General features: G+C 39.1%; 4 protein-coding genes across 12 annotated transcripts in view; all 4 read left to right on the top strand.

The window, feature by feature from the left end:
- Positions 1-19095: 19095 nt before the first annotated feature.
- si:dkey-35i13.1 (uncharacterized protein C11orf87 homolog) lies at positions 19096-21815 on the top strand. Its single transcript, XM_027005842.3, has 2 exons — positions 19096-19620; positions 20202-21815. Exon 2 carries the CDS (start codon positions 20333-20335, stop codon positions 20813-20815), a length of 483 nt encoding a protein of 160 aa, XP_026861643.1. The 5' UTR covers positions 19096-19620; positions 20202-20332; the 3' UTR covers positions 20816-21815.
- Positions 21816-32525: 10710 nt separating this feature from the next.
- Positions 32526-41004, top strand: eif4h (eukaryotic translation initiation factor 4h). Of its 4 annotated transcripts, XM_027005831.3 has the most exons (8): positions 32567-32674; positions 35787-35977; positions 36087-36151; positions 36269-36359; positions 37346-37417; positions 37925-38074; positions 38648-38763; positions 39903-41004. In XM_027005831.3, exons 1-8 carry the CDS (start codon positions 32610-32612, stop codon positions 39906-39908), a joined length of 756 nt encoding a protein of 251 aa, XP_026861632.1. In that variant the 5' UTR covers positions 32567-32609; the 3' UTR covers positions 39909-41004. The 4 variants fall into 4 exon arrangements, with proteins under 4 accessions (XP_026861635.1, XP_081556523.1, XP_026861632.1 ...); XM_027005834.3 differs by lacking the exon at positions 37346-37417 and having other exon boundaries at positions 32526-32674; positions 35790-35977; XM_081700397.1 differs by lacking the exon at positions 39903-41004 and having other exon boundaries at positions 32526-32674; positions 35790-35977; positions 38648-39286.
- A 543-nt stretch (positions 41005-41547) lies between these two features.
- rffl (ring finger and FYVE-like domain containing E3 ubiquitin protein ligase) lies at positions 41548-59742 on the top strand. Of its 4 annotated transcripts, none has more exons than XM_035534257.2 (9): positions 41548-41792; positions 43603-43697; positions 46397-46446; positions 47539-47732; positions 48117-48497; positions 49745-49813; positions 52452-52662; positions 52888-52911; positions 53429-59742. In XM_035534257.2, exons 4-9 carry the CDS (start codon positions 47547-47549, stop codon positions 53608-53610), a joined length of 1053 nt encoding a protein of 350 aa, XP_035390150.1. In that variant the 5' UTR covers positions 41548-41792; positions 43603-43697; positions 46397-46446; positions 47539-47546; the 3' UTR covers positions 53611-59742. The 4 variants fall into 4 exon arrangements, with proteins under 4 accessions (XP_035390150.1, XP_035390149.1, XP_026861642.2 ...); XM_035534256.2 differs by having other exon boundaries at positions 43619-43697; XM_027005841.3 differs by lacking the exon at positions 43603-43697.
- A 936-nt stretch (positions 59743-60678) lies between these two features.
- Positions 60679-72089, top strand: part of tfdp2 (transcription factor Dp-2) — a 23331-nt gene continuing 11920 nt past the window's right edge. The window contains exons 1-3 of one of the 3 annotated variants that reach the window (XM_027005866.3): positions 60679-60830; positions 69054-69135; positions 70208-70271. In XM_027005866.3, the coding sequence (XP_026861667.1) occupies positions 69124-69135; positions 70208-70271 (76 nt within the window). In that variant the 5' untranslated portion in view covers positions 60679-60830; positions 69054-69123. Of the gene's footprint in view, positions 60831-67312; positions 67365-69053; positions 69136-70207; positions 70272-72089 lie in introns of those variants that run through there. The other 2 variants (XM_081700194.1, XM_081700195.1) reach the window with 2 other exon arrangements.

The raw sequence follows: 72089 nt of genomic DNA on the forward strand, positions 1-72089 counted from the left end.
CACATGCACCCACACATGTCCAACAGCAGATTCTCTATGTAGGTTGGAGGAAACGTGGGGATGGGGTGAAGGAGGGCTTGAAAATGCTGCATGTCTCTGGGGAGCAGTAAAACAAAATGTTCTAATTTCCACTCTTAACAAGCATCCAATAATTAATAGCTTAATTTCATCTTTTGTAACATCACACATGCAAGGCAAGTATTGAGTCCTTCTCAGACCTTAAAAAAAGAAGAGACAAACACTTTTGATTGTTTTAACTTATGATTTGAAAGACCTTTTTTAGATATGTTCATAAATGATAATTGTTATCTACATTGCTGGGATCAAGAACGTGATAACTGACTTGCATTGTTGAGTTAGGTCATGGTATTCTTTGCACTTGTGAAAGGAGTGTATTTCCTTGTGCACTTGAATTGTAATATGATATACTTTTTATTCATGCCTTAAGTGGAAATTGTTTTACTAGATATATATGATCATACTAACACATCTAAACTGCTGAGAATTGAGGGAATAGCAATGTTATATGGGTGAATACAAAAAGAAATGTTGTCAAATTAATATGACATGTGTTTAAAGATATAGTTAGTGTATAAAATGAATGTATTATAAGCTATTTACGATGCAACATCCTTGATCCCTTGTCTTTCTGCTTAAGATGTTCTCAAAATACTGTGCGGATGAGCATTTGGTGTTTGAATGTGTCTGAATGGCATTTGGCATTTAAAAAAGCTCTAAGCATTGAGCAGCCAGATGTGGTGTTTGTGATGTGACCAAGGAACTGTAGCGGGGTTGGAAAATGCTTTCCACAATAGCTGTCATTCCTTGTTTTGAGGCTGTGATGGAGCTCAGCTCAGTTCACGGACATGTAAAGCCACCTCTCAACACTCTGACTCATCCTAGAGGCATGGTAAGAAATGCAGTAGATCCTAATGTGCTCCTGGTACTGTCATGTGGGCATGCAGCACGTAGCTGGCCACCTGCTTGGCTATTATGCTCTGTAGGTCCAGAACACTGGGCAGAGCCACAGCATTTTGGAATGAAATAATTATCCCACCGGTGACTAAATATGTACACCTAGTGAAAGGTTTTCTCTCTCTAGGTGGGCTCTTATGTAGGCTGAAGATTCTGTATGAGTGTTTCTAAGACTAAAGAAAAGATGTTTGACTTCTGAAAGGAAAGAAGGAACTTTTGCATCAATACTGTTAAAAATTTAAAAATGAGTGAATTATATTTAAACAAGATGCTTTATACAGGTAAATTGATTACTAACAGACAAAATCTAATTATGAAACAAATTCAAATATTAGTAATTAATATTGTCACAGAGCAGCCATTCATTAACTAATTTTTCTTCCTGCCATTTATCTGTAGCTCATTAGAAATAGTCACACAAAAATGACTATTCATGCAGTGCAGAATGCTGCTATAACTTTCATAATATTCATTGATCTGCCAAACCAGAAATAAAATGTTGCTGGAATTACACTGAGTAAAATAATATTAAGTGTGCCTTTCAATTGTGAAACTGGATCTGAGCAGAAACAGCGTGTTGGTTGTTTATCTCTGTTTTTTCTTTGCCATCATTCAGTATATTACTGTGTGTGTGTGTGTGTGTGTGTGTGTGTGTGTGTGTGTGTGTGTGTGTGTGTGTGTGTGTGTGTGTGTGTGAATATGTTTGTGTATGTGCATGAATGTATGCTTGTGTGTTTACTTTCATACATTGTCAGAACAAGAATGCCCCGATTATGTAGGAAAACTAGAGAACAAAACAAGGAAAACAAGATCAGCCTACTTTGTCATGATCAACAAAAGCTTCATTTTCAAATTCAAAGGGCAAAAATATTGCTGTTGTATGTGTGTCTCAAGTTACAGGACAACCAGTACAGGACAACCAATATTAGGGTCTACGGTCAAAATAGTCTATACCTCTCTCTAAGGGTCAGTGTGGACAAGAAGAAAAATGCATAGTGACAATAAGGCTTTTGAGATGTATGTGTGGCAAAATGTATGCTTCTGAGAACTTAGATGCAAACAGTGCTTTTGATTTAAATTGATCTGATGGGGTAAGGAGATAGCAAAGTTAATGATATTTGTTCTTACTATTATTGTTGTTTAACAAGTGAAGTAGCCTTTGTATGTGCTTTGACTCACTAAACATTTCAAACATACTGAAATCTACTAGTATTTAGGTATTTGAGAATCATTACCCTTCTGTGTCTATATAAGGAAAGTGAGGAAAGTGGGTAAGCAATGACATTTATTTATTCACTTTTATATATATTTACTTATTCATCTTTCTATGTATTCACTTCTAAAGGATATTAAAAACAATAGTGAAACTGCTTGTATAGATAAGCAATGTGTCAATGCAATCTTTTTTTCTGCAACATCAGACATTGCAAATGGCCATAAAGTGCTTGGTGAGCAAAAAAATTGTTTTCAAAGTCCACTGTATGTGTGTGTGTGTGTGTGTGTGTGTGTGTGTGTGTGTGTGTGTGTGTGTGTGTGTGTGTGTGTGTGTGTGTGTTTATCCTGACTTAATGTCTCTGCATCCCTGGTTAGGTTGCAATAAAAAATCCTTCAGTGGTTTAGTGCACTTTAATGCACACACACACACACACACACACACACACACACACACACACACACACACACACACACACACACAAATAATTCCAAATCCAGTCTTTAATATGCTTTACACCCTTTTGTGTGTAGAAGCACCACTGCTCAAATTACCCCATTCTGCATCTTCTCTATGAATGAGCACTAATAAAATGGCGATGGTAATTATGACTGATGTCTTGGTAAAGGGAAAAAGAGGGAATTCTGTTACATTTGTCATTTGTGTCTGTAATTAGGTGAGATGCCAATAGAGTGACAGACACACAGTTCACTGAACTGCACTGATGCACCACATATTCATTACTGAGATCTGCTTTGTGGATGCCTCTTTTTTGATGGGCCATCCTGTTGCTTTTCCTAGGCAGATGATAATAATAATAATAATAATAATAATAATAATAATAATAATAATTTCTGTTACATCAAAATTGGGACTAACAGACTAACTTCAGTGGTTCTCTATCCAGCACTCTGGACCCACACCCAGGCCACCACCCACCATCAAGAAAATTTAATTCACATTTGGAAACTCGAACAAAACAAATATGTGGATTGACTGAGGGACCACTAGGACTAAATTGAGAACCTCGGGTAGCTGTCATCTCTCCTTCCAAGAATACACATCAACACTGGCTTTTAGATCACAGACCCCAACCAGATCATTGCTGCTCACACCTGCTGACACCTTCTTTCAATTACCTTTTTAAAATAAACTTCTTTTTGCCATATTCTAGCAAGCTTTTCTGAGCTATTATCCAGTTTTTTGTTTGTCTGGATATTTGAATTGCTATAACTTTTCTGATGGTTGTTTTCTAAAATTCATCCGAGATTTGGTTGACAGCATTTTAACATTAAAATCAGCACATCTATGTTGTTGGACTCTTTGGGCAAACATTGCATGTGAACACTCCCCTCTTTATACATGCTCTGGCTTGGATTGCACATCAAAAGCTAAGGTGCTCTGCTTTGCCAAACAGCTCAGTCTTTGGGGCAGCACATGGATCCAAATCTATTTTTTATCTTCAAAGTATTGAAAAGAATTATGTGGTCCTTTAAAATTTTCCAATGTCATCAGTCACTCAGCCACCTTCACTGTAATTCATTATCATCAGAGGTGTTCCATTATGGTGCCTGTTTTGGTTACTGAGGAATTTAAGACATGTCTGCCAAGTATCTATTGGCCAAGCCAGCAGTGACATAAACTAGCTAACTCAGATGTCACACCTCAGCTATTGGGAACTGCACTCAACCACCTTCGATCTCTCCTGCCAGCTCTACTGAGCCTATGCACTCTCTCTTGGACTCCACCGCCTAGGAGCCAGTTGGGGGTCACATAATACCTACCTCGTCCCCATCAGCCAACTACTGTTCACTTTCACTTTCTTGTGCCACATCACCTGAGCACATATATATATATATATATATATATATATATATATATATATATATATATATATATATATTCTGTTGGCTGATTTTTTCACTGTGAAGTATTAGCATGTTTTCCTTAGTATACTGAGTGGGCTGGTTTTATTTGCTGATATTAATCATGTTTTGACCCTTTTTGTTCCTCAACTCTAGTTTTTGACTTGCCCCTTACTACTTTGGGTTTGTTGCCTAGCTGTTGACCTGTTTTTTTTATCACTCTTATGGCTTGCTTTCATGTATTGTATGATCACAGTCTTGATTTTGACCTCTATGAGTTTTTTTCACTTGGGCTTGGAACACCCCTCTCTCATTAAACCCTTTATATGTAGTTTTACTTGCAAGCATCTGAGCAGTTTCTATTGCATTACAGGATGTTAATGATGCTTGTTAAGTGATAAGTAACCAGGGTCAGGTTTTGGGAATGTTTTCTGAAAGAATTTTAAGAATTTGACCATCCACATGAGGGCAGAAATAATGGAGTTACTTGTAAGGATTCAACAAGGCAACCACTCAGTGTCGTACTATTCCCTGGAACTTCACACTACACCCTATCTGATGGAGGTTGCTGGAATGAGCCAGCACTTTTGGTCACATTTTGTAAAATGGCTTAAATGCTGAGGTACTTCCTGAATTGGCATGTAAGTGTGAAGTGAATGTTTGTTTAGTTTTTGAGGAAGTGACATCATTATCTAGTCCCATGGATCAATTAATGCACACTTGAAGGAATAAGAAAGCTGTTCCAACATTGTAGTCTCCTGCTTGTGCCAGCCCTCTCAAGAATCAGGTTTTCAGGATTAGTAGGACACATAGCCCTCTCAAGAATCCCTCTCCAGGATCTCCAGTGAACCTATGCAGTGTGCATCTTCTCACCTGACTCCTGTGGATGGCCATAGATTACATGTGGCCTGTGCCTATATTGTGGAATGGCTGGTCACATTTCACATGAATGTTGGGCTCATCCATACAGACCTCAGGTGCTAATGTGGTGAGCATTCCCACAAATGGATTGGTTATGAAGTCATTCCTTTTAACTGTAATGTTCCTGTTTTCCCAGTACTGATTGACTCTGGAGCTGAGGGTGACTTTTCCACACCCAGCTTGTTTACCAGCTAGAAATCAAGGTTGAACTTCTGAAAACTGTGACTACCAGCTTTAGATGGAGATCCTGTAGGGAATGACATTACCTTAAACATTGAAATGATCAGATTGATGACTACCTCAGTTCTTGGTTATATCATTAGTTCCAGTGGCAATGTAATTCATGACCCCAAAATCTAAGATGTTGTAAATTTGGTCTGTTCCTTTCACACTCAGTCTCAACAGATTATATGTTTTGCCAATTTTTACTATAGATTTATTTGAGGTTACAGCAAAATTGCTGTCCCCCCTCCATGAGTCTCCTGAAGTAAGCAGCTGAGATGCTAGACTGGAACATGCAAACTGACACTGCATTTCACACACTAGGGAAAGCTCCATTGGCTCCTGCTTTGACTGACCCTGATCGATCAGAACCATTTGTAGTTGACACTGTGGAGGTAGGGATTGGTGCAGTGCTCTCAGTGTTTGGGAGTAAGATGCTTCCCATAGCCTTTTATTCTCACTAGTTGACATGATTATTCCATTAGGGATTTGGACCTTCTGGACATATAGCTGGCATTAGAATAATGGCAATGTTGCCTGGAGTGTCAAATCACCCTTTCCTGATCCTCAGGATTCAGAGTTCAATTTGAGAGTTCTTCCTGCAAAAAAGATTTAACCACTGTCAGGCTCACTGGTCCTTTTTTTACTCACGGTTCCAATTCACTTTTTCCTATCAGGTACATAAAATCACAGCAGGTGCTTTTTTAGGTATCTATTCCAGTATTGTATGAGTACAGAAACATCAAGACCAGAAACTATTTTCACCCGGTTGTGTAGTAGCTGTAGAGAGATGGGAGACTGAGAAAATGGATGTAGAATTAGGAAAGTTTCCACAGGGAAAGAAGTCTGTACCACTTGCCATCTGAGAGACTCACTACTTGGGCACATTAATCACTCATGTCTGGTCATCTGGGTGAAATTACAACAAAACAGCTTTTTTTCTAACAAACAGGGGTGCAAGAATATGAATGGTGACATCCATAGATTTGTAGCATCATGTACAACATGCTGCCAATGCAAGGTCCCTCAAATACTGCCAGTATGCCCTTGCCCATACCAGCACATCTGTGATCACATTTGACAGTGGGTTTTCTTACAGTGGGTTTTCTTCCCCCTTCTCAGACATTTACCACTACTCTTACTGTAGCTGATAGATTCTCTGGAGAACTCTGATTCATCCTGTTCTCTACCCTTCCCACAGCCATTAAAGTGTCTGGCAAGTTTGTTGTATTACTTCAGGGGCAAGGACTGTGCACTAGGGGCCCTCCTGTGCCTTCACCACAGAGAATAACTGCTAATACTAGTAGGCTAAAGCCTACTGGCGAGACTCTTTCAGAGTCTTTCAGAGTCTGCTCTCTTTCAGAGAGAGAATGAGACCAATGTCTGATAAGCATGATATCAAATTGACAGCTGTTACAATTTGTCAGTTTGCTTCAGGCAAGTTTTTTGTGGCTGTATTTTAATTTTTTGCAATGAAAATACGATAGAAACAGTAGTCTTTTAACCCATGACAGACAACTTACTCATAAGGACCCAGTGCACTGTGCGTCTTTTGTATTTTCCCAAACAGTAAAACACTTGATTCAACTCATAGCAGATGTTTTTCACTTAAAAAAAAAAGACTGATGTAGTGTGACACTGGCTGGAATGCTTGTGTGGGTTATTTTCTCTTTTCTCTACCAAGGACTTGATTACCGTAGCTTCCCATAGCCCTCTTGTCCTTTGATCTAATCCTGTGTTTAAGCGATCCAATTTCTCTCTTTGTGGCAGAGGTTGCCACTACCCACCAGGCTTGGTAGAGAGAGAGAAAGAGAACAACACTGACTTCATTGCATGAGCTGCATTGCCAGAGTGCAGGTACAAGGCAAATGGAATGAATCAGTCAGAGCTGCAGAAAAAGAAATTGGAAATACCCTGAATAAAGTGGCTTCTACTTAGTAAAATAAAGGTCCCAAGAATACCAGCTTCTGCACTGTACATACTGTACTAGCCTTTCCTCTGCTTATCGAAATATACATAAATGGGATTTCCAAGACACTGCTATTTCCCTTGCCCATTAGCAATCATTACAACAAAAACATCTGCTGCAATGACATATTAAAAGCAATTCTATGTTTCTGAATACAGACCTTCATTGTCTCTTTAGACTTTAGTCTTTTTTAGATGTTTGAGGTCTTCTGATTTGTTTTTTGGGTTTTTTGGGGGTTTTTGCAAGCATGTGTAACTGACTTACTGGTTATTTGTCATAGCTGCTATTGGTGTTTGATGTTCAATGTCCAGACAGTGACTGTGCTGCTTCAGATAAATGCTATGTCAGCCGTTCCTGTTCCTTTCAATCAACATTTTGTGCTTAGTCAAAGCATGAAATGCATGGTTTGATGCTCGGTTTTGAAGCTTAATTTGTATTAAAAGGCCTTGTGAAAATGCCACTAGCTCAGATGTAAGTTCTCTAGTTCTTCTATTAGCTCTTTATATGTCCCTTTAATGTGTTTGGTGAAGAATGTTGGAATACCTGTGGAATTTGTGTGGAATGCATGACAAACCTTAACAAGAGAAAAAAAAATTGTTACAGTGCTATGAAAGGTTCCTTTGCTTCCCATTTCAATTGTAAATACAGCTTCTAAAAGTTGGCACTTGTTAAAGAGTCCATTTTGTATTTGGCACTGGGCAGACACAACAAAATAATCACACATTGCAACTGAGGCAGAATTATAGGAAGTGGATGAGAAATAGCCACATGCCAAGTTAAAGGACCATTTTATTATGCTCAGCTATTAGACTTGCAATATGTTCTGTGTTTGCAGTAACATGCAGTATACTGTGTAGTAAATTCCTTGAACTTTACTTTTGCTATGAAGTCTTTTCAAATGAGTGTTTTTATACACAAAGTTGTATAGAAAACATTATCAATGTCTAAAAATATGTCTGAACATGTCATTGTATTTCTTAAACATTCCGGCTGTCATGCCACATAGCCACTATAACCAACCTTGCAAACATAAGAACTGTAACACTGAGAACTTCCATCAGAATTGAGATTCAGCTTAAAGACTATTGGTTATCCCCCAACTCGCTTCCAGCTGCTTTTGGTGATGTTTGCACTGCACTAATCCTTTCCATATCTATCACAGCCAGAAACATCAACTGAGCATTTGTTCTCGAACCTAAATATATCTTGCTTGTAAAGCCTATAGCAGATATTCTTGAACAGCAAGGCTCCAAGAGGGCACTCTTGATCAATAATGCGTGAGTATGCTGCTTTGTCTACTGTATAATGGATCGTTACAGTAATAGATGAGTAGGTTGTTGGGTGCCAATATGCTGCCTAAGCAACAGAAGGTGTGCCTGCACACCAAACCTGTCAGTTAGAGGTGCCCCTGCATCCCTGCTGAACCAGCACACATCTGGCTGTGGAAATCCTCTTCAAACCCAGTGGATATAAACCTACCTAAAGAGGTAGAAACTCCACTTGTTTAAACATGTCTCTGGCAATTAGATCAGACTTAATCCACATAATGTTCATTTATGTAACTGCCGGCTCTGCTGCAAATTAAGACAGTGTTAAGACATATTATTAGGCTCATGCAGGAAACAGCTTGATGGGTCATCCTCCACTGCACCAAGTAAGAAGCGACAGACTGTGTCATCTTGCATTGAGTAGAATCTATTGATTCAAGTTTGGTTTATTTGTCACATACATAGTCATACACAGTACAACTCGCAGTGAAATGGTTGAACTCGCATTGCATTACAGTAATGATACATATTTGTTAAAAAATGGATTTGGCCCAGGAAATGGGTTTATATCAAGATAAAAGTTATTGAAATTATTATTTTATTCTTCACAAGCCCTCAGTACAAAGAACAGCACCTGTGTTTTTCCCCAAGAAAAAGAAAAACACTTCAGAATTGAAAAATAAAATTTTCTGGTAGGACAGACAGCCATTTAATTAATATTTATACTGCTAATGAGCTCCTTTGATATGCATTTCATATTTTGTTTTTCACATCATATTGTTAATACAAATAACAGCCTGGTTTTCTCAAAATTTAAAATAATGTGTGCAGAAATCATGAAGTTTGCATAAAGGTTTTATTTTTAATTATGGTTACAGAAAGGTTTTTATAAATTGTGTTTATAGTGGGGTTAGCAGAAATGACTATTAGCTGTTCTATAGCTTCTTAGCCAATGAATACCTTCAAGAAACCCATAGATCAGTGATTCCCAATTTAGGTGCTGAAGTACCCTTGCCCAGCACAATTTGACAGTTTCCTCCCTTTGAACACACCTTAATCAATTCATCAGCCAGTTAGTAAAGGTGTGTCAGAAGCAGGGAAAAAATGGGTGTGTCAGAAGAAGAAAACACTATTATAAGCAATGCTGGGGTACTCCAGAACTAGGATTAAGAAATACTTCCCTAGATGACTTGAGAATGTATGGCCACTGAATGAGCTTGCAAAAGCTTTAAAACATTAATATTGCTCATGGGTCTCTTGTTTTTGTGGCCTATATGAAATATGTGACTAAATTTCCGGTTTTAAATGGCTATATGAGAAATGTCAAATTCCCTAATGATAGCATACATATAGTTAGAATTGTAAATAGCCTTGAAGAAAAGGCTTTAGTTGTTGTAGCTTTAGTGGTGGCGGTAGCCTATTTTTATCATGAGTTCAGACTTGAAGGTAAAACAAAATAAACATATCCTCATCCACACTGAATACTCCTAACAACCTTATACTCCTCTATACATCTGTTCCTTCATGCAATTATAAGTGAAATTGCTGAATATTATTTGAACATTCTTGAATACAATCCATATATCAATCTGAAATAACCAATATGAACTTCTTATGCCTCTAGAGTGTCAAGGGATTCAGCAGGTTTTATTTCCCTGCAGTGTTGATGAGTCAGAAGGATTGACAAGGTTTTAACAAGCTGAACTGGACTGAGTCAGCCAATTGGCAGGAGTCCCCTAGAGTCAACTTGCTCACACACACACACACACACAGACACACACAGACACACACACACACACACACACACACACATCTGCAGCCTTCCTTGATGTTTTTATTCTCTCTCTCTCTCTCTGTGTGTGTGTGTGTGTGTGTATATATATATATATATATATATATATATATATATATATATATATATATCCTTCTCTCTCGTATTATTATTATTATTATTATTATTATTAATAATAATAATATTTACTTAGAGTCCTTGTAGCAATATCTTTCCTAAAACCTATATGCATATCAGACATGCAGTGATTAATATTTCATTGTCTTTTGCATAATGTAAATTGGATTTAGCAAACACAATTTGATATTTGCATCTAATTTTCACTGGCATCAACCTGGGAATGAGAACAGAAAGCACTTATGATAGGAGTGCTTTTGAAAAGATGAATTAGAGCTAAATGTGGGTAATTAGTGACTGTATGCATGAATATTTAAAGGGTATTTGAGGTTTTCAGCCTGTACTCTATATTTGCTTTTTTCCCTGGCTGATGGAGGGGGGCTTTCTATATAGGAGACAAACAGAGAGCTCATTTGGTCTGTTTCTATGGAAATACAGAGATGTGTTAGGCGGAGCACATCGTGAGCCACAGGCCTAGCATAGCTGCCAGATCACCACACCAGAGTGCAAAGACAATGGCTTTGAAGAAAGTGAAGTATGTAGTAAGCTTGTTTACTGTATTTCTTTGCTTATCATTTATCATGTGCAGAAAACACTTCAAGGTGCTATTTGATTTAGGTCTTCATTCAAGATAAACATCAATTTGTTCTACAACATTAAATTGAATGGTAGTCTGTTTTAAAAGGTTGAGATAGAAGGGGTGGGATTGGCACTGGCATTTTGGCAAAGGGTAATTATTTTGTATTGCAGTACAACCTGTATTGTAATACAACCCATTACTGGTTTTCCAGGCTTCTGAGGATGTCGGTATGAGCTACTAAAGCTCCAACTTCATACCTTACTCAACCTCACTCACTGCTGTAGCCTTAAGATACCATAGGGTGAACCTGTTAGGGTTCAGTGCACTTCTTGGAATCATTGGCTGACAAGATCCTTCACACTCCAAAGACCAATCTTCCACAAGACTTTTATCAGGATTCCATGATTTATTGTGTCCTGCGGAGAATTGGGTTAAATTGCATCTGAAGGTGGTTAGTCTGCTTTTCCAATCTCCCTCCCAGTCTGGTTAAATAACTAATCTGCTTTTAAGGTGTCAACCTGTAGAAGAAATAGGTATAGCAGTTTTTGTTGGTGTTCTTTTTTGTAATATCCTTTAAATCTGAATCGCTGCCTAAAAAAACCTCACCAAGTCAGTAGAGGTCTGAATTTAACCTAAACCATGTCTGAGAACTATATGGAATTATGTTGTATCATGCGTTTTCATTAGTCAAAATAAATGATAATGACATATTGATAAGAAATATGTATTACCAGAAGAGTGTCACATCATCTCAAGGTTTAATCATCCCAGCTTCCTATACAGAATTGGCTACTGAAAGCAATCAGATGGTGGTACACATTTCATACCCAGGACTAATTTCCTCAGAGGCACTGGCTTAAATGCTCACAGACATCGTGGCCTGATGTTAATTACTTGCAAGAGACATAAATTGTCATCCTACCAAGAAAAAACCTAAAAACTAAAGGGCTAAGCAATACGTTGAATGAATATGAAAGAGGTTCTTGAGGGCTGTTGATGGAGTGATAGATGCAACCATTTAAACACATAAAACATTTTCACCCTTCCAGTTTTGCTGCTCATTAGAGCTGCAGTGATCATTGTTACAGTTGGTAACATCTGTCAGAGTTAACCACCAAAGCCTACCCTTTCCCTTAAATCCCACCCCTTCTATCTAACCCTTTCCTCAAAGCCCCTCCCTCCATTCTAAATTCTCAGCCTACTATTTGTTCAGTGTGCATGTGTAAAATAATTAATAGAAAGGGAGAAATGTCTCCTTGTTTTCTGGCTGCTTTATACAGTGAAACTGTATTAAAATGTTTAGTTGCTGACCCCAGGTGATTCAGTGAGTCTGTTTATTCCCTCAGAACAATTGTTTTAGTGATAGCTTTCAGTAAACAGTTTAGCCAAAGTGTCCTTGAAAAGAAATGTATGCACAATCAGCACATATGTTTCAGATGTTTTCTAAATGTGTCAAAAAATCTTGGACCAATATATGCAGTTTCAAGATTTTTTTCGCCGCAATGACTGTTGTGCAAATTAAAATGTAATTAGATGAATTTACCCCTCTATGTACGCTAATTGATTTGGCAATGTTAACTTCATTGAATTACATATTTTAAGAAAATAAGACAAAAAACAAATACCTATTTTTCTTCTGATTGTTCAATGTATTCCCATGGTGATTCAGTCTCTTTTTTTTGGTTTGTAGTTTTGGATAGCTGCAGGCAGGTCAAACCACTCCATTTTTTGACTGGAAACTGTTTTAATTGCTGGTGTTAGTTGTTTGGTGATCAGCACTATGATGTGCATCATTGCTGGATGTGGAAACATTCCATAGACAGTAATAATAGAAACTGATTTTCACTTTTATATTAAGAGAGATTTATTACAATTATACCTGCAAGCAATAGGACACCCGGAATATGGCTCAAACAGATATGGGATGACAACACCATGTTCAAAGCGATCCATATCAGAATCTACCGCACATTCATACTTTTCAGCAAACATATATCTATGACTGTTGTTTGTTTAGCAAATCAGTGAATAATATAAACATGTCTGGGAAGGAATACAGACACAGAGAATGAATACAGTCATTCACTGAAGCGCAATGGCAGGATAAACAACTAAAAATGTTAACATTATAGAATGTTTTTTCTGAAAGAGGATCTTGACAAAGTAATTACAAGGATCAGGTTTGTCCCTGTTAGCAGAGGTGTGGACAATGTATGTAATAAGTATTCTGACTCCGAATGAATGTGGATAAGAGGACAGTTGTAATTAAATTAGCTTTAAGAAATAATTTGATGTAAAACTGTCTGAGCTGCCTAGAATGAGAAGGGATCAAATGTGAAGATGAACTCCCCCTTTAGTTTTACTTGCCTTCTCTCTGAAGAGCCATGTCTGTGCAACAGTGGTCACTTTAAATTATCATATAAACATAACAGGTAGCAGGGTTGCTAGTTTGACCTAGAAAATAACTAAGTTGCATGAAGCACTGTTGCACTGATATTTGCAAGCATTACATCATTTATTTAATGACCTGCCATTTACTATAATGCACCACACTGTATTGTTTTAATTGTGTCTGGTAGGTTTAAATACATTTCATATCACAGCCAAATTTTGAACTGGTAGCCATAGCATGTCACACTAGGAAGATAGAATATGGATTCAAATGCAGAACAAATGTCTTAAAAATGGAGTAAGACTTAGCAGTGACTGAATGTAAATGTAGGTAGTTACAAGATGATTACAACCAATGAATGTCAGGTGTGTTCATTATGCTGGAGAAGTAGAAGTACAACTGTATATCACTTCTGACATTGCAAATCTGGTTTAAGACTACGTTTAAGATACATTTCGTTTTTTATTAATATACTCAAGCGCAAAAACGTATACAAAAAATCAGAAAGTTATCTAGATGTAGTATATGTAAATACAGGTACGCTTTTTTGCCTATTTCTGAAATCCTAAAATACAATTATTGGTGAATCCACTGTTTAGCTTATACCCTGACCCTGAGTGCATTTTGAATTCAGTTTCACTGCACAGCTGTTTAAGCAGCTCTGCTCTCGGTTAGCATAGTCTAGATAATGGAGCAGCTAGTTTGGCCTGGAAAAGAAATAAGTTGCATGATCCGCTGTTGCTCTGACATTTGCAGGCATTACATCATTAAATTAATGACCTGCCACTTACACTAATGGGCCATACTCTATAACGTAGGTGTGCCTAACAGGGTTCCACATTTTATCCATTACATGGAACAGGCAGCAGGTATTTCCAAAATATAATTATATTTTGGCATCAAAATTGTACTCAGCTTTTAAACAACCTAGTGTCCATTAGCTACTCCTGAACAAGCTGTCTGACCACAGGTTACCAGAAGTTGGAATTTTTTTAATGTTGAAAATCATTTTTAGAAGCATCTGACTCAATGTTTTGTGTCTTTTAAATTAAAGCGTAACATCTCTCCATTAAATAACACACAGCATACTCTCTAGCAGATTGTGTTCTACTACTCATACTATCTCTGGACACAAACGAGTATTTATTTTAGACAGCAAAGCAAGTTTATTTATCAAAGCATGTTAGTGCCAGAGCTGACCCTTCCACAGAAAGGGGTGGTGTGCCTGAGTGGCCACTCAAAGGAAAACTAGCACTTAAATACATTATTTCACAGCTACTTTTATTGAGACATTTTATATCAGAGACACAGTATTTTCTGCACTGAGATGCTTTACAGTTTGTCAAACTGATATTAGAGTCCTTTCTGCATATTTAAATTCTGTTGTTGTGATATGACCTTCTGCTCATGCAGATCAGGCCCAGATTATTGAACTAATATTCCAAGCACACCAGGCTTTAGCCTCCATCTTTCCCTTTTGCACAGAACTGGGCATTGTATCTCACTTTCCCCCTTTCCATCTGAAGGTCTAATTCTGGCTGTTTTCTTTTGTACCCCTGCCAATTGATTTTTTGCTCTTGTTTTGTTTCTGTTCTACACTGTACTTTGCACTGACATATATCTCACTTTATATTATGCTGTGTTTGTAAGAGTATGTAATTAATTTTACTGCAACTGTTCTCTACACCTTACACCTATGACATCTCTCAGCTGTCATTTCCTTGCTGCCTAAGAAATTTACTTTGTTGCAAGACTGCCCAAGGTCCTTCATTATTTCCGCATTAGGGATTCCCCTGCCCATACCTAATTAGGGTTCCTCATAGTTCTACTTAGCTACAGTGTTGCTCTCTCTTTCCCTACCATTTCCCTGTCTTAGACATAATCTCACTGGTTCCATGTATCTCACAGCCATAAAGTCATACTGCATCCAGCTTAGTCAAGATGTAAAATTCTATTGTTCTGCTGATATATTGTTATATATCTATTGTTCTTCTGTGATGATCTTAGTCCTCTTCTCTTCCCTCTATATTAAGCTCAGCTCAGTTGTTTTAACCACCTATGCCCCACTTCCAGAACATTTTGGACCACCTACTCCTTACTTAGCCTCCCTCTCTTCTCACATACTGTCTTCCATGCCAACAGCTGTCTCCTCCAATCACTCTGTTCCCAGTGTAAATGTGCTTTCTCTGCACCTCTCTCCATGTTTAACTCCCCTATAACAGAATCGGTGGCTGCTCTGATCTTATCTCTCTTCACTGTTGGGTGGCATGGTTCTGCTCCCACTACCTCCTTCTCACCTGTAGCTACAATAGTTGCTATTCTGCTTTCTCTCACTCCTTTGCACTGACACCCCAGCCCCATACAGCTCTGCCTCCACATCATTCTGTCATGTTTACTACATCATTCTTCAGCTCCCCCCTCTTTCGTTTGTAGGTCTGTCAAGCAAAATGTCATTTCCAACTTCTTGCTTCAGCTACCCTCCTGGCTCTTCTCCATTTAGACCCCCAGACTTCTCTTCTCTTGTGCTATTGGTACTCCTTCTCCTGTCACTGAGGCAGTGGCCATGGCATTCCATAACTGGAAGTTGACCGTATTTTACTACCTTTCACTTCCCCTTTCATCATTAATTGTCCAGAGGTATCAGATACACCATTCTGCTTTCTCTTCTTTCCCTGTGTAAGGGAAGTACCTATCAGTAAAGAAAATCTAATCAAGGCAAGTCAAAGGGTTCAGCCCAATAAGTACATGGAGTGCTGTGGAAACATCCTTCACATATAGAATGTTCCAGCCAAACTGACTCACTGGTCACAGTCATGATTTCACTAACAGTAACACAAACAGCACCTCCCCACTACAACAAGTTTGTAAAACAGAGTTGTGAATTTGCTAGAGAAGCGTGATAAGCATTAACGTGGCAAAAACATTTACTGATAATGTACAATTCACCTGGCTGTTCATCGCACCTTTCCCTGTGCCATCTATTGTGCAATTACCAGATCCGTGCAACAAATTTCTATTACCTTTATGTCTTTCCTTTGCAGACTGAAAAGAGGCAGAGCTTAAAAAACCTCTTGGCTCAGTCTTTTCTATTTTGTTCAGACAACTGCATCTAATGGGTTTTTTTTTATTTAATTTTATACATTATAAGCTATAAGTATATTAATTAATCAGTAATTATTCTCTATTGGACCACTTTGGTATTCAAAGCCTATAGTGTCATATTTATGGCAGTTGCAGGGTTTGAACCTCTTTGACTTGATATGAGCTCCTGCCCTCCATCAACACGGATTCCAAGTCATATCACGTACATTGTTACATACATGAAAATTTAAACACATGAACTGAGTTTAAAAATGAACATGTTCCCAAGGTTATCACTACCATTCAGACTTAAGTGGACACAGTTCAGTGCCTATAGACGGCAAGGGCAACTGAAGAAACAGAGAACTGTTTGACCTGGAGCTGAGCAAGTTTGCACGAGGTGAAGGAAAGAGAATTGAAGATGAAGACAGCACTGTAACCCATTTCATATACTGGCTCATTATCAGCAAAATATCATATAATTTGAAAATATGCTTTACTTTAGTAACTACCTGCGCCAACATGATCTAATGTACTTGTAGCAAATGGAAAAAAATATATATATTGCTATTTTGTTTTTGCATTTTATACAAATGAAAGGATTGGAAAAGCTACGACTGTTTCACCATCCTCTAGGGATTAATTCTAGTTTGATAATGCAAATTTCCAATTTCCAACTGCCAGTTGAGGTATTTATCTACTGATGGGCAATCACCAATGCAGCCATATTCCCGTCAAGACCTTGTTAGCTTTTCCACAAATCTAAAAAAGAAAAGCAAGATTTGCACCTTTGTTTTATATTACAATGTGCTTAGACTTTCTCATTACAGCAGGTTATTGTCAGCAGGCTTCATTATGGCTGCCAGGTTGTGGACATGGAGTTCTCAGTTTTATTGTGATGGGTGGAAGGGGGGCTTTGTTCGCAGCACCAGTCTATTACAAATATATATGCAATATCTCTTGAGTTTATGAGAACCAGTAAGCTCCCCTTCTTTTGCTTAAAACTCTGAGTAGTGACACAATTGTGACACAAGCACAAACTTGAATAATCCATCCTATCTTCTTACATTTAATATTGCTGTCAAATCCTAAGGTACACATTTTGTCCAAGATGCATATTTGCTCTTAACTGCATCCACCAACAAAGATTATACTGTGGAATATCTGTGCTGACGTCTCTATGAAACATTAATAATATTATATTCTAAAAGTATGCAAATACTTCTGAGTAATGTTTTGTATATTTCTCTTTGTGAGTGGAGTCACAAACTGACTAAATTCATGCAGACCTTTGTGAAGACCATCAGCAATCTCAGGTATGTGACTGACATCGTTATATTGGTCATGTCAGCAGAAGAACTACTAGATCTAGTATGCCGCATCAAAAGGGCTGCAGAGGAATACAACATGCTGATCAATGCAGTAAAACTAAAACTACTGTCAAACACTGGAAAAGTACTTGAGATTACAGTGAAAGGTAGAAGGCTAGAGCAAGTAGACTCACATATTTGGGAAGTACAGTAACAAATGATGTGGACTGTGCAAGACATGGGTATGGCGGTGATGGTTAAATTAACCCACGTTTATAAAAACAAGTCAACACTGTCATCAAGCTGTGATTAATGAAAGTATTGGTCTGGCCTATAGCAATATATGGATGTGAAGCATGGATGTTGAAACATTTCCAGGGATTGGAAAATAAACGCAGGAGAAATGTGCTGAAAATCTCATGGATGAAAATCATGATAACTTGTACTCTAAAAGATGGCTAGAACAGAAAGTGAACTGCTGAATCAAATAAAATTTCACAAATTGAGACGATAATATGACAATAGTCTGCAACACACCACGAAAGACACAAGGCAATGCGCGGCACTGACCAATCTGTGCAGCCAACCATTGATGGTGTAATGACGTGACATTTTATTACAATCTCAGCACCATACATTGCACAGGATTTATTTGAGTATGAATGCAAATTCAGTGTATCCCCTGTGACAAGCTATTGCATACAACACTGTAGCAGATAGTGATCTAAATGTAACCAGGCTGAGATCAATGCTAAAGCACTGACAGTGCAAACTGAGCAGCTCATCTCTGCAGATAGCTGGTCAGCAGTTCTTCACTGGTCCCCCACGCCACCAAGTCATCAGTATCTGACTGTCATGTCAGAGTTTAAGAGAGCAGATCTGGTGGACATGATGGATATACGCAAGATCTTTAATACATACAAATTTGCCCTTGGTGGGCTTTGGAGAGAGCCAGAAGTATGGCATAAGGCAGAGCCCCATAGTTATATATATATATATATATATATATATATATATATATATATATATATATATATATATATATATATAATCAGTGGTGCATTCTTTCTGTACAGTAATCACACTGACTGGTCAAAACCCAAATTCACTGCTGTGTTGACCTTGTTAGGAGTTTGTTTTGTTTTGGGTTTTTTTTTTCTCCACCATGATGTTTCATAGAACAAAATTGTGCTGAGAAATATGAAAAATTATTGATTGTGTTTTTGCAGAAAACCACCATTTAAATGTTTAGTGTTACGATAGCTGTCATTTTATCATCAGACATTTCTCACTAATGGTCATTCACCCAGTGTTCATGTGACTTTATTTTGCAGCACATGTATCTGACATTTTCACCCGTTTTAAACAAAGCAACTGCGCGATTCACGCGACAGGGTGGATCGTCTTTAAATGATCTTCGATAAAGAGAACTGAATTGCATAATACGTTTTTTTATTTAGATTTCCTATCTTGGTATTGTGATTATGCACGTTTGTGAAGATAGCTAAGCTTAGACTCCGAAATCCAATATTGTTTTAGTACTGACATTTTAAATTGCGTCAAATTGTTATCGCTTCCTTTGTCCGTTACTCAAGTAACTTATCGCTGTCTCAACTGAGCGGAAGGAGGTGCAGCTTTCAGTAATACGCTGAACCAGAACAAAAGCAAGTCGTATGTTGACTGTACTGCATGCTAGACACCCGTGCGTCACTCTGTATATGAGTTATAGACCGACGACAGTCATCTAGAAATACGCATGAATGAGGTTGCTGGTTACCGTGTTGCTTTTTGATTATCAAAGACGATACGTCATTGCGATCTGCGGGGATTGGCTGGATTCTGTTCCTTTTCTCTGAATTTGCAACCACGGCCGGTATTCGTCTCCGGATCAGCAGGATTCCCACAGTTGTATCAGGTAAATTGCGCATTTTTGTTACACGATTTCGCAGTAATTCAAATATCGCTGTCGGCAATCATAACGTACCGGGAATCCCGTATAAGTAAGATAGGCTACTTTGGTTACGTTCATATTTTGTGGCGTTCACTTCAGTTATGCCTACTAGTGTACTGCTTGATGCTTGAGAAAGAATGCCGCAGTTAACATTTAACCGTATGTTTGCTGAGTCGTATAATTTTCTACTACATAAGTTAAGATATTAAATAAACCGAAGCAAAATCTAACAAAGTATGTAGACAATTGACGTACCAGAGAGCTTGCTTCCTTTGACTACAGTATTTTCTGCACGGAGGCTGCAAACTTTAAGACTAGTATTGCGCCCGTTGGAGGTTTTATTCGTCCTACACTTGGAAAATCCTACTGTTACTGGTTGACCCGAAATAGTATTTAGTCTATATGAGTTAATGGGTTGTTTATTATTCAGGGCGTTCAGTCAGGTTTTTAACCGAATGTAATATAATTGTAGGACATTTACCTAATTGTTTTTTCCTCTAACCGCATCGGCACTTACACTTGGTTATTTATTGCAACAATTTTAGGGTGGTTCGTGAGGGACTGTGAAAGCATTCAATGCAAGAGGAGTTATTCCAATATAGAGTCATCAGAGATACACAGGAGGTGTTGTCATCAACTCTCTGTCTTTTTGGAATACACTACCGAAACGGACTAAATGAGTTCTAGGACCTCCGAAAGACTGGCGCCTTCAATACCACACTGTACCTCAAATGGGACTGCGCAGACAAATGGCACCTGCATTGACCAAGTGGATCAGTTGTTCCAGACATTCTCGTCCACAGTTGTGCTTTTCGTGCTCATTGCAATGATCACTGGGATAATATTTGTCTCTCTCACTACCTTTCACTTTCACAAAAGGAAGATGAAAAAGCGTAAAATACAGAAAGCGCAGGAGGAATACGAACGCGACAACTGCAGCCCCAAGACAGGCAAAGCAAAACCGGTGGTCAGGCAATGCATAATGGAGAGACCCGGGAAACGAGCGCCCACTGCCGCGCAGAAAAGTGATCCAAATACGCCGGCCAAGGCAGACTCCAGCATCACAGCCATCCCAGCGAACGACTCCACAGAAAACACGAGACACATGGGACAGACACATGGCGATCACTTTTTGGAATCCGTCGCAGTGTCTCGATAACGCAACATAATCCCTTTGTTTGGCACTGTAAATACATACCATGTATTCGTTTAATTATATTACACGGGTGGATTCAGATTAATATCTATACGCATGAACATTGATGAGTGCTCTTCAGCTTCGGGAGGAGCCCTTGGGGGAAGGATGCATTCTTCAAGCGAACTGATTTATTGTGGTTCACAAGATAGTATTTCTATCTGTGCGGATTGTATAGATTTTCTTCTTCCACCCATGTGAGTAGGTTACCATTGTAAAAACAAAGAGTGGCCTAATTGTGCGTGGGTTAAATTCGTTGCCTGGACATCAGCAGCGATGGATCATATGGAATTAGCTGTAATATATGACTACGAGTAAGACAGTTTATTCCCTTTTGTCGGGTAGCCAGTTGTAAGGTGAAAGCGCTCTGAATTAACGGTAGAGGCGGGTGTCTTATATGCCTTGTACAGCAGCTTTGACGCTGTCAAGTATTTCAAAAATAAGGATTAACTGACAAAACAGATCTTCTCCATGTGGGTTTCATCCTTTCACTTCCTTGCGTTTTATAGCATTTTTCAACATGTTTACTTAGTTTTATGTTTTAAAAACTGCTGTGTCAATATTAGGCTAAATCGTTACCTAAGTTCACGTCACGTAAGAATTCCCTCCTAACTGAGAACTATTTCGATGAGCTGTGGAGCCTTCCGTGCCATCCTGTCCTGGCATGAATAAGTATAGTATCCTAACCCCTTTCCCCAGACTGTTAACGCGCAGTTGCAGCTACTAGTGGTAGTATAGCCTATTCCTGTTTTGGTCACAGTGCAGTATTCCGATAGTGATATATAGGCTAGATATATATCCACCGGCATTTCATTTATGTATTACAGCTTTGGATCATTGCTTTGTTTTTGCACTTTGCTTAAAGTTACTATAAAACTATAATAATTTGCTATTTAGTTATGCGATTATAATCCTAGGAGTGTATTTTACAATCTACAGTGAATAAAATATGTTAGGAAAGTCATGTTGTGTTTTTCCTTGACGTTGTGTTTAACTAAACAAGGGAATAAGATGAGAGTAGAATAACATTGTGATGGACCGCGATTTGAACCAATTTCAGTGCAACTACTTTGAATTACGAATAAAGAATCGTGCAAATGGGTGTGTGTCCTCATTAAAACTCTAAATATAGTCTTATTAAGTTAATGCGACGGGTTTTTTTAACGTAGGCTAATTTATTTCGTTCGGAGCGGGCGGATTACAAGACACCTATACTGCTGTCCAGGTGTTGTAAAATTATATAATTGTGCATAGTTTATAGTGTATAGTAAAAGTTTATTTCCAGCATGAAGATTTTGGCTTTTTAGGAACGTCTTCGTAATCGCATATTCGCCTACTGTAACCGAACTGTTCAGTGAAGCCTGTCAGTTGACAAAGTTATGGAATCAGTTAAAGATGACGGCGTATATTCACATAACTAATTTCTAAAAGCAGCGTTCACTCACTCCTGAGGTTCAGTAATTATGTCAATGGCATCTGAAATCAAATGGTATTCATACAGTTTCAGTGTTGTATTTTCTTATTCCGCGCACGGTGTAGGCCTTTACCATTTGATGCCATTTGACTATATTAGCATCTAATACCACCTAACAAGTTATTTGTTAGACTACAGTACGCTATACTGTACTACATAGTTTTTGGAAATCAATCCAAAAACATACCTCTGCCATCCAATACAGAAATACATCTCGTATCATACGTATAAAAGGGACACTATGCGAGCATATCTGTTAGCTGTCTAATGTGTCTGCAAGCCAAATCCAATTATCCTTCACGAATAATATAATGACTGTGCCTCCATCTCGGTCAAAGAGCTAATTGCTCAACTGGAACAATCTCCAGAGAGCGCAACGGTAACAACAGTATCTACGGACTGAGGGCAGTAATGAGAGTGAATGCTTCGGCGATCTCTGAGTCTCTTATCCATGCCTGTATTGCTTTCAGACTCAGCGCTCTCTTTCAGCCAGCTGTAGCTGATTCGAGTGGGAGATACCTGACCTTGCCAAACTGCTGCCCACTGTGCTATTTTCTCCTCGCGCACTTTCTCTCGCTCTCCCTCTCATTGTGTGTGGGCCTGAATAGTCATGAGCAGCGCATTCCACACATAGTGAGAGAGTCTCAGCCCACAGCACTTCAGCGCAGGTAGCATGTGTCAGCCGGGGGGTGTTATCTACACAAGCAAAGAGCCCAACTCATAACAATGTTTATTTGTGTTCAGCTTGACTTATATAAACATTGAAGGTGATAATTCCAGACTGTTTTTTGTTTGTTTGTTTGTTTGTTTGTTTGTTTGGGGTTTTGGTTTTTTTTGCTGCTAAGAGTAGCTCTGATAGCCATACATTATAGTCGTGAGCAGTTAAGTCCTGGTTGCAGAATTACAAACTCTTTTAGTGGGCTCAGTAATCAATGACAAGTTAAATCATCAAAATCTTCTTACATTCCATGAACTTGGATGTTTTTTTAAGGGTTAATTATGTACATTTAAAAGGTTCATTATCTAATGCTTTTAAAAGATTTTCAGCATCCTGATTTTATGTTATCACAGCACATTAGGCAGTGTTGTTTAAGGTGGATGTGAAGCTGATTTCTGAACACAGCGTCTGACTTGCATAACTGCTTGTGTATAAACAGCTGTAATTTCATCACTACACTGCTCTTAAGGTTGCAGAACTGTTCACCTGGAACACAATAGTGTATTTTTGAATGTTAAGTTGCATGAGAAACTGATGTAAGATAAGGATATTATTTCTCTCTCTCTCTCTCTCTCTCTCTCTCTCTCTCTCTCTCTCTCTCTCTCTCTCTCTCTCTCTCTCTCTCTGTCTCCTGTCAAGACATTTAAAAATAGGTCACCAGAAATTAATGGTATTAATGAATGAGGGTATTAAGGGGCAGTTTTCATTATGCAAATATATTCATTCTAACTCGTTACAATATAGTTCCTCTAGTGTTGGCCAAACTAAAATGTTTGATTAGTCACACCCACTTTTTTTTTTACCACACCTACCTATTTGGTGGCCACACACACAACAGAATCTCATCTTTGTAGTATTGTTTTAAAGCATTTAAATGTACACTATTACCTGAACGGAAGCAGAAGCAGATGTAAGAAACTGAAGTTTCTTACTTTTTACTGTTATTTTAAAATATTTTTATTTGGAATTCTGGTGAGCAATCAGTAGTTTACAGAATTTTAATATTGTGTATTTTACTCAAATACATACCTATAAACAGTAAAACCAGACAAACGCATAATTTTATTGGTCTCTAAAATGTATGGCCAGAGCTATACCCAGTGTTTGCAATTCTATGGGAAAACAAGTTATGACTAACAGAATTGCAAATAGTGGTTGCCAAATAAGCTTCAGTTCATTAAATTCGCATCATAAATGCCATCAATTAAGTCAAAGTGATACAAACTTGATCAAATGCTCTATGCTGTAGTGCACTGGATTTAAAGTTAAACTGTATTTTTGATTTAAACAATAACTATGAAGTTGATTCACCGAAAGTCGGCCAAAGGGTATTTACATTAGCTGCACCATATAGGCATCATGGCACTTTTTATACATAGAATCCAATTTTTAGAGACATCCTAACGTAGCTTAATGTCAAGCCTAGTATGTGGTTGCAAGTTCTTGACAGTCAGTGACTGACAGAGGTCTGCATCTGACAGATATCACCAGACATTGGGTATCTTCCATGATTATGCTCTGCCAGGTCATTCTTGCTTGCTTCATGTTTTTGTTTGTTTGTTTGTTTGTCTGTTTATCTGTCTTGTCTCTTGTTATTGCAGCCTGCATTCTCCTCTGCCTGAACCACCCAGTTAAACACAAGCAGCTGGTATTGTTCCTCTCTTTATCCAATTAAAGCCGTTTTGCCCTGACACTTTGTATGATTTAACGAAACATATACATCAAGCCAAGGATCATATTAAACATATAGTGCCCCGATAAGAGGCTTCAGTGCTTTCAGTTGCATTATCATATAATTACATCTCTCTGTTGGCTGCCACAGAAAGCCCCACCATTCTCCCTAGCTGAAGACTGAAAATGTCTCTGCATCAGCAAAAAGATACAGAGATCTGTGAAGAGCATTAGATGAATAGTATGGCTGAGCCAAAGGCTCACAGGTTCACAGTACAGGTGAATACAATAAAGTATATTTTACAGTGAGGTCATATGGGACCAGATCACCTTCATCCTCCCACTGTTCCTTTAGAGTTTGCCAAACTGATGTTTTTTATTAGTTATACCCACATTATTTGCCAAACCTGCATAAGGATTACAATTTTTATAGTATTGCTTTAAAGGCATTTAAAATGGACATTACTGTCTGAACAGAAGTAGATCAGAAGTATGAGAATATTTTCTTGCTTTTCAAGTGTTACTGGATTAATGCATGAAACTGAGGTTAGAAAGTAAATGAAAGTTTCAGTTTCAACTTTATTCTCAACATGAAGAAAACCAAGGGAAGAGGAAGGAAACAGCCTACATGAGAGTCCCCAAGCCTAAAAAGTCAGATTTTGTCTTCCCTCTTTGGATACTTGCACAAATAGACCCTGAACCACAGTTAGGGCAATTACTCTGCATGGAGTACCAGAGCTAAACCAGATTGATGCTTAGGTTGCAGGAATGTGAATAAAATGAAAAAGTATCTATAGTAACCCACTGCACACAATACAGTTAAATATTGAGGATAGGTGCTGTATGGAAATAGTAATATGCACTGTGTAAAACCAGCAATATGCAATGTGTATGATAAAACAACGAATTGCCACAGAAAGGCAAGTGTGAAAATATTGCCAAGCAACAGCCATAATAAGGGGGAAAACATGCATATCACCTCAAGGATCCTCGGCACTAGTGAGTGATAGTAACTAGTGGAGAACTGATAAAACAGGTAAAATTTTAGAAAGAAAAGGCTACAAAATGTGCTGAAGCAGATCATGCCAACTACAAATATAGAATTGCAGTTTTAGAAACAATGAGAAAGGCAGCCTGCTGGAACAAAACTGTAAAGGCTAAATGGTCTAGTCCATGCTAGTTCAAATGCTAGATGAGGTATAGGAAAATGAATTAGTTATCAGTAGTTGCCCTTCTATAAAATGCTTTGTTAGGAAATAGGTGCATATTTACATGGACAGATTATCTATTATCTATCCTAAAGTAAAATCTAAATCAGTAACATAAAGCACAAAGTACAAAGAAGCATTCAACTGTCATAGCCATGAAAAGCAGCTATTTATTTAAAAAAAAAAAAAAGAAAAGAAAAAAGAAGATGAATCCATGATATTCAGCTTAAAGCACCACACCGCACAGAGCTGTTGCAGTGAAAGATGACCAAGTTATGGAATGTGTGCAATTACTTTTTGTTAAGGTACAGTTAAAAAAAATGTGCTCCATCCATATAGTTGGTATGGACTTGCCCAATGACTTCATCATAGAGTTCTATAGCCTCTGCAAAAGTTCTTCAGAAAAAAATTAATTCTCACAGTCAGTCATAGAAAACATTTATAAAGAAGCCATCGGTCAAGCTTGTGGACATCCTTACAGAGCAGTACCATATGCTCAGTCTGTGCTTATTAACAGATACTCCAGATACAAAGAGTACATGCTATGCAAGGTTTCAGATGAGAAAGTATAGACTGTATTGCACCAAATGGTGATACACAGTATAGCACTGTGCAAAAATACAATTGTTTTAGATGGTGCATGTTGAGTGACAGGATTCCCAACTTTAAAAGCTGATGGCCTTGTTAACAAATATCCCTACTTTGCTGCTCCCACTTCTTTTTTACTTTTATAGGTGAAATCACTGGTGTACAGTACTTTTTTAGTGTTTCTTGATGTTTGCAATACCCGAAAATCAAAGAGTAAGCACAATTAGGTTGAAGAGACACAACACTGCATGTTTTCAGTCTGTCCATATCCAATAATGAATAGCTTGGTAATTAACTGATGACTTGAGAGAAGTGTCTTAAATCAGGAACAGTAATAACCTCTATAGTTATGTGGGCCTTCAGAGCTGATTTGCAGTTTAAATCATATTTTCACCTTCAAGTAAATAAGAAAGCGGCATTCACTATCTTCTATGCAATAAGCATTGGATCTGAAAAACAGGGTGTCAAAAGAAATACTTGAAATACCAAAACCTTGTCAGCATTCATTACATCCATAAACGTTCTATACAAACAAATGTTTTTATGACTTTTTTCATCTGTCCAAATGGCTGGTAGATGGAAACCATTAAAGTTTCATTTTGAGAACTCAAGGAAGCAAAAGAATGTATACTTATATGCATACGATCTAACACAAGATAGACTGCACAGAGCAGTTATCAATATCTTGCATATGCTGTACATTTAAGAGAAATATGAAACAAAACAAGAGGTGTAAGTAACTTACACAGTAAACAGTAGGGGGGAAATCACTTTTGGACCATAACCACTGATTGTAAGTAATGTTAATTTATTTGAAGAGCCCTCATAGATATTCTACTCATGTTTAGAAGATTAAAATGATCATCATCCTAAAAACGTCTCTATGTCCTTTTCAATGTCAGTCACGTCCCACATACAGTCTTCAAGGATATTGATTTACAAACCCATACTACACCAATCTGTTCACAAACAACTAAAGTGCAACCCTTTTGAAGGCTTCGCTCATTGCCTTGTGCCATTTAAAATCCTTTCATCAATCATGGATATTCAAATGATGTGAAAGCCTCTCTGTACTGTCCTGCGCCTGCCCCAGGCAAATCAATCAGATGGCTCCAGTGCATGCTAATGAGAAGGTCTCAGCTCATCCAGTAACTGCATCCAGACTTCCCTCATGCCCACTATCAAAGAGGCTGTACATGCTGGAAGCAGCTGATGATTCCTATACAAGTACAATAATCAAACAGCTATCAGATACATTGTGGTACGCTCTTCTTCAGATTCCCCTAATTTTAGTTTATTTCCAGTAAACTTGTGTGGGTAATATAGGCTAATGTTATATGAAACATATAAAGGGTGATCAGTGCATCCATTTCTAAGTTAAAGGTAACATTATGTACAGTGCTTTTACTGATACATTGGAAAAGATTTAATGAATTTACTAGAAGTGTTCTGCTGTTCTCAGTATTGACACCTGAAAATATGGGTCTGTCTCACAAGATGGAGACTAATATTAAATGTAAGTAGTTAAAAATGTGTTCTTATTATTAGTTCTAAAAGTGAAGATAAGGGAAAGAAGCTGTAAAAAATGTAATCCCTGTTTCATAAATGTTAAAAAAAGAAAAAAACATTTTGGCTTGAGAAATATGTCATTTGTGAAACATGCATCAAATTTTCTCTCATGTTTTTTTTTATTGATTTGTCATAGCTGATAGAAAAGATGGATTTATATTACCTTATATAACTATAATATTATATTAGATAACTATTAATTCTGGCTACCTAAATATGTTCTATATTAATATGTTAATGTGAATATGAAATGTGCCAGTCAATTATTCCATTGTACAGCTGCCAGGTTTTTTTTGTTTGTTTGTTTGTTTTGTTTTGTTTTTTAATTATTGAAACCAGTGAACCTACAAGGCTCTATAGTTAGTTAGGTGATCTCATTCAGGAACAATTCAAATCTGTACAATTCTAAAGCTCTCGGCCTTTCAATTATAAGGTTATTATTTTAATTTTTGCAAGGTATTCTGCCTGATTTCCAAATTAACAAATAGGGTGTGCATTTAATGTCTAAAACAATTTTTTAAAAGTTGTGGTAATAATTCTTGGCAATTCAGTTCAGTCAATGACTCTATGGCACATTTGCTAGCATTGTTTGCTAATTAGTTCACTAACATTTGTTTTAGAGAAACATGGTGTTACAGTAGAGCATATTTTTCAAAGTCTGTATGTCTAAATGATGCAAGTAGATCAAAACAGTAGTCAAATGTTTTCTGGCTTGAAAAGAAGAAAAGGAAACCACACCAGATGCAGGTGTTTAATCATTTATCTTTATTATAGATAAAAAATTTAATAGCCGTGGGTCTGGTTAATCAAACGGATATATTTATTCAATGGACAGATGTATGCTATATGTACTTGATGTTTGCACAACATAGTGACATAGTGAGCTCTACTTCAAAGCTGTTTGTAAAGACTTCAAAGCTATTTGTAATGGATGAAAATCAATTAAAAGTAAATTAATTAATTAAAAGTAAAATACATTCAAAGTTTCACTGTGACCAGCACACATGAACAATGTACATGCTTTGTATTTGTATTAAGGGTTTCTACATAAATTAAATATAGAGCATAATAAAATCCATATGTAAAGTCATAGTACTAAATACAGTGCCCTGCAAACTGCCATCCATCTCCTACAAAATGTAATTATGGAAAATATGAAAATTTAAAGCAATGATTTGTCTCTGTAATTCCGAATCTTTTTGTTTCACCACAAGAAGAAAACACAAGCTACAACACTTCCAGAGAATAAATCTGGAAATGTGACAAAGGCCAGAAAAAATGGATTTGTTTGAAAATTATTATAATTTGCTTGGATTCACTATCTAAATGAAGCTACACATTGTCATTAATTTGCACTTCTTGCAAGCATTAGCCTTCAGGCTGGCAGGGTGGATGCTGGGACATTGCTGGGACACATCCCACTGTAGTACACTGTCTCCATCCAGTGAAGAAGTATGATATATAGTACAAAGATATAAATACTTACCTTATACTTAGCAGATCTCTGATGAAATCTAATGTTTTAATTGTGTCATTTGTTCCAGCAACACCGTATACACTGTAATCAAATGAATTTTACTTTTTTCTCACACGTGCATAATATCACCATTTTGATCAAGCTTTTCTTTGGATGTATTGTTCAGCAAGATCACAGCACAACTGCAGCTTGCTCTTTAGGAATGAAAGTGACACTGATCTGGTGATCCCTGTAATCGTCTATGGGTGCATGTAATTTGGTAAAAACACAAAGATAAAATGTGAAACACTGCTGTACTTCTCAGTATTATGCTTCAGTTGGATGTGGTACAGTACCAGTACTATGTAATATAGCATTGGTATCATCACTATTAATCGCTAATTTATATATATATATATATATATATATATATATATATATATATATATATATATATATATATATATATATATATATATATATATAATTAATTAACATAAACATTTCATTTGGAGGTGTAAATTGTAAAAACTTCAATACAGGAAATTATGTAAACTATAAACAAAGTTACTTGTAGCAGTATCAGTACAATTCTTCCTGTTATTCAAAAAGATGTGTAAGTGTAAGCCTACCTGCATACTTCTACCTAGTCGTTTTATTGCTCTCAGCAACGTTCTTTCTCCCTCTAGTGGATATTATATTGTATGCCATTAGTTACCATTACTGCAGAGCTGTACTCAGAATATGCAGCTATTGTAAAAGATAACAAGGGGAATCAAGCCAAAGTGACTGTCAGTATTGCAGATATATGCAATGCACTGCACATGTATTGTAATATTATTTTTGCTCAAGATTAATATGCTAACTATGGCATTAAAAATGGAATGCATCACTAGAAGAAGGTCCAACATTTATAGCTACCTATTAAAAACTTGTTTATGTTTGCACCTTTTCCTGTTCCAATTTAGGTTACCAGCTTTTTATGTGTTCTGTAATAAGGCAGACAAAGAGAGAGGATAGAGAGAAAACGAGAGAGATTTTGTATACAATGAAGGGATTTTATATTCAATTAAATGATTATCATTGTCATATTCTTGAAACGTAAAGACAACATATGTGCAAGGATTTTTTAAAGAAATATTGATGAAAAGAATATATTTTTATTGCCTAATTTAAAATTATGCAGGCTAAGACAAGACACGTACCAATTTAAGACAAGACGCATACCAGGAGCAAACAAGAAATACCAAATAAATCATAGAACTAAAACAACAATAGAACAACAATTTTGAACATCCTGGTGGATGAAAATGAAGTCCCAGTAACGAGCTGGATTGTTTTAATCACCTGCTGTAGGGTTTGGCAGTTGGTGACAGTGGAGCTGCCATTCTTTGATGCCGCCTGTCAGTTTAATCTCCACAGTGCATCTGTTGAATCCAGGGGGACACAATGATTTTCCCCAATTTTCCCAGGAACTATAGAGTGGCAATTTTGATGAGGTGGCAGGAATTGAAGGTCCATGAGAGTTCTTCAAAGATGTGTGCACTGAGTAGAAAAGTGCTCACTCTTTTTTAAAAGTGCTCACTCTTTTTTAAAAGTGCTCACTCTTTCCATTTCAGTCCCCTCAATGATTAGCAAACCCACAATATCCTCAACTCTTGGCTCATTGTAGGCTGATGTTGATGATGTCATCATCAACAGTCAGGCCAGTCACTGTAGTATCATCAAATTTGGTGATGTCATTTGAGCCATGCTGGGCAGCACAGTTGTGGGTGAGCTGACTGAGCAGAAGTCATCTGAGGTCACTGCCCTACAGGGATCTGATGTTCACAGTGAGCGTAGAAGAAGTGGAGTCGTTTAGTCTGACAGTTTGGTCTGCCAATCAAGAAGCACAAAATGCAATTGTTTGGTAAGTTATCTCTCAAACCCTACTCTATGCTGTCTAGGAGGGCAAAACACACCTCCGTTCTTTTCCCAGACAGGTTCATCACCTTTCCAGTACAAAATGAAAGCTGATAGCTATTTTTAGTTTTTAGTGTTGTATAGAATTTGGGTAGAGTTGCAGAATGGGGGGGGGGGGTTTGTTTGGTTTTTGCTCTGTACTTTTTGATTGGTTGTTTGTTATTCCAGCACATTGGATTTAAATAGGAATACCGACTGTGAGGGTAATTCTTAAAGAAGTACAAAAAAATATCAGCTTTTATTTGAGGGCATTTGTATCTATATAAGCTGAAGATATAGAAACCACAACCCTGTCTTCAGGAAATGAAATGCATGCTCATACTTCTTGATGTGACCAAACAAAACATTCCACCTTTTGCCTGTAAATAACTGGAAAACCAACCCAGTTATTTTATGCTACAAGTTAAAGTGCCATCCACTGAATTTTGAAGCAGTTGCTTTAATCTTCTTGATTGTAGTCTTGGCACTTCTGTGCAAACATGATGTTTTTTTCATGATAGAAAGCATTATTCCACTACAACTACTGTGGAATTCCATGGTCTGCCAGTTTGCATGCTCAACGGTGTGTTCTTGCTCCTTAACAAGGTACCAAAATAGTTGATTTTGACATACTTAATGTTTTGACTACCTTGTATTATTATTATTATTATTGTTATTAATAACAATAATAATAATAATAATAATAATAACCTTATCATCTATTTTTATTGTTTGTTCTGTTTATTATGGATAAACAAATAACAGTATACTGTAAACTTATTTTAGAAAATATATTTAGAGTAAATTAGAGACCGTATATACACCTTTTACCAGATTTTGTGCTAGCCGGTATTTGCATTTGCTAACGACCTTTAATAATGTTCCCTGGGTTTTGCCTAAATGAAATGTGATACAAATTCCCCTTTATGCAGCATTTCTCAGGGAAATTTTTAAATAAACTTTAAAATGTACTCTTAATTATTTTGGTTTTGCTTGGGGTGTTGATATGACATTTATTCACTAATGCAGTTATGTACAATTATTTGCAGGCATATTCCGACACCTAAAACTCACGGCAGTATATTGAAGGTCCTTATCTAGCAGACTGCTTTCTTTGGACAGCAAACACGGCAATGGCGGATTACGATACCTACGATGACCGGGATCGGGCTTATGGCAGTTTTGGCGGCGGAAGAGGGTAAGCAAATACTTCACGAAAGAACGAGAATTTATGCTTTTGCATGTGTTTTCATAAAGGACGACCGAGGCTCCAAGGCTTGTGAGAGGTTGTGCAAGTTAAAACAAGCATAGGCCCAGTCGACACAAACGGTGTCGGTAGCTACACTCTCCCAGTATGATGAATGGGAAGCCGGTTATTACAACAACGCAAGCGCGGGGACTTCCAGTTTATCCAGATGTGCGTGGGGATCTTTAGATTGCCTTCTACGACGCACTTTTCTTTATGGCGACCTAATGGTGCCTGGACATAAAATATGTTGAATTCGGATTAGTGGTGTGGTTGCTGCCAACAGGGCAGTTGGCGCCGGGTAGCCACGGTGGAAAAAACGGTCCACATGGAGTGCAAGTTGTGCTTGCCTGTTTCAATATTAAAGTAATCACTTTAGCTAATGCCTGCTATTTCAGACGTGTGCATTCTGAATGTGTTTTCTGATCCCGTTGCTTGCAAAGCCATTGACTTTGGACACGTTTCTGTCTGTCTAGATTTATGATAGATATTAACTAGCTAGCTAACGTTTTGGCTAATTGTCGCTAGCTTCCAGTGAGAATTGAACCAGGTCTGCGTGGTGGATGCAGTGGGCCATAACTCGGCCCCGTGTTGCTTGCGTCGTCGCTGAATTTAAGTCTTCATACTGACGGAATAGTTTGCATTTTCCTATTCCACAAAGTACACAGTTCCATAAATTATGCACTTTTGAAGACGTGATTTGGATAGGATTCATTAAAGATCAGACTAGAAAACGTAGCTTTCTAACCATTTTGATCAAGTTTTATGACTTAGCAGATGCTTACTGGATCACCGATTTGTTGTGATGTGATTAAACGCATACCAGTCTATCTACTGATATTTGAGAGTTGGTATTGTCTTAATATTTGTGGAAACATTCTCTCTATCATGTTGTTATCCTTCATTCCATCTTAATAAGCTTCAGTTATTCGAAATATTAATCAGTTTACAACTGATGACTCGGAACCTGTTCTGTAATAATGCCAAATGTTTTTAAAGGATAATTGTCATGCAATGACAACTGTATAAATATGTACTTGTCATATGTAGAAATGAGCCAGATGCCAGTTTGTATTCGTGTAAGTTCTTTGTGTGTCCCCACAGAAGCATCTACTAAGACTCCATTAGAATATCTCTGTTATGTCGGACCCCATCCACATCTCCTTGTTTGATTTGCCAACATATTACCAGTTTCACCAGCTGTGCAGAACAATAATTACAATTTTAGGTACATTTTAATTCTCTGCTTACTCTTTTTTTACATTCTTTTAAAGGTGATTTCACATCTCCACTGGTTTGTGTTCTAAAACAATTGAGAGACAAATTTGTGGGTCATGTAGTGTGGGAGAGGTCTTCTACGTCTAAATGCAATTGGTTGCTCTCTTGGTAGTAGTACATGAGATCATTACTTAAAAAAGCACTGCAGAACACCACAAAAATAAGTGATTCAAGCCATCCTTTTGTGCATTCACCAATGTACCTTAGTCATTCTGTGTACTAGCATGCATACATAATTGGTTATTCATCGAAATCACTATAAAGGCTTCTTTTTAACAGTTTGCCTCAAGCGTTTAACATAAACAGTAGATCTGTTAATCTTCACACTAGCAAACTAAGAGTGTTTCATTATGAGTATGTTGACGAAGCATTGGGGTACTAATATTTGTCATCTGATTACTGTCTGATTGCTTCTGAAGAATAATTGGATTTTGTCATGCAGCATTTTTGTTTGTTGTCTCATGTTTTTGCATGAGCATTACTTAAACTTGGTGTTCTGTCAAAAAAATGAAGCTGATTAACTTTTTAAATTCTTTTAGCATTAATATATACTAGAATGCAGTGAATGTAGAAAATAAATTCTGACATTTAATTGTCCTTAAATAGCATAATAGTAATACTATTTAACTGATGCAGTCATTACTCTGTGATGAGGGGGTTATAAACATCATCTTAAATCTTTAAATACAAATTCGATCTTCAGATTTCCTGTATTTTATGTGTTCATATGCTAAAGAAATGATCACAAATGTATAAAAAGGTGGTGATCTGTATGAATGTTAATCATCAAATGCTTTATAATATAATAAGTCATATATGACACAGGAGCACAGTATCGTCAAGAGTATGAACATAAACTCTTGTTTGATGCAAATCATTAGAAACATTATATGTACATACACTTGATAATTTTGTGCTCCCAAGTCATTCAGCTAGGCTGATGTGAGTAGAGCACCTTTTCTTAAAAATAGCAACACGTAAAATAAAAGGTATACAGAGGGCATCAGTTTTGAATGGAACAGTGGCACGGGTAAAGCCTCACTGACACTGCAGTGAGCAGTTTGGTTTTGTACCAGCATCTTAGGTTCTTTCTTCTGTTGAAAAGAAACCTTGCCAGAATTGTGTTTGTGCTGGAATACCTGACGTGCTTCCTGAATTGCATGTTGTGTGGGAAGCTTTCTGCATACTGACGGGAGCAACCACATAAACATGGTGAGGTCCAGAAGGAGATGTGCTCCAACCTGTGCAATGCACAGGACAAATCAAACTGCTTTTAGACTGAGTTGGAATAGGCCATGTGTGTCCAAGCTGCAGTTTGTGGCCCATCTGAAGCATTGTTGAAAATGGTCTGCACATATCATGAAATATAATTAAATGTAGCGTGTGATTAAGGAAGTTGCGGGTGGGCACTGTTTATTTCTGACTGCTAGGTGCTGCATTCAAATAATCACAGGGTTATAAGGTGAGTTTTATTGCCGTCATCCTTTGCTGGCAGTGCACTGGCAACATTCCACTTCTTGGTCAAAGTGTATAGAATCCATAACAGAACAGAACTTACAATGGCTTAATTATGCATGTTAGGTTACTGCTGCTAGAGTACTTAGTTGTGAACTAGTAGGCCGTCTTTCTAACCTCAAAATGTCAGTCCTCCAAGTTTTTGCTGTCTTGATTTAAACACAGGGTAACTCCACAATGTATGCAATGATTTCTTGGCCTTTAATTTCACCCTTCTGAGATTGCTCGATATAGTGTAAGAAAGCGCTCTGATCAGTTGTGTTTTGCACAGAAGACCCCGAGGTGGAGGCGGTGCAGGCGCACCCCGCAGACAGAAGGAGTTGCCCACAGAACCCCCCTACACAGCGTATGTAGGGAACCTGCCCTTCAACACAGTCCAAGGAGACATAGATGCCATTTTTAAAGACCTCAGTGTTAGGAGTGTGCGACTAGTAAGAGACAAAGAGACAGACAAGTTCAAGGGTGAGTTGGAAAAGGAAAGCTAACTTATGATGTATTAAATACTAAATTGTTAATTCATATTTCATGTAGATAAGTCTGCCTTTAATGCATTTGCCTTTCTTTTGTCCAGGCTTCTGTTATGTAGAATTCGATGATTTGGAATCTCTAAAAGAGGCTTTGACGTATGATGGAGCTGTGAGTAGCCTGTTTCATATTTTTATATATTAATATTAATTTTTGCACTGATTTAATAATGTTCAGTATTGCCGTGGGGACAAGGAGGCGTTTTTGACATGATGTCCTTCTATACAGCTTCTTGGGGACCGATCATTGAGGGTGGACATTGCAGAAGGGCGGAGGCAAGAGCGAGGTGGTGGGTTCGGCTTCCGAAAAGACGAGAGAGGTAGCAGTCTCGTGGAGATAAATAAGTCCTCTTTATCTCTGACATTTTTTATTCAGTTTGTATATTGTTGGTTCATATTTGTGCCATTTATTTTAATTTTTTTAACTCTGAAGCGAGCACTTTCAACCATATTCTGTCTACTCAAATCCAAGCTCTTTGGAGCCTGTTTTTACAGGGAGCACCTGTCATATGTACCCATCTCAGCAGCAACATTTCATTGCAGGCTGCTGATAGTAGGGCACTCTTGAAACGGGCACAAGGTAGAAGGAAGCAGCTGCTTAACAGTTGTGCTTCCTGAGATGAATAATGCCTGTATTCTGCTCAGTCGTAAAAATCGTAGAAATGTGTACAAATCCTCCAGTCACCCCAAATGCTCCCTTAGATCTCTGGTGTTTTCTTCAGATTTGAGTTGAGATTGTCTTCTTAGAGGAAGTGCAATCTCAGCCCATCAGGATCAGGTAGGTTCAACACAGGACATTTTAGATTGCTGTGATGTATTAATTACAAAGTTAAATCAGCAAACACATTGGATTCTCTATAATTTATATCCTTCATCTACTTCAGTATTTAAATTAATTTACCTGTAGGTACCCATTATTGGGTGGCCTTTTCCAGACATTTGGTAGAAAACTGTTCTAAAACAATCACAGCTAAGCTGCTTTGAGACTAGAGCAGATATCTTGGATTTGAGTAGGTATCACTTCGTTTTCCTCATCAACGGCTCCACTGTTCTCCTTTCCCTGTGTTTCCTCTTAATAAATATCCTTCCCCTAAAGCAAATGGCACCGCATGGGCTTTTGTCCCCACTAACTACCAAGCTACTCTGCCAAGGCTATCTTTGTCTGTCAAGCTGGTTTCGCCTCCTTAGTGGCACGACTAACCAGGGTGTGGCAGGATGGTCCGTCCGTACCGCGTGGTGGTGTTCTCTCCACCGTCGCCCCGCTCCTCGCCAGGCTGTTTTAAACCGAGCCCCCTGTTCGTTTCAGGCCGTGGTGGCTCGCGGGGGCCCAGAGGAGGGGGACGCGACTCCAGAGACGACTACGACCACTCTGGTGGAGGTGCGATGGGTGGGGCCACAAAGCCAGAAAGGAGTTTGGGGGAAACAGTCACCCCCTCGCGTGACACAGGTCTAGAGAGACTAGCAGATAGATTTCGAAGGCATTCGGCCCTTGATGAATCACACAGAGAGGCGAGGACTTTGGATTATCTAATGTATGAACATTAGAGGGTTTTTTTTTTTTCTCCCCTTTATCCTTCCCATAGATTTGGGTTTTTACCATCTTCATGATTTTACAAGGACTCCATCTCATTGCCATCAGTTTTATTGTTCCAGGAGTCTAACTGCTGCTGTGGAAAGAAACCCCATAAGGAGTTGTCTGAAATACTGATCAAAGAGCCTCAGTTCCTTCCTGATCTTGAGTATTGTGAAGTTAAATGCCTCCTACCATGGATCAGTATTTTGGTGCAACTTACAACTATTCTGGGGAAAGGTGCATTTGCAAGTTATTAACATTTATGTATTTTTAACATGTTTGTTTTTGTTTGTTTGTTTTCCTCAACATCAGGTTACAGGGATGATGACTTCATGGGTGGGAGGAGTCGAGGAGGCAGTCGTCCCGGTGACAGAAGGGGTGGTGGAGGTGGTGGAGGAATGGGTCGCTATAGGGATGGACCTCCACGTGGAGGCCAGACAGACTTCAGAGAACCCTCTGATGGTGTCACAACTTTATACATTCTTCTTAAGCTTTACTCAAACCTTTTAATAAAAGTATGCATGTGAGCTCAATGTTCAAGTAGTCAGCTTTATTTTTGAATGACTTGTTTTAGTATTTTTGTCATATATTGGAGTTTATGAAAATCATTTTTGAATAAAATGTCTGATCTGGATATGTATTTTGAACAGTGCAGAACCTAGGTTTAAAAGGGTTTGTGTCCATTGCACTGGATAGTTTTCCCAAGAGGACTGTTGTATATAATAACAATAGGGCTTTTAAGTTCTGAAAATTATAAAGGAGTTGTGGTTGGTACACAGTTATTCTGGTTCCTGAGCTGCATACTATTTTCAATTCCCAGTCATTTGTCATGATTAGGCTGAATGTATGAATATTGTTTTGGAGATCACAGCATAATACAAACGTCATGATTTACAAATATTACTGGTAATGTGCTTATTACTACTTCTAATTACAACAGCAGCCATAATTTGTACTATTAATGAGAGCTTTTGATAAGCTGAGTGCTCTAGAGAATTCTGTACTCAAGCCACTGTTCCTCTCGTTTCTCCTCAGAGGAAAGAGCACAGAGACCAAGGCTACAGCTGAAGCCTCGCACAGTCTCCGAACCCCTAAACCAAGTGGCCAACCCCAACTCAGCCATCTTTGGGGGTGCCAAACCCAGGGAGGAGGTAATATCCAAAGACAAACACTAAGAGACTGCAGCCTTCCTCAGTGTGCTGAGATGGCCGGCCAGAGGGAGGGAGTGGGGGGGAGGGGCGAACGCGGGACCTGGACAAGACAACAAAAAAAAACAACAATGGGAATATGATAAGACTCAGTTATCACTCCTACTAGTTAGAGATGAATGGAGTCGCTCCTTCTGAATCCAATTTGAGTGAATATATTTATTTGAGAAGGCAAAAAAAAAAATTTATAAAGGGAAAAAACACCTTCATAACACACTTGCACATACACAACGCATACACAAATGAGCAGCTCGTGAATGCATGTCAAACTGAATCATTTTTATGTCCACCTCTGCTTCCCTGTAAATAGTGCCTGCTCTGTACTGTAGTTTTCATCAGGGGAAGGCTCATTCACATTCTTTGTGACACGAAAAAGGATTTGATAGAGCTGCTCTCTTAAATGGAATCCAAACTGTTCTAAGAGTTTTGGGGTTTTGTTTGTTTTTCTTAGTAATAGTTATGTAGACACTTCTCTAATTTACACCCCATTACTGTGTGATGAAACGATGCGGGTTTGTAAATTAACTTTGGTACAACCTCTTTGCATACAGGAGGATAAGTGCATTCAACTTGTGCTTTTTCACTAAATACATATTCATTTTTGCACCAGAGACAGATTTTAGTGTAAGTGAAGATCTCCATACCCCCCACATTTCTGATCAACGATGATTCCCACATTTAAGGTTGCCACACGCCTTGCGTGGTCTGTACACCCGCCCTCATATGGTTCTGTAGAGCCCTCCTGTTTGAGCACACCCAACCATTTTACATGCACACTGGATTACATGCATACTGCTGTTCCGGCCCTGATTGGGTCACACAACAAACTGGCATGTCAGACCAGCAGTAGTAAACTTGTACAGGCAGCATTCAGTTCTGGAGCTGTGTGAATGTAAAATGCATCATGTAATTGAAAAGAAACCTCCATTTATTAGTCTATTGCAATCTCCTATTTACATGGGACTGAGTATGCTGTTTGGTCACTTTGTTCATGTGCAGAATATTAAGTGTTACATTTCAGCCTCTGACACAGGCCCTCGTCTAACCATTGTGTTCTTCTCTTTGTTTTCCCGTTCTCTAAGAATTGATATTGCTGTGTGGCTGCATTATTGCGGAAGGCTAGACTGGATCTGCGGGCTTTGTCCACCTAAAATCTTTCAAAGACATCTCTCAGAGAAACGCAGCCAGGGGTGTGAGGCGCCAAGCCTGTGCCCCTCTGCATGCCCCCCCCCCCCCCCCCCAAAAAAAAAAAGGCCTCGTGTGATTGGCTAAAGAGAAGCTGGACTCGGGGCACATTTGGGAAAAAAAAAAAAGGCACGGCCCAGGCTTACACCTAACCGTGTCTTTCCGCTTAATGTGAAGTTCCGACACCTAAGCCAGACTCTGAAGACAGTGGCACCGGTTTGATTCTGTTGCCTTTGGGTAAGGACATCAGTGTGTGTACTCTTTCTCTCCCTTTCCCAAGGCATCTTTGTGTTGCAAAAATTTTGAAATTCTAGACACACGGGAGTAAGTGCTAGACCGCTGTGTCTTTTTATATTTTGCTTCAATTGCTGCTCTATTTTTGAAATAACCTTTTCAGCCTTCACTTCCCACTGTCTTAAACATTAAATGATTTAAATGGCAAAAGGATCTGAATGTTCATTTGTTTTATACATAATCCTGACATAACCATTTTGAAAGATTGTTTTTTATTACTATTGTTTTCTTTTGACCAAGTCTGTTTAATCCAGTTAAGCGATGCTTTCTGCAATAATGTGAGATGCAGTCAGTTCGTTTTGAAGAGTGAGATAAAAGCATGCTAGATCTGAATATGAATATCGACTACAGTCTCAGTCAGGCAACTGTCAACTTCCACAGCTTGATAGTAATGTGTTTAATCAAAAAAGAAAAAAAAAAAAAAGTTAACTATGAATATACGGTCAGTAGTTCTGCTTTGACATAGGAAGCTTATTGAACAAAAATCACCCGCACATTTCCAATCAAGGTGATATCAGGCACTAGTCTTGTCTACTATTAGATCAAGTATAGATTTCTCTTTGGATATCCATGTGTTGCAACCATTTTATTTTACTGAACATAAAATGGAAGTAGAGCCTTTTCTTACTGTACTATAGAACGATTGGCTGTTTTTATTCTTTTCGTTTTCCTACACTGTTTATGGCAATAAAAGATCTCATCTTACAGTGTTTCACATGAATGTGTCCATGTGGGGAAGGTTTGGAGGATGAAGCTGGGAGAGGCCTGTGTCTTTAATAAAAACACATGGAAAAAAAAACACACCTGGGTGATTTACTATGAAGCTGCACTGGGAAGTGAGCTAGTTAATTTATAGGTGGTCTGGTGCTGTACTCACACATACCAGTGTATCAGGTATTGTACACAAAAGTGAGAATACAGTAAGTACACTGCTTGTGATTTCAGCAGGCTGTTCACAGCAGGCAAACTGCATCACATGAAGACCTACCTCTCTGCGAGATTTAGTGTAAAATGTAAGCCAATTCATTTTACCAGCTAAGAAAGTAGATTTGAGCACAAAATTCAAAACAGCCGTGTCAAAAACTCCAGACCCCCGAGGATGTCGGGGAACCAGCATAGGGAGGTCAACTTAAAAAGCCCTATGCTGCAACCGCTAGAGGTCATTATAGCTCAGTTTATGTAGTGCATCGTCCTGCCTTTTCTGTTAGCGTGCGCGTTCGCGACCTGCTGACGTTTAGAAAAAGTTGCGCAGACGTACCTTGCCAAAGTACCAACGATGGCGAGTGGAACGGAACCGGACGGGTGGAACTGAAAATGTGTTCCAAGTTCATTAATAGGATCTTAACCTAAAACATTTTGAGATCTATCTTATAGTTTTTAATTTTATTTATATTTGCACACTGGAATATGACTTCGTGATTTGCGATTGGTGAAGGTATTTTGAACTCTCAACAAGTTGAGAGCGACGTTTTCTTTGCGGACATGACAAATTAGTAAGTTAACTTCATCTTCTTTGTTTGTATATAGAGAGGTAAGCCATAAGGACGAAACTTGTAATCATTCAAACTCTAAAGTTACAACAATGATGTCATGGTTACATTTCATAGTTTAAACTGGATTTTTGCCAAGTTCTTTGTCAGGCTGTTTCTTGGTTTCAACTAATGTTAGCTAGCTAGCCCGAACTACAGTCCATAACGCGGTAAAGTTCGTTTTACATTCGCTTGGAATTTGATATTTTCTCTACGTATTGTCATGAGTAGAACGTCCAGAAACGATTAAAGCTAGCCGCAGCCACTTACTCAAAACACTAAGGTTGCAGCCAAATAATTTTTCGTTATATTTTACGGAAGAGTAACACTGAAACGCAAATGACCGGCTCCTTTCGGTCATTAGGGACCGTCTGAAAAGCGTTATTTTTAATGTAGTTTTAGGGCCGAAATTACACAATCGTATAACGCGTTTAAGTCTACCACAAGTTTCAGCTCTATAAAATGTTGCTTTCTCGAACTTTAAGTTTAGCAATTTCCAGTGTTATTCTCTGTCTTCTTTCTTTAAAACACGATCGGTGTGGAAATAAAAATACATTTTGATCATTTTCGCCAAGACCCAAAAGATCAACACTTGACAGTTTCATGGCTATAGATACTTACTAGCGCTTAAGCAGTGGAGGAAGACGCCCCGTTTTCAATGCAATTGAATGATGGCTGTTTCTAAAACATTTTAAAAATGGACCTTTAGTGACTCAGTGTAATGAAAAAGGTTTCACGGAATTATTATTAGATTCTAAGTTATAGTATCTAAAAATTCTGACTTGGTATTTATGTAATGGAGACACTGAGTCTTGATTTTGGAATTGTGTCATGGGCCTAATTAGTAGAAATGTTATTGTGCCTTACTAAATGTATTTTATAAATTCCCCCCGAGCACAATTGACAGCCTGTTGTCGCCCTGGTGTCCAAGAATGAGGGGTTGTACATTTACTTTTTCCTAATCAATATTATATGTCACACCTATTAGATATACACACAAGATTATGTGTGATGAAGAGAATTGTCCGTTCTAACCCACAATTTTCCCAAAAATTGCATAAATTTGTTACCTGAATGCTGCTGTTTTACGGTTGTTCAATATAATGTCAGAAATAGTTACTCATGGTAAAGACCATTCTCAAAGCCTACAGTAGTAGACCTGTATTGGCTATTGTGAAACACCTATATGTCTATAATTATGAAATCACTAGTGATTTTAAAAGCCTTATACAACTTCCCCCAATCTTTAATTGTGTTAAGTGGGACCAATAAAGACGTCCAATTTTTAGACTCTCCCTTTATGGCCGAAGTACCAAAAACATTTTGTTCATCGAAATTACCGGAAAAACAAATTAATGTATATTCTATTAAGGCTCATTTTGAAAAATGTTAACCTTTGGATACAAATGCAAAAAGAAATCCAAAATATCCTTTATATTTTTTCGAAACCTGTCGCAAGTATAAAACTTTGCTCTATTCGGCCAGAGATGAAAAGTGTTAAACTGGGGTGGTTTTTATAATTTGGCGATGAACCACGGCAACTGAGAAGGGCTGGGAATTTGACAATCAGCATTCCACAAAGTAGACATATTCAATTCAAAATAAGGACGCAATTTCCTGATCTTTTGTCCTATTCATTGGGTTAGGTTGGTGAGGTGATAAATAGCGTATGCTCTCGGGTTTCTATATAGGGCTTTGGAAGTGTTTGCCATGGATGGAATTTCTGATTACCTGTGGTGATAAGTGTTACATTCCACAACTTCTCATGTCACAGTACTGATTCTCTACAGTAAATGCCACTGATAGGCTTGACCTGAGGACTTCTCTGAAGTTAACTCTTTGCAAGTTCATCGCTGGATTATAGATAAGGTAAGGATAGTGGAATGATTTTTGATCTCATCATTTGTCACTTTACTGCCAGTCAGGTTGTCCTTTTGATTAAAGTTCCACAAATTCTGGCAGGTAAATATGTCAGTGGTGTGCTTTGTAGTAAAAGGGAAATAATGTTGTAATTCACTGTAGCACTATTTAAATTGTGCCATGTGTGGCCAACCAGCAGTCCTGGTCACGTTCCAATGGGGAGGAAAGGGTGGTAGGATTTCTGCTGCTCTTCCTTTCTTGTGGCATGACAGTCATGCACCTACCTGGGTGCGTCACAGAAGCAGTTTGAGGTTTTCACTAGTTTAATCATGGGCATCAGATGTTCCAGAAATATGCTAATCTTTTTTGGCAGATAATTGATTCTCAACCCTGTCCTCGACACCAAACTTCCAGTCCACATTTCTGCTCTGTCCCAACTCCCAATACAGTTAAATGAAGCCATTAGCAATACTTGTACAGGTATACTTGGAGCTGAAACAGTCTACATTTCTCCTATCTGGTGTGCCTTGGGTACTGAGTTAAGACATGCTGGTGTAGATTGTTTAATATCTGACTGAGATGGAGCTACTTTTTAACTTTCTAAAAGGTAGGTTTGTGGTAAATTACAATTAAAAAAGCACTTGTGTTTTGCCACAGACCACAGTAAATTCTAGTTTGTGAAGTTTACAACACAGGTTTGTACTGCTTACACATGGCTTATGTTTTATATTAAACGTTAGGAAGTTTAACCATATGACACATTTGTTCCTCTTAGGCCTGTTTCCAGACTGTAGGTCTGTAATTTCATGCAAACCTACAGAGGAGTGTGAATGTGCATCTTGAAATTGGCCATATATCAAAATTTATATGTACTATATAGTCTGTCCATGTCTGGACAAATACCTGAATTTGTGTTGCACTTTGTAAACTCATAATCTTCATGTCTTTGCTCAGTGATTATATCGGTCAGAGTGCCCTGATTCTTTACAAGCTGTCTTGCCAAAAGCTGTGCTTTTGTTAGCTTGGGCCACGGTGGTGGTACTGTATTAAAAAATATTGGCAGTAGCGTATCATTTGTATAGCTGTAACTGTGAGCATGACGTTAGTCCCTTGTTGGACTTGGACAGCCACAGCATTTTCTGAAGTGAGGTAGTGTGACTGAGAGAAGCAATTTGAGGATATGATTATGCTCCTTTTTGATCCCGCCAAGTACTTTTATGTAGTAATCACACATTTAAAGAAAAACCTGACATTGCTTTCCTATCTATGCAGAAAACAAGAGGCATTAGTAGAGGTAAATAATTTGTTATTGAGTCTATGTCAATATCAAAGCATTTGATATAGTAGTTTATCCATATGTACATGAAAGTCTGTCAAGTTGTTTCCATCAAGCTTTTTGTAACAGACATCACAACGATTTCCTGCAGTAAAACTTAGATCCAAAGGTTCTGAATCCACTATTGTCACGTTTATATTTAGCTTATTGTAAATACACGCCTCAGTAATAGAGTTTATCCTGGTAGCTAAATTGCATTTAAAGTGCAGAGGCTTTTAGCAGGGATTTTGAACAAACTCCATGGTAGCCCTACACTATGTTGATTTCTTTATTTTTGTAACTTAGCCCTGTTGTCCTTTTTGGAAGCTGTTACCAGAATACTGGCTGAATCGGTTTTGGTCGCTATGGAAGCCAGTGTGTGTCTTTGTAATTGATTTAGGTTACCACTGTAGGCTATTAATAGAGAACCATGGAGAGTCTGGCTAGCTCTGCTGTTACTTTGCTTTTGTGTTATTTGATACTTTAGTGTGTTCTTGCACACTATTGTGGTTTTGCCTACATGTGATCAGTGACCAATCCCAAGTCACATGAGCTTTCCCCTGCTGACTTCACATTGCTTGCAATTTCACGTTCATTTACACCATAACCAATGTATCCATAATGTTTGATGCTATGTAAGTAATTTGATCTAGCAAGTTCAGTTCATAATCTCAAGCCTCAGTATGTTGTTTATACATTTTCTTTCTGTGGTGTTGTTGGTTTATCAGTACTTGTTTTGCTTGGAAGTAAATGAGCCATGGATATGATTTCCTTTTTTATATCATAGTTCTTTTCCATTTTTTGTGGAATAAAAACATTTTATTTTCACTGTACTGAGTTTGGTTTACATCCATATGATGTATACGAAACCTGATGTTCTGGGTTCTTGTGCAATAGAAAAATAGCATAATTACTCAATACCCTTAATACTCATGTTGCACCTTGATATGAAGGCAGTCCCATACAAATCTCTGAAGCACTGTTTAGATTCTATTATCTAGGCCTGGATAAATATTTTTAAAAACAGTTTTATTAAGCATAATGATACAGATCTAAATTAAATGGCACACATTTTATCATTTTCTGGCTAGCTGCGGGGATGTCTACAAAATAATGATCTCTGTAGCTGGAAATTAGAAAACATGGCGTTTAGGACCTTTGCCACCTTAAGCAGCCTGACATCAAGAAAAATTATTAGAGTTAGAACATGAATACAGCATTACAATCTGGAGGGGAGTGGTCAATTGTTAAACTTTTCCCACCACATAAACCATCAGCAACTGAAGTTCTTTCATCCTCTGTGCTGATGTATTGGAGTATGCAACACCTGCAATGACAGAATGTCAACTGGTTACATGATCAAATCACAAGTAGATGTTTTTTTGTTTTCCAGCTGCAGAGAAGCCTATAGCAATTCTCCAGTTTACGCTGAACTGCCCAAAGGTATGGTAATACCATTTCTGACACCAACTATGTTTACTGTATATTGTAATTCTATTCATGTATAAACTATGTGTATTTCAGTTATGTTACTTCTGGGGGGAACAGTTGTTGAAGGAACTCTTAAACACATGACTAAATGTTTTTTTGGCCACCTTGCAGAACCTATTCTTGCAACTCCTAGGCTTTGGTTGTGTCTGTGTGTGTGTGTGTGTCAGTGTCAGAATGATAGTGTTATCCTAGTAGGAGTGATGTTCCAAGGCTCCTGTATCTCATCATGCCCACAGTCTCTGAATAAATAATGGAAGTCCTACTTCAGTGACCTAGTGGCAAACTGTCCAGTGGTGTGCAGACAGCTTCAAACTCAACAGAGGCCAAGTCTACTGTCAAACTGCAGTTTCTAGTCTGTGAATCCCAAGCTCAGATAGTTAATTGTTGTCCAGGGCGTTAATATTGTTGAAGGTATGCTGGATTTCATTAAAGACCTAGAACTCCCCAATAAGAGTATAGAGTGGCATTTTCATCTTCTAGCCCAACCAATAAGAAGATGGCTAGCTATCAAACATAACCAATGCTAAGTTCAGACTAAGTAGCGTGTTACCCTCTGTGGAGACCTGAGCCGAGCCTTTGTGGTTTATAATGCAGTTGGGCACTGAGTGGTGTTTGTGGTTCTTTTCATCATACATGTTTTTGTACTTTACTGCTTCCTTACCAAATGAGATTTAAAGCCCCAACTCGCTTCAGCACCAGTGTCAGCGATAAAGTGGGATGTGGCAAAAACGTATTGAACACTCACAGCAAACATTTGAGCAAACTGGCCTCTAGAAAACAGTGTGTTCTTTGTGTGACATGTTTTAGAATGTAGTGTAAATTATATTAAGCTGGCTATATTTTAATTATGCTTTGTGTTTTGTATATTGTGAGTTGATTGACAGTTTTCTAAATTGCAACATAATAGTGAATTTATTTGAAATTTATTTTGGAGTTCTTTTCTACCAGTGTTTGTATTTTTTCATGTAAAATATTAAATAATTCCTAACACCCTGTCCACCTTTTACTTTCCATATTTTTTTATTTACCTTTTTTTATCTCAAGTGTGGAGCATGTTGGCCAGTTGTTGTAACTGGCTCTGTCTGGACCCGTCCACCGTGGAGGAGAGCAGCACGATTAGACCAAATTCTCGCCACCAGGCATACACCAACTCTGCCTACAGTAGCTCCCCATCACACCCAGCCCCAGAGCACACATGCAAAGCTTGCGGAGGTCCCTTCAACGCACTGGCCAGAAAGGTACGGAAACGTCAGCGGCCTCTCAGTTTAGTGAGGGAAGCTGAAAGAAAGCACCTTTTTTAAGTCACAAACTTTATACAAGATAGAAATCCACATACTTGCCAATGGTTCCCATGCACACTGCCGACTGCATACATACACCCTGTATGTATGATCATATGACCAAACCGTCTTTTGTCAAATGTACTACTTGCCACATGTTACTTGTCACAAAATCAGGCTTTATTTGCAGAAAGGTTTATACTAGAAAAATGTCATTTTATGATAGTGCACAGAATTTGTCAGTTCTCTTTGTCAAAAAACAAAAACTGGAATTGAACTAGTCTAAAACTTGGTTTGTATGGGTAGAAGATCCAGTTCTGACTACCATTTTGCTCATTACAGCACATGTGCATGGACTGCAAGAAGAGTTTTTGTGGCCATTGCTGCACCCAGTTAGAGACCCACCCACGACTGTGCCACACCTGCCAGCGTTTCCACGGCACCATGTTTGAACGAGCAGAACTAATGAAGCTGAAAGTGAAGGACTTGCGGGACTACTTGCACTTGCATGAAGTCCCCACGCAGATGTGCAGAGAGAAGGAGGAACTCGTGGAGCTTGTTCTGGGCCAGCAGACACATATCTCTGACACTTCCATGCCAACCCTGACACACGTGCACACACCCCCATCAGACCAGCCTGCCTCCAGGGCCCCAACACCAGTCACTGTCCAACCTCCCAGCATTACCATAGAAGGGCCTACACAGACAGCAGAAGCAGAGCAGGTAAGGCCAAATGTTTTGCTAATAAATTTGAGCTAAAGCAGCTTTTGATGTGTATTCAAACAATTTGTATTAAAAAGGTGAATGAGGATATTTAGAAATAAAATCTCTTATGTTGTGTTCACGCTGATTGAAAATGGCTTTGAAATGCTGGTGACGACATGAGTCAAAATGGACTTGTGAATTCAAGTGATTTGTAGAAGGCTATTATGAACATTTGTATTGTATATTTTAGTGATTTCACTCAGATGTATTGAAAGGTTTTGTTTGTTTTATTTGTTATTTCTTTTGCAGTAATTTCATCTCAGCCTTGCTGAGAGGGACTAGAAGTTGCTCTACCAGTGTGCAGAGTGCATGTTCACAAGCCAGGAATTAGACATTTCAGGGCAAGAAGCAAAAACTGAAAAAAAAAGATTAATATATTCCATAGTTGCTGTGTTATGAGCATATTGCCCCACCTGTGAAACACGGCATGGGTTGTGTCCTGTTTGAGGCATGCATGACTCACCCTGGCTATGTGACCGGCTAGCTTTACTGACTGAAGATAGCAGCATTACAATAAGTTCAGCGGGGAGCAGGAATGTCCTGCCTGTTTATTAACAAGAAATTGACAAGAGAACATCTGCCAAATTAATGACTGTTGCTTCTCATTCATTGCGGGGGATGGAAATGTGCTAAAACCCATGAACAAAAAAGCACAAAATGATTCCAAAAAATATGCTTGGCACTGCTTGGCAGAGTATTTCAAAGGAAGGTTGTGACAAGATCAGTGGGTGGCAAAACTGATGCTTCTTCTGAAAAATGTGTGTAGTTTTTACTTTTGTCCTGGTGTTACAAAAATAAAGTGACTGCCATGAAAATCAAGGTATGCATTTGGAAAAGAGAAATTCTATTTTGAACACACACCTAGGTGCTAAAGATGGCATTCTGTCCTTTTTCAGTATTATTGAAGAGTTTCCTTCATAACGTTCTGACATGTGAAGAACAATATGTGTCAAACACTGCAGTAAAAATCTAAGCATGTTACCTGTATGGCTTGAAGTGATTAAATCAAGTGTTAACTCTTGTTTGAATGCATGCTCTTGTTTCATGCTGTTCTCCCCCAGAATGGGGCTTTTTTTTGAATCTGGTATTAATGCAGATTGTTTGTCAGTAGTCAAATGATGATGATGATGATGATGATGATGCGAGTTGGATAAGGAGTGTGGCTGCATGACTCACGCTGGCTGTGTGACTCTTCGACCCTATAGAGCATGTCAGTGACAGAGGCCCCAGGTGACACTGATGACGCAGAGCTCCAGGGGGAGCAGGAATCCCAGGTAGCCTTCCCAGTAGCCTTCCTGGCCTTTGGGATGAGTCTGATTCATGCTTTGCTGCTGTTATCTTTGCAAAAATAAACCAGTTTTCAATTTTGGTCCCTCTTAAATTCATTTAGGCAGCCTTTAATCCTCAACTTTAACCGACTGTTTAAATCTCTATCCTTGAGATTTTGTTTTTGTTCAGACATTGTTACCATAGCTTGCATTGCTCTCAAAGTCATACCATTGCTACATGATGGTTATCTTCACATGCTTGCTAATACAAATAAGTTTTCACGAACAGGAGAACATCGAGAGAATTCGCTTAAATAGTTTAGCCACATGTCTCGCTAGAATCCGTCTTTAAAATGTTCGTTCTCTTTTTGTCACATCTTCATGAAATTTAAGAAGAAATGATCCTCAGAATGTTTTGCACATATGCAAGTTAAACATTTAGTATTACACTGATTTTAATAGTTTTAGATTGCTATAGTTTTGTAAGGTCTCATTTTATTTGCTGAATATACATTCATGGCATTTTAAATACAAGCATATCACCCATATGTTTGTGAAGATGAACATGGAACCTTTAGGGTACCCTTATCACTGCTTTATTGTGTGTCATGCAGTTCCTTTTCTGTGCTGAAAAAAGCTCTTTTGCTTAAACTAGCTCACTGTTTTACAGAATCCATAGTAGATGTGTTTATTCTGATTGTCCTGAGCTGCAGTATCTGGTGGTTTTTGAGGGGAATTTTGCACTTTGTCTGAGAAGCTCCCTTGAACATGAGGATCTGTCTGTGCATGTATGCAAATCGTGAGAACCGATTTTAATCTGGTAGTGACTGCGCCTGCCACTGAGCTCGGTGAAGGAAGACTTTGACCTTGATTATTAATGAGACTGATGTCACTGAATTCATTCTGTTCTGTGGGCCAATGTGCACATTTTTCAAATTCAGGCTGTAACACTGACCTGGCCATATGCTTTGACCTTTCATCTTATTTTTGGCAGCTGGTCTTATTGCCCTTATTGTATTTTTAAAAATACATACATTTCGATTACCAAATGCATGCTGACACACCCACACATCAGCTGTGGTCACTGCAATACCTTTTGATTGCTATCTTTTAGTCTGAAAAGTTGACATGGAATGTTGTAGTGAGAGATGACTCAGAACCTCATTAACCATAACGTGAAAGAGGCCCTCATGTTTTATAACGCGTGATACTAAGGTTGCCATGCCAGACCACACTAATGTCACTGCATACAGCACACTGCATAATGTACTTTCTCACTGTTTTTTTTTCTGCTTAGCTGCTGCTTCTCCTCCCTGTCTCTCTTGTATGGACTGGCAATGGGTAGTTTTGATAGCCCAGAACCTCACAATACATCATGTATTATCAGCAGCTGCTGAATATCTAGTTGAGAACAGATGTCAGCAAGGTACAAAAGCAGCTTGTGGCTGACTAAAAGTGGTGTTTACTGAGTATAGCACATTTCACATTGATGATGGTTTTCTCATGAATATGGAATTAGCCGGTTAGCACTGTGTTGTCCAGGTAAACCTCTCAGCTCGTGACAGCATGCAAGTCCTCCAAGCTGGTCTATACAGCTTATTGTGGTGACTTGGCTTTAATTTTGAGGGACACAGTCATTTAGCATATGGAGAAGGGAGTGTGTTTCTAACAAATGACAACAGAGATGTGGCAACCTGGCATTTACTACATACTGTTGAAAGGAAGTAGGTATGTAATTAAACATTCCTGCTAACATTTGAAACCGCACTCCACAATATAAATGTTCCAAAGCTTTTGAATTCAAAAGTAAAGATGGCTTAAACAAAAATGGCTTTTCAAAAATAGTTTTATACTGAAAACATGTATGCCTTTTTGTTCGCTCTGGCTTAGCAGGACTCGCTGTCAACCACCCCCATCACCTCTCTCCACTGACTCAAACTTTGGCCACAAATAGAAATATAAACTCTCTTATAAAAACTCTCTTACTTTATAATATAAAGTTCTCTTTTTAATCCATTTGGTAGTTATGCACCAAAAACTTTGCAGTGTTATCTATACTGTCACAGTTCATTTACTCTGCCAGGCTTGGCCTAATTGAGCAAGCCTTAAAGCTGATAAAACCACCGATAAGCACTTTGAGAGTTTATCACTATTATCCCATAAGATTAGATTAATGAATGAAGGTAACATTGTTCCCTTCTGGGTGGCAATGGAGAACAAAGGAAGAGCTCAGTTGTTGTTGTTGTTATTGTTGTTTATGCATTTGTAAGCAGGAGAGTTTCAGGTGGGGTTCACTGAGTCAGTTTTAGAGAGAGAAAGGAAGTGTGTCTAACTTGCCTACACTGACTAACCGGAGGCAGCATTTTGCAATTGTGTTGTGGTTTTGGTTTTAAATTGAAGGAAGTTGTGCACTAGATACTGATAACTCTAACACTGTCCCAAAAGGAAACCTCATTACCAGGTTGACCCCTTTTGAGAGCTAATGTCTTTGTTCCCCTTTCTCTACGAAGAGCTTTCTATCAGATGTTCTCTCATTTAATTTCAAATGCATGCATTCTCAGGGTAGGTCAGATGCCACCACTTGGTGCTGGCAGCAGAAGACATTGATTGCATATGTTCCTCTCTCCCTTTCTCATTCTCTCAGTCCTCTGACTCAGAAGAGGTGCTGCCACCCGGCCGACGAGCCTCGCTCACCGACCTGGGATCAGTCGAGGACATTGACGGTCTCAGCGTACGCCAGCTAAAGGAGATCCTGGCAAGGAACTTTGTCAACTACACGGGCTGCTGTGAAAAATGGGAGCTGATGGAGCGAGTCACACGCCTCTACCATGACCAGAAGGACCTGCAGCACCTAGGTGAGGCATGTATGAGGCGTGCTGCTAGAGGAGCTACAAATAAGAAATGAAATGATAAATTTGTTCACCTGACTTATGATGGTCTTACTACATTTGCTAAAGACAATGTAAGTGTAAAAATCTTGCATAATTCCTTCAAGCACTAAGCATTAACAACAGTTGCCTGGAGATTTTAGGTCATTTCTGGTTATTGCTCACTCTTATAATTTTTTTCTTCTTTTGCAGTTTCTAATGCAAATGATGGAACAGGTACGTTCATAGCAGAGACTAAAGATTTATTTGAACAACTTGTAGTCTTTGTGTTATGAATTAATAGTTAAATGAAGATGCACAGTTGATCAAAGGATAAGTTAATGAGCTTTCATGTGAAAAGATTGGTCTTCTACTTGACTTTTTAGTTGGTGAGTCATTTGTAGAACGAGAAGAAAATCTCTTCCATAGTATTCATGTTATCATGAAATACAAGAAAAAAGTTTCATTGGTACTAGTAAATCGCACTTCTTCATTATATTCATTATAAAATTGCACCACAGACATTTTTAATGCCGTGTTTTTGAACCTGTAATTATTTAGCATTGGCAAATGTATGATACATTTGTGGTGATGCAGTTTTGGATGTGAAATGTGTAGTATAAACAAGCTATGGATCAATTCCTAAAAAGGGCTGTCGGATTAGTGATGTATAGTAATGTGTAATAATCTATTACATATTCATGTGGTGACTGTAAACAGCATAGCTGACACCTCTCCCTCATCATTCCTGCAGACACCACAACTGGGCAGACCATGGAGGAGAACCTGTGTAAGATCTGCATGGACTCGCCCATTGACTGCGTGCTACTGGAATGCGGCCACATGGTCACATGCACGAAGTGCGGCAAGCGCATGAGCGAGTGCCCCATCTGCAGACAGTACGTTGTCCGGGCCGTGCACGTGTTCCGATCCTGAACCCACAGCTAGTGGACTGGGGGTCTAGCTGAGTCAAGTGGGAGTTTCACGTTCATATAAACACTTACATTAGAAGGCTGGGTGTTTCCCCAATAACATGGCCTCCTGCTTTGTCTTAAGCAGAGGTGGTCTGCTTCCCAGCAGTAGTCTGGATCAGTTTAATAATGGCAGCAGGATATATTAGTAGTAACATCATCTTTTTTGGATTTTTGACAGTATAGAATTGTTTTGGAGAGTGGGCTTTGTTTTTTAAAGGACCTTTTACAGTGAGTTGCTTTAAACTGTTGCCCATTGTGGAGGGGGCAGGTGGGTGTTGATAGGAATGTCCAGTTTTGGCATCTAGTGTCACCTGCAGGGAATGCAAATTTTCTAACAACTGCTCTAACAGGATCACTGCCAGCTCCATTGTAGCCTCAACAATCTCAGAAGTCATCTCTGGAAAAGGTTCATGCAAGCCGATACACTGGTTATGTAGATCTGAATACAAAGGCCCACGGGAGTGTAGTTTGTTTGACTGGTGTTTACATGTCACCATTGCTGCTTTATGCTACTGCTATGTGTACTGCTGTGTCTGAAAAAGATGGAGCCGAAATCCTCACAAATCTTTCCGGTCCAAATTGTGGATCTTTTTGCCTTTTATTTATTTATGATTAGTAGTGACCAAAGGGCAAAATGAGATGCCTTTTGCTGTATCCGTTAGAGTACTTGATTCAAACTAAGATGAGCTCCTTTCCCAGTGCAAGTAGAGCTTATAACATATTTACTAGAAAAGCACAATGAAATTAAGGAAAATGAATAAACGTGAGAGAAACACCCCCTCAGAGGACGTCACACATGCTGTCCATCATGGCATAGATTTCTATAGGAATTCTTGCTTCTTTATCAAAGGAGAGGAGACAACTTGGCCTTTTTTTCTTTTTTACCTCAGCCACAAGAAGTGGTTTTCCCCCCACCCGCCAAGTGGGACAAAAATATCATTGTTATGGAGCAGTAAGCATCACTGAGCACTTGTTATAAGAGTCAGGACTGTCTTTACACTGAACCATTATGTAAGCCGAGTCTTGGGAGTTATCTACAGAATAAATCAAAACTGCGCCTTTTCTCAAAGTTATGACTGACGTCGATAGTGTTTGTTTTCAAGTATCCATCTGATCAGCTGCTATACCTAACTGGTGCCTTTTGAATTGGTACTTGAGATCAACATTAGAATGACTAAGTTTTCCTTAACTCCTGTGTCAGTGCTGTGCGATTTGTGGACCTTAGCTTGACAGAGCGAGTGACATTTAAGGTTTTGGTTCATAGCCTAGGTGTAGCCAAAGGCCCACCAAGCTTTACATGACTTCACAAACATATTTACCACCTCTTATCTCTGCCCTTGTTTGAAGATGTGTTCACACCACTTTAGGGCTATACTAGGGCTATATAATTCTAGGGCTTAGAATTAAGGAAGTCCAGATGAATGTGCCAAAACAAGATGACACTGGCTGACTAAGGTTCACATGATGACCTGCTGATTGCTAATACTTGTCAGTGCCTTCAGGTTGTTCCCAGATCAGTGGATCCTGATAGACAAGGTTCTGCACTATGCATGCTTGAAGCATTGGGGTGGAGCTTGTACACATATTTTATAAGTGTAGACTGTAACTGTAACTTGTCTAATGGCATGTGCAGTTTGTCAGCCACTCTATATCTTGTTCGCCACTGGTCAGTTTCTGACCGCAGGAGAACTGCTGACCAAATATTATTTGGGTGATTGATCAATCACAACAGTGACACTGAAATTGTAGTGGCATGGTTGAGTGAGCAGTTACTAGTTTCAATGTTTATTGAGGCTGTTACATGGCTTTGACCACTGATTACAGTTAAAAAAATAATGGCTGGTAACAGGGCTGTAGACTAAATATACCTTCTTGGCATTGTACACCTAGTTTCTAATAAAGTTGTAGGTGAATCCATGACTTATTTGAGCAATAATATACCTTCATGTCAAAGACTGCAACTGCTTATACTTCAGAAATGGCACCTTTTAAATCAGTTCAGATGTTGCATGATTTTGAAAGCAAAGGTGAGAATGGGTTGCTTTTAAATGTGTAATTGATCGAGTTTTACATGGGTTTTATATAGGTTTTTTAAACCTTTTACATAAAACTCCTAATCCTGACGACCTTACTTGGGTCCCTAAAGGCTGACTTAAACTGGTCAGCTGCTTTCTTTGGGACCATACTCTCAAAAGAATCAATTGTCCAGCCTGCTCCTATTTGGAGGAGGGCTGCAACTTAAGATGTGGATATGTACAGTTCTCAGGTACTGTAGCCAGTGCTGATCATATTGATTGATTAAACAAGAATAAGTTACAGTTTATATTCAATCATGTTTTACTTTTTTGGAACTGTGAAATAGTTCAGAAAGAGTCTGGGTTTGGTAGGAAGACATTTCAGCATCAGCTTTAGTTTAAGAAATGTCAGATTGTGCTTGGGTTTACTTTTAATAGGGAGAATATGCTTTCATTTTGTAAATGTGTGATTTGGTACAAGTGTTGCATTTTGTTAACCAGCTCTGATGTAACTTGTATTGGCAATCTTTTGAATGGGTGTTTTAAAAATCTAGATGATCAAATAATTGAGTTTTCTTTTGTGTTCTTATGTGATGATTTTATATTAAAATATATTCCTTGGATTTTGTCAATTCTCATTTGACCTGTTGTCTCTCCCCCCCTTCCCTTTTTAAAACAAGCCATGGTATATAAAAGCTGAAAGTAGAACTAGTTTTACCAGTTCCTGAGTTCAGCGATGTAGTAGGAAGATGCGTACATACAACCGATTGTTCAGTGGGAACACAGCACCAATCACTGGATAAGTATAGGAAACTTTCATTGTTTCTAAGGTTGTCAGTATATATTAACTGTATCAGAGCATGTCAACATATATTGACTGTATCAAAAATGTAAATAACCAAAGTATTAACAGTGTTTCTGTAGAGTACTTGCTATCAAGTTACATGTTATTGAGGACTCCTGGAGCAAATTTTGGATAATGGGCAAAATCAGTGTTTCAGCTTCGCAAGTAAGCAAATGGAAAAGCAAATACACAAACAAACTACACACCATGCTTGCATCTAAAGGTATCCAAGGAAACCAAACATTTATTCCAAGCAGCAACCCACATCGCAATCATCCAGCACAAAGCGCTAATACAGTATCCAGTTTGATTAGCTCAAGACCAGGGTTCCGACGTTGATCACATTCAAGGGCAAGATAGTGTAAATAAAATGGATGCACTATGATGAATCAAAAATGGGGCTTAAGTGGTAGCCATGATTAAGAGGTGACTATACAAAGGAAGACTAGGTCAGTAGCACTAAGAGGATGATGTAGTATGGAGATCAGACCTTCCGGTGTTGGCAGGTGAGCAGTGTATTTTATTTGCAGTGGCTTTTATTTGTTTTGGTTTGGTGTTTTTTGTTTGGGGGCGGTGTGGTCATGAAGACCTCTCCAGGTCAAAGATCAGTGAACATTCTTTTTGCCCCTTGTGAAACAATGGTCACTTGATGGATAGTAAAATTCTTGTTTGCAAAGTCTATTTTCTTCCCCTCTCTTATCCAAAAAAAAAAAAAAAAAAGATAAGCTGTCTGTGTGTATAGGATATGTTGACTTTTTTTTCTGTGGAGTAAAGGAGTTACAAATGTGTGGATTTATTATAGGTAATTAGATGTTTTAACTATATTTACTTTTCATATGGCTTGGTTTCCTATTTAGTTTCAGTTTAATACTTTAGTTACAATTTAGTTTCATAGTTCTCTTATAAAGGAAGCTGTTCATTTTTGCTATTCAGAGACAATTCAGTCTTTTGTGGTGAGTAGCAGTGCACTATGCCATTACATTTACTTTAACTTATTTTCACTGTGAACTTAACTGATGGATAACAAGAGGGACATTAGGGGATATTTGAAAAGTAATGCTAACCTGAATATGTGAATCCTCTGCACAAAATACTTCAGAGCATTATTCCTTGACAACATTGACCTCTGCTGGATGAAAGTTGATTAACATTGTATCATTTCCATATCATTTTCTGCCTTGCGTGCTTCCAAGATCAGCCAAAGATCCGTCCTTGTGAAAAGCTGAGACATGTGTTCTTGAGTGATATTGCAATAAACTCTGGGCCTTATAATTGTTTTTGTAATGTGCCTCATTGCTGGGGTACAGTGAAATTCTGAGTGCATGTTACTTTTATAAGAGGAAACTGTGCTGTTGGGCAGATAAAAAAATGATTTTATGCCTTCAGTACCCTCAACTAAACCAAATGTTGCTGCTACAATGAAAGCTCAGGATAAAAAAGTTTCAGATTTATTCCACAAAAAAGAAACATGGGATTATTTTACAAGATGTCAGTATTTGTTCTATGAAGATTTAAAGTAGTTATGATTCTAAAGACAAGAAGTAGTCACGTGAACTCATCTGTCTGCATGTTAAGACAGGACACCTGCTGGTGCTTTTCTGCCTTTCATGCACTTTTGACATAACTGCTCACTCAAATATGTGGTTGATTTATAAAAGAATTTTAAGTAATCAAAAATGTATTTTCTTGGTTCATTTGTTTTCAGTGACCAGAGATGTACAAAGGGAGAAACAAAAATAGAGGTCCATTTTTGATTTGGGGCTTGTTTTTGTTTTAGACCTAGCAGTACTTCAATCATAATACAGACTGTCAGCAATGCATAATCTTGGCACCCTTTATCATGTGGAAGAATAATGTTGTATGTGCATGGGAAACAGAAACCATGGCATACAATGATTCAAAAACATTATCAGTATACAGGTCTTTAAATTGTTTGCTGATTGCTATTTGCTATTTTGTAGACCAAAATAGCACTTAAACTGAACCCTGTAGCACCATTCCACCAAGTGGTCTGCTTTAGATCGTTTAAAAGGCAGTTAACCCACTCAGCCACAAGGGGCACTGCAGCATGTCCAGTGATCCTACCAGGAGAACTGGACATTGTGTGAATATGTTCTGTTTGGATGTGTTTAATACTTTCTGAATCATCATTTGCACTTGAGTGTCCAGTGAAAGTGATCCAAATTGTTTTTGACCACTGCTTCAAAACAATACTCCAGAGCAATCTAGTAGAAAGTAATGGCAGTGAGCTACCGTTTATATAAAGATTTCCATACAAATTTGAATTAATCCCTAACCAGATGTAAAAGTCCACTTCTAAATGTTGTTTTCTACCATTGCCAATAATATGAAATGTAATCTATCTTTTGTTTCCCTTTTCAATCCATAATGTGCTTTCCTTCTTCATCAGGGAGACATGTACCTGATTTAGCAAAGTTGTAAAGGCTTTTAAAACAAAAACTGTTTAAAAACAGCCTAGAAAGGGTGAGACACAACCTGGCTTCAGCATAAACACTGGAGGTTGTGGTTTTGGACTTTCATAGTATTTTAATTTTCTGTTTAAATCAAGTTCTGTATTCACCTATACCTGGTTGCTAGTCCATACTTGGTTTCCTTATGCTGGCCCTTGGTCTTTGCCACACTATGATGACTGAAACGTTAATTATTATTCCTGTGAATAACTACAGCAAAGTGATGTGTCCTTAATAAAATTAAAAATGAAAAAAGTAGGCTTTAATGTTGCAAACTATGGGACAAATGAGTGAAATTTCCTCAAACTGATTAACATGAAATTAATATTGTCTCCTTTAGTCTCACTTGTACATCAAATTTTTACATCTATTTATTTATTTGTTTTTTGTTATGCTTCCCCCTGACCTCCTTCTTTCAGTTAACTCACAGGGTTGGCAATGTTCTGGTATACCTACAAATCTGGTTTGATTTTTTTTTTTAATGTATATGTGTATGCATAGTATATATGTTTAACCTTGTGTATTTGTACTTTAAGACTGTCCAAGTACTAGACCTATTTGTAATTACAGCTGTATATTTTATGATGAAGACTCTCACCGTGTTGATTGGGGGGCGGGTGGTTTGGCTTTCTTGAAGGAAGGGTGTTATGTCTTGAGTTTCAAGTTTGAAGAAGGGGGACTGGAGGAAAATGTACTGAATGTATGTGGAGTATAATTTCTGTATTTATGCTCTTTCAATAAAAAATAACATCTCCATTAGAGAAGGATTGTGTTTGAATTCTAGTAGCCTTTAAAGTAATTTGATAGAAATCGTTAGAGAAATTGGGCACTTTCCCTCAGCACACCATGTAAAGAACAGGTGTGCCCTTATGTTTTTCATGTTGTTTCTATCCCAGTGTCGCTTACTTATCAAACTGCCAATCTGTCTAGTCTTTTATTCTGTCAGATGTGTAGTTGCCATTTTCACTGTCATGAGGCTTTAGAAATGCTTCCCACCACCACCCTGCTCTGATGCCATAAAGGAGATTTTTATTTATTTTATTTTTTTTAATGGAGAAGAGTGCTTATCTGGATGATTCAGATTGTTCTTTGCACCTCCTAATGTGATTAATAATCGGGGACTTTTGTGGGCGTGTTTATATCTAGCTACGTAAAGTGTAAATGCAAATCTTTTTGGTAGGTTTTCGCTAACAAACATGACTATTTTCGTCTAATTTAGTTAAAGTAGACACCAAACGCATCAAACATTCTTCATCTAATGCATGTTATTTCTCTAGTAGTGTAATCAGTAAGGACTGAAATAATACGTAAAGTTTTAAAAGCGTCTTTTCTCCTGTTTATCTTCTCATTTTGGTAATCTATCATGGAAATGGTTCCTACACATTATATTAAAAGACTATTAAAATGCCCTCCCATGACGAAATGCCATATGTCACAGCAAGCCAAATTTAAGAACTACTCCCCAGTCGCCTGTTGTTTCCTCTGTCTTTATAAGCTAATTAAATTAAAATACGACCGTTTTTAAATTACTTTATTCACTCGAAGACTTCCATAGCGCGCGACTTCTTTGTGCCGCAAGATAGTTGCAAGTTTATGTCTCGTTGGGGAATATCCAATCAGCTTCCAGCTGGCATTCAGCGTCACGGGCGGGTGTAACCAATCAGAGAAGAGAGCTGTCTGCCACCGCCAAGCTCGTGTGCAGAGTTTGGCACTCAGGAAGTGCGAAGAGGGCCTGAGTGTTTCGAGTCGTTGCTGTCAAAGATAAGAGTTCTTATTATTAAGTTATTTATTTTTGTTTTTCGCTACATTTGCAGCATTTTTTTTCCAGTTGAGACCACGGATTCCACTGCAGGTAATCTGCGCGTGGATATGTTTGCTGCGATCAGTTTTGGATAGCTGGCTATATTCGTGTAGCCTAATAGTGACTGAACTTGAAGGCGAAATTTGGCGAGTGTTTGGTCGTTTAAAGCTCAACTTGATATCAAGCTAGCGGCCATCTCGCTCGTACTAAAACCGAGTTTAAAACAACTGCGAGTTTAGGACAAAGTCAATGCAAAGTCCGTTTAACGTGGAATTAAAGTGTAGCACGATTTTAATTGAGTTGTCAGGATCAATTTGCATAGGAACAATTTTAACCTAAGAAGACGACAGTTAAGACCTTCGGCGGTTGACATATGGCAAGCTAGCTACCTCCATAATTACATCAGTTATATTGGGAAGTGTTTGTGTGTTATTGCTAAATGTACCGTTATGAAAATGTAATGATTTAGACAGAATGGCTAATACCGAGAGGGCTAGTGTTGATGCGGATGGAGCGTTTAAGTTACCCTAGCTCCTAGCTAGCTAACCAATCCGTACGTAAGTGTGCATTTTCTTCAGTGCTCCAGTATCTTAAGTTAGTCATGGTAAGAAATGAAGCTACTACTATGATACCGTGTATTTAGAATTGTCACTAATATAACCTATGTTACATTTACTTGTGTGCTACCGATCTTTGCGGATATCATTTGCAACATATCCATCCGTTTGCTACATCCTTCATAATGAAAGCAAGCTGAGCGAGCTCATTTCAGCCGGGCGTTGTTCTGTAAACTTGCAGTTTGCACATTTCCGCTCATCTTGAAGAGATCGTGTGGACATGACTTGCTGAGTGACTAAATGAAGATTGAGTTTTCTGTCTTGTCTGTAGAAAGTTTAGAGTTAAGTGACCTGACCTCGAGCCTAGATTTTATTTTCATGAAATTGTCTGTCTTGATATTCGTGGAAATGTAGTCTTTTCACTGTAAAGACATTGTTATCCAAACCAGTTTCTGACGAACTGTCATTTCATCCTCAACCAAACGAAATGTACCGGTAATGTGTTTAGGTTTATTAATACATTTAATCTGAACCCGCTTTTTAAATATGGCGTTAGACACTGACACGTTTGTGTTGTTTATCAGGGTAAAGCCCTACGCGGTGACGTTTAAAGCCATTTTGTTTCCATCACTTAAGGTATATTGCTAGGACAATGTGTTTTGCATGTCCCGTGAGCCTGTTGCTAAGTTTCTTCAGGTCACTCAGTAGGGTTGCATGATTATCACCAAATTTAGCCTCCTGCTTTGACCACCATTCAGTCGAGAATTCAGCTATTGCTTATTTGAAAATTTTGGAGCTTTAAGTTTGCTTGTGGTATTTTCCCACAAACCATCAAAGTTTGACACACTAGCTGTTCCTGGCTAGTGAGTGTTCCAAGAACATTCTTGGGATGCAGATCAGGAATATTGTTCGTGTTCATGTCTGAGCTAACTGGCTCACATGTCTAGGTGTTGTGCTGCCGACCTCATATGCAGGCTTAGATTTAGAATAATGTCGCTTCTGGGAAATTTGTGTACTGGTGTCGACCAACAAACAAACCCACATGCCTATGCGACTAGGGTGATGGCAAAACAAAAAAAAAAGATTTACACCATTTAGCTAAACTCTGAATGCAAAGTAAGATCCAATGTCTTACTTTTGTTAATCCAAATGTGGTTCAGAATTTCATCTACTTTACTGGAATGTTTATTCAGGACGGAGACACTTGCTGTGTATGACTTTGTGTTTGAGCTTCTGGGCCCCATGACACTGCTCCAGGAACTCCTTTTGTGTGCAGACCTTTTATAGGAAATGTACCCTAGATGATGCTTACAAGCCTTCTTTGAGAGGACATCTTAATAACCTGAATGGTGAAGCCCAGAATGGTACCATGACACAAAACTAAGAACCAGTCCGCCTTTGGTTGGTGGTTGGTTGGTATGCTGCAGATAAAGACTCAGGACTCCTGACTGGATTGTCAGTTACTCGTGGTTAGCACACTGTACCAAAACTGGCGTGCAGTCAGATTTGAGGCCAACATCTGTTGATCCTGCATGAGCGGCCTGCACATTTAATCCCTCGCGGGCGGGCGGGAGGGGAAGAAGAAATGAGACCCCTACCAGGAGCTCATGGTGTTTGTGACAGGTGTCCCATTCCCCTTCCCAGCTGCCACACTCTGAGCTATAAGCTCCGTCCTTCGCTGTGATGTGTCCCACCCCCTTATCCCCCCCATCCCCCCCAGGTTGTGCATGAGAAACAATCACAGGCATGATGTGGGGTTCCAGATGTGGTGGGGGGGCTGCGATGGAGTGAGATGTGGAGCGCCACCCCCATTCACTCTGCAGTGTCTCACATTCTGTCCCAGGTTGCCAAAACTCAATCTAGAAGGAAGGGAACACCTCCAGGCCATTTCCAGTACATCTCTGTTAACCTGCAAAGTGACATCACACCTGAGCTACAGTTTGCAAAATCTTCTAACATCTTGAGGGTATTCCTTGGGGAGCAATTGCACCGGCTGTTTTTGCCGTGTTTGTGGGCGGGCTGATGCAGCAAGGATAATTGCAGGATGTTGCAAGGCTGATCTCAACCAGCACATACTTTGCGCCTATTGTGTTGGCCTTATGCGTGCATGGGGCTCTCGTGCGTGCTCACTGTTACAGCAGGCTGTAGCAAGCATTCTGCCATTGGACTGTGGCTTCCTACCTTGATGTGCTTTAACCTTTCCATGCTTGGGCTTTAGCAGCTCAGAACATTCACTTCTGTACCTCATAATCTGTTTCTTTGGAAAGTACAACTACACTGTAAGGACCAAGTTTTAGAGGTAATTGCACTGTAGTACATGAGGTTTCTAAAGAAACAGGATGTTTCATATATAGGCCCTTCATCAGATATGCAAGCAATGAGCTTCAGTTTGGGCAAGGTTGATACCATGAAGGATTGTAGCACTAATTAACAGAAATATGACTTGATTTGTTTGTTTTTGATTGTAACTTCTTTTTTTTTTTTTTTCACCCACCCCTACCCCCTAAGATCTATTTATGCTTACAAAGATTCTCTGTGGGTGATCCAATGCATATGCTCATTGGGCTTTGTTTGGGATTTGACCTAATCCCAGTGTTGTCTTGCCCCCCCTTCCTGTGCCTGCTATGTAGTCCTTGCTAATCATTTAGCCTGTAGGGGCAAGGACACTCATAGTGACTCGCCATGACAAATTAATCGCTTGTGGAACCCACACAGCCTTGAAGGTACTTTCAGCTGCATTTAAAATGGAATATCTGTTATGCATGTAATATTGGCCACAGATTTTGGTTTTGTCCCATTTCTAAAAACCTTCACTTTTCACATGGCTAAATGCACTGTATGTGTGCATGGAACATCCCCCTTCACATCACATGCTGATGACTCTGTTGTCATGGTGATAGACTGAGCTTCACTGGTGACAGATGGAAGAGGTCACAGAGTGGAGAGAGTGAGGTCCACCTCAGAATGCTACACCCCAACACCACCAGCCTACCATAATCAGTATAAGTCACCCCTACCCCACCACAGTGTAGTTCAGCCCTTTAACACCCCCACCCCACCCCCCTGGCCTTGCATAGCACAGGAGCTGGCAGTTAACCCTCGCCTCCCAGCTTGGCTTCTATAGCCCTTGACTTAAAAGTGCTCACTTACTATAGATATATGGGTTATACTCATAATTTGGTTGGTGTATACTTTCCCCTCCTAAATGAGGAAAACACAGTCCCCAGTCTAGAAGAAGTAAGACTAGTGTGTGCCAATTTGAGAGTTTCAAATGCTTTCGATGATGTACCACTGCCTAACAGAGCTCCCAACTGCAGACCTTCAAAGGGGCTTTAGCCAGTGCTACACACTCCCACACCACTATTGTTCTTTTCTGGTCTTGCTGGATTGGAGCGAGTCCCCTCTTCCAGGTCAGTAGCCTTGAGTGGGTGTGGCAGGTGAGGACCTGAGTTTAATATAGATTCTTTCTTGTTTAATTTGTATACTGATGCCTGAAGGAATAATGACTTTAAATCCTAAAGGTATACAACGCATTCATGCTGTATCCTGAAATATTTGCACATGATTCAGTTCAAATTTGTGCTGATGCACCAAAATAGATGTTTCTCAGTCATTTATGACTGTTTCTAATACATAAGAGATTTTCTAGAAAATGTGTGCAGTGGAACATGTTGACTTCACTGAACCTCTATGGATGCACCTGCTCTATTTCACACAGACATGTGATGCAGCTCTCTGGGAAGTCCGTCCATTCCGCATGCATTATATTGCAACAGGAGAGTTCACATCAAGCAGGAGCTCTTATAAACGTAAAACTTTAGGAGTCTATGATGCTTGTTTGAAGTACAATATTCATAGTGTTGGTATATATCCAATATTTTAATCTCATTTGAACAAATTCGATTTCACGGATACCTCGGATCATGCAACAGATGTCCCATGAACTCCGTAGTAAGGGAAAACCCCAAAACCTCAGTTGGAATGAACTGTGCCTGGGCATGTCAGGCCTGGATTTGATTACCAGATTATGATGACGGACTACCCCAGCAAGGCATAGTGAATTTAGAGACTTGGAGATACATAGACACTTCATGTTGAAGTCTGCTAGTGGAGCATTTTAAGACTGTCATGGTTTTAAACTTGAACTTGCCTACAGAAATAAGCATTTCGCTCCCTCTCTCTTTTTGTCATTGGCATTAACTAGTCAGATTGATTCATTGCGCTCTCCAGTGCATCATAATTTGGTGGACTATGCTGCTCCATGTGACTTGGCTGTATTGCTAAATCTCAACAAATGCATTGAGTCCACCCTGTATAAATGTGTTGTCTCCACTCTTAACACACTTGAGCTCAGTGCAGTATTATAGAGCAGAAAGCACATGAGTTCTGGACTGGAATTGGACTGCACAAGTGCAGGCTACTTTTTGAACTTTAATGTTTTTTAATGTTAATGTTTTTAATGTTGAGTCAAAATATGATTGTTGCTACTGGGAGTTGGCAGGTCTACACTTGTGTCTTTTAATGTAGGGCTAATATGATGCTTATTTAGGAATCAAGTTTTAGAACATCTCGTCTGATTGCTGTAGCATTCACACATCATAAAAGCCACCAAATAAATAAAGAATTGTTGAAACCCTGTAAAGGCATTTAATTAAAAAAACAATGTGTATGTATTGGTGGTCATCCATATATAAGGATATTTAAATGTAGTTGATGACTTCATGTTAATTTCGATACAGTGCCTCATATGCACTTGGAGCGCAGCCTTTGTGATCCTTACATGCAGGCTGTCTCTTTTAGCTGCCTGAAAGGATGAACGCTGAGTTTGAGAGGAGATGGCGAGGAACTGGGTAGCCAAGGAAGAAATGTGCGTCATTAGAGCTCATTATCCAAATGTAGATTCGGGCCGTCCACCTGCTCCTGCTTCTTAGTCTGCAGCGAGTCGTCTCTGGTGTCATGTCTGCGGTGCAGCGCACTTCAGCCATTGTGTCCAAAGCTCGGGGGCGGGGGGGGTGTTGGGCCGGGACGCTTTCTTCCTGAGGAAAAGGGAGAGATAAAGAGAAGGGAAGACGGCAGGCGAAAGGGAGACGTCCAGGGCCTTTGAAGGGCGACGTGGTTCAGCCCCTACCCTTCTTACCCCACCCCTCCCAATGGGACAAAAGGGCTTTATGTGAGTCCCAGGCAGGGGGCTGTGGGGACACGGTGGAGGGGGAGCCCTCACGGAGCAGCAGGGCCTTTTCATCTGCTGAGTGCCTTCTCCCTCTCCCCCTCTGACACGGCCAGGCTCACCAGCTGTCGGCTTGCTGCCTCTCCCAGGCTTCCCTTTGGCATGCCCGGCCACAGAGACGCATGCATGTGTGCGTACACGTGTATTTTTTTCAATAAATATTTTTTCACCTTAACTAGGCTGAATAACAGTTGTTTGGTTGTCCACAGACTTGCTATGTGGGGTTTAACATGATCAAATCGGTTTATAAACGTGTCGCTACTAAATCGCCTTCGCGTCTCATACCTCTGAATGCCGACGATCAGATTGGGTTGGTGAGGCAGTTATTCTTTGCACATTCACTTAGATCACTGCAATGAAGTTTCCTCAGTGTGTTCTACTTGTCAAGCGCTCACGTAAGGATGGCTTGAAATGTGAGACACATCAAATGGCTCCTTAATGGCAAAATGCTTAATAAAACCTGAATTAGTATATGGGTGCATTCGGTAGATGGATAGATATGGAAAATGTAACTCGACAGATAGATGGGTTAGAAGAATACTGAAATGTTATTGGTTGAGCTGTGCATTATTGCTAGTGTTTAATAAAATCACTAAAATGCCCTTCTCACTGTTAAAACTTAGGAGTCGTCAAGAATTATATAGCCTAAGCTTTAAAATCAAATTGATTAATTTAGTCAAATTTGTTGGCTGTGATGTTGTCAATTGTCTGTAAAGCCTTACTGTAATGTTTTGAGACAGATGTTTGTGAAATACCATCAACACACAACTTCAGAAGAATTCAGGCAGTTCCTTTAACAAGGTTTGGCAAGGCAGCTGCAGCTGCTAGTGCTGCCGTTCCTTTTGCATGGCATGCACGTCTTCGTGGAAGAAGTGGTCTGATTGCCGAGTACCGTCGTGGCTGCCTGGCTTTATCGGAGCATTTGAATGTAAACGGCAGGTGTGCGGCTCCATGCGCAAACAGACAGCAGGTGCATTAAACGCACAAACAGAGGGCTTCTAGTGGAACGATCCAGTCACAGAGTTCAGAAAAGCAACGGCCATTCTGCAGCTGCCTGAGTTTGCCACATGTTTGGCAATATCTGACACATATATTTCTCTATCTGTTCATGGCCGCATAGACTAAGGAACCTTGTACTCTCGGATTCTCATATCACCATTACCTGTGACCTTTTATTCCTAACAAAATGCCATTTTATCCCTGTACAAGCTTGGACCACTTGGACCAAATTCGTCAAAATATAATGACATTTTTGTCAAGGTGAAAGCTCATTTAGCTTTCAGGATCACACCAAGGAAATCTTATTGAACAAGCATTTACACAGAAGTAATCCAGCAACATTAGAAACTGCAGTCCTGTTACCTGCTAAGTCTTATGTGGAAACACCATAGGGAGGTGTTGGTTTTTACTCACCCAGTCGTTACTAGTCCAGAGGGCACAACAAAGGTCTAAATATAGACTGCCTTGCAGTCATGTTGTAATATTAGGATATGAACAGCTCACTGTAGTAATGACTTTTTAATTTGGTGATACTATTCCAGAATGTCATTGTTACCAAACCCTTATTAGTATGTCATGAGTCACTTTGGTGGATGGATTCAAACCCAAGCCAGAGAAATTTAGGAACTGGGACATAACAATGTTACAACCCTATGGTCATAACGTTTCATAAAGAATGGTTTGTTTGCGTTGGTGTAGTGTCTTATTGTAGAGTTCATTGAAGGTGGAACACGTGGCCATATCAGTACAGCTAGAATGTAAAAGGCATGATACTACTATGTTTTATGGTTGAATTCACATGTAAATGCACTTTGCTTCTTATAACATTAGTAGATTAAGAATTGCATGATCGTGACTCATGAGTTTTGATTACCATCATGGGAACCTCCAGTCACTGGTGTAAACATGAACATATGCCCATAACCCCTTAATAATGAACACGTATCTTTCACATTTAATGAGGGAGCCAAATTAAAATGTTAAAACACACCTAAACGAGGTCCTTTAAATCTTTGACAGTGTCCAGTATATGCAAATTAAATCTTGCAGGTGCGAAGAGAATTATTATTATTAAGTGAGCTTTGGTCTCAAAGCACATCTGCTCACAGTTCTCGTCTTGCTTCATTTGACACGTTTGTGTTGTTTTTCAATATGCATGGTAATGATAAGCAATTTATTGTGAATGTTCCCTGGAGGGACGCAGCCTGTGGTAGAAAATGGCACACCCTCCTGCATGTGAACACGCATGTTCATGTACACACATTCATCCTGCTCCCCCACCCAATCCTACCTTCTGCTATTCTACTTGGTTACTTTCCTTGTCTCTGGCCTGCGTGACTTCTAATATGACAGGTTCCTTTAATATTGGTCCTTGACTGCAAATTACATATAATGCATATGCCACAAACCCACCATCCCCTGACTTTTTTTTTGTCTTCGTGCGTGTGGGTGTGTATGGGTGTGTGCACGGGTGTGTCTTTTCGTCTGCAGCAGGAGGGGCACTTTTGAGGGGTGGAGAGGCAGCGGCCAGTCCAAGGAGCTCCTCGCTCTCTCCTATAGGATGGCCAACGTGGTAAGTGGTGACCCTCTGTCTGTCAGTGGGTGTTGCCCTATGGGAAATGCTGTATGTGGAGTGGGTGAGGGTCATCATGTTGCAAACCTTCCAGCGTTGCGCAGTGCTCACTGATGTGCAGTGCTCACTGATGCACAGGGATATGCAGTGCTACACAGTGATGTGCAGTGCTCAGCAGTGCTTATTCAGGGTTTGCCTAAGGTCTGTAAATCAGTAACTTGGAATTGTCTTCATATGCGCTTTGGGCCTAGCATACTGTCTACTGCTTTTGGTACAGTATACAATACAATGTCATCCTCTCCCATTCTTTTCCCTTTAATTAATTCTTTCTTTTTCTCCTTTTCTTGGCTTTTGTTTGTTCCCTTTCTTTTATCTGTGTGTTCTTCTTGAATTCATTTTCTTGTTCTTTCTTTTACTTTCTTGATGTGAGGAGCTGGTGTCTGCGCTGTCTTCCAGTGACTCATGTGTAACACTGGTTCTCGTGTTATACTCTTACATTGTTGTTGTTATTATAAGTATATATGTTTATGTAACAAATAATTGTATACAAATTATATGAGAATATTAAAATATTGCCCTGACCTGAATTCTATACTGTGGTAGGGAGACTGTGTGCTAGTTCCAGAGTTTAACAGTAAGGTCCTATTAGCTGGGACATGCAAGATAAAATCAAGATAAAGGTGAACATGCTGAAGCAATGACCCTGCAGTTCAGAGGCTGGGTGCTCTGCAGTAGCCCACCACTCCACTGATCAGCTCTAAATACCATCCCACATCCATTCGCATAATATTTACTAGGCTCAGAATGAGGTTGCACACCCAAAGCTGTATAATGGTTAATAGTTAATAATAATTACAAAAAAGTTTACAATGAGCAAAAGCATATGCCCATAATGTCATTGTTGGTACCAGTGCCACATTTCATTGATGGTTATCCACATTCGGCCTGTTTGGTTGCACTGTTACTTTAATGTTCTCCACATAGAGCTCCAGAAGAAGCCATAAGGAGCTAATGGCTATTGCTCACTTGCACGACAAGATAGCATCTGACTTTTTTGTCTCCTCCTTTTAAGGTTGGCACTGCTGCTCTCTGTGGCGATTTAAAGGCGTTTTTGAGTAGCCAGAACCTCCCGAAAGGTAAGAATAATCCTCCAGAACTGTAAATTACAGCTAAAATGGCTCGGAACATCGCACATGCAACGGCCTTGCCTTACAGGGTGCTACATGTAGCCTGTGTCCCTTTGTGTCGCTGTATATCGACCTGCCGACAAATAACACTCCTGCCTCTCTGGTGTCGTGACGTGCAAGACTTTCTGCATCAGTAGGAAAAGCTCTGTCCGAATCCTCTTGTAGCTGAAGTATGGTCTTGTGTATAAAGTAGATTTTTATGCATGGGAGGCACTTGTTTATATTCAGACCCATATGACCTTTTAGATATAAACCTCATTTTTAATTAGTTCCCATCTGCTACAGTGGGGTCACTCTTAGTTTTTGTCCAAGGATCTGTTGTGCATGTCACATTTCTTCAGACTTTAGAATGTCTAGAGTTTTCCACTCTTCTCAGGCCAGACCAAGTGATTGCCCATCTTGCTCTCAGCGTGTGTTTGTGTGTGTTTGTTCACATATGGGGGACGTAACTGGGCCATGGCTTTCTGTGAATAAAAGCCGCAGGGGCCTGTGCATGTTCGCACATTGCCTGGTGGACTCGCTCTGCGCTCACCCAGCAATGCCTGGCTGGTCTCTCAAGTTTCCACTAAATGGGTAACAAAGGGAAAAGAGAGCGAGCGTGTGTGAGTGGAGGTGCTGGGCTGGAACCACACTCCTGGAACCACGCGCTCTGCTCCTCCCCCTCTCCCTTCCTCCTCTGCTCCTCTGTCTAATGCCATTTAAAGATGTGCAAGTTCCCATGCAGTGCACTTGTAGCGAGCATGCTTGGATCAGAGCAACGGTTTGCTGTATCTATTCCTCATTGATGATACATGCCCATATTTAGGGGTTGTTTACACAGTTTGAACATGGCCAACCATGACGCCTGTATAAAGAGCTTTGAGGGCTTTCCCTGCTCTTGTCTCACCTAATTAAATATATCCCTTTCACAAATCCTGGGGTTGTTATTCTCCTACTCTAGTCAAGCCATATAGCTATCTGAACACACTCAGCCTATGGCAATACAAACAGGCTTGCAGTATAGGCAGTTGGACACATCATGTCCTGAAATAGGGGCAGAAGTGAACCACTTAATCAAGAGCCTGTTAATTGGATTCAGAATACATGTAACTTTTTATGTATTGTGATCCTTGGAAGCAAAAAAAAAACAGAGCAAATCCGAGCAAATAAATCTTATGCTTAAAAAAGTGTTTGCAGCATGAGTGATGTGATTAGTGATTGCTTCCGGTGACCACCTATATTCATTGGTTCCTGGGTAGAAACAACTTCAGGGGGAGGGGAAGGTGTGTGTGTGTGGGGTGGGGGTGCACTGGGAATGAAGTTTGAGTGGTGGGCTTGTGAAAGGGAGGTAGCGGGAGGGAAAAAGCAGAGGAAGTATGGCAGTGTTGTTCATTGCCCTTCAGAAACAAGCAGGTAAATATGCTGTGTTGAGTTCTTCTGCTGAGCGGGGCGTTCCATCCATCTTTCTTTAGACCTCGTGTTCTGTGCCAAGTGTTCCAAAGTGCGCTGGAACTGCTAGGCATGTGGAAATAGGGTCAGATGTAGTTGCCCTCTCTGAATGATACAGAGCTGCATGATTTGCATTGTCTCGTGCGAGTTGCAGTTTCCTCTTTGTTTTTGTTCGTCTTTCAAAGAGGAACGACGGTAGCAGTTATGAATGTTGTATGGTCCATGACGATATCAAATTTGTATCGAACTGTGGTTTTGCATGCATGCGCGCGCGTGTGTGCGCGTGCGTGCGTGCGTGCGTGCGTGCGTGCACATGCCCAAGCTGGCCCTGAGCTCAGC

The sequence above is a fragment of the Electrophorus electricus genome, chromosome 17 (genome assembly GCF_041902795.1).
Source record: "Electrophorus electricus isolate QZ-2024a chromosome 17, ASM4190279v1, whole genome shotgun sequence".
Classification (NCBI taxonomy): Eukaryota; Metazoa; Chordata; class Actinopteri; order Gymnotiformes; family Gymnotidae; genus Electrophorus; species Electrophorus electricus.

Coding starts and splice junctions, on each gene's coding strand:
- eif4h (XM_081700397.1), top strand. CDS start 32,610: ATGGCGGATTACGATACCTACGATGACCGGGATCGGGCTTATGGCAGT. Junction 32,675..35,789: donor AGTTTTGGCGGCGGAAGAGG/GTAAGCAAATAC, acceptor TTTGCACAGAAG/ACCCCGAGGTGGAGGCGGTG. Junction 38,075..38,647: donor CTTCAGAGAACCCTCTGATG/GTGTCACAACTT, acceptor GTTTCTCCTCAG/AGGAAAGAGCACAGAGACCA.
- si:dkey-35i13.1 (XM_027005842.3), top strand. CDS start 20,333: ATGAGTTCTAGGACCTCCGAAAGACTGGCGCCTTCAATACCACACTGT.
- rffl (XM_027005841.3), top strand. Junction 47,733..48,116: donor TCAACGCACTGGCCAGAAAG/GTACGGAAACGT, acceptor TGCTCATTACAG/CACATGTGCATGGACTGCAA. Junction 52,663..52,887: donor GAAGGACCTGCAGCACCTAG/GTGAGGCATGTA, acceptor CTTCTTTTGCAG/TTTCTAATGCAAATGATGGA.